Source organism: Stigmatopora argus, chromosome 2 (assembly GCF_051989625.1).
Source record: "Stigmatopora argus isolate UIUO_Sarg chromosome 2, RoL_Sarg_1.0, whole genome shotgun sequence".
NCBI lineage: Eukaryota > Metazoa > Chordata > Actinopteri > Syngnathiformes > Syngnathidae > Stigmatopora > Stigmatopora argus.
This window is the reverse complement of record NC_135388.1, coordinates 18,023,311-18,084,613: the sequence shown is the minus strand read 5'-3', so window position 1 is coordinate 18,084,613 and position 61,303 is coordinate 18,023,311. Positions and strand designations below refer to the sequence as shown.

The 61,303-nt window shown below is 40.8% G+C and overlaps 3 protein-coding genes across 6 annotated transcripts in view; all 3 read right to left on the bottom strand.

Annotated features, from left to right (window-relative positions):
• Window positions 1-11,861: 11,861 nt before the first annotated feature.
• On the bottom strand, window positions 11,862-33,600 carry LOC144067984 (kinesin-like protein KIF23). 4 transcript variants are annotated; one of them, XM_077592137.1, is made up of 23 exons: window positions 33,501-33,594; window positions 29,950-30,016; window positions 29,279-29,407; window positions 28,931-29,036; window positions 28,690-28,826; window positions 27,855-27,967; window positions 27,595-27,765; window positions 26,236-26,348; window positions 24,782-24,903; window positions 24,532-24,634; window positions 24,370-24,449; window positions 24,124-24,243; window positions 23,209-23,368; window positions 18,876-19,040; window positions 18,595-18,761; window positions 18,070-18,243; window positions 17,661-17,882; window positions 15,861-16,148; window positions 14,869-15,102; window positions 14,619-14,707; window positions 13,878-13,938; window positions 12,308-12,348; window positions 11,862-12,231 (listed from the first exon to the last, which is right to left on the bottom strand). In XM_077592137.1, exons 1-23 carry the CDS (start codon window positions 33,512-33,514, stop codon window positions 12,216-12,218), a joined length of 2,892 nt encoding a protein of 963 aa, XP_077448263.1. In that variant the 5' UTR covers window positions 33,515-33,594; the 3' UTR covers window positions 11,862-12,215. The 4 variants fall into 4 exon arrangements, with proteins under 4 accessions (XP_077448263.1, XP_077448243.1, XP_077448254.1 ...); XM_077592117.1 differs by lacking the exon at window positions 15,861-16,148 and having other exon boundaries at window positions 33,501-33,600; XM_077592128.1 differs by lacking the exons at window positions 14,869-15,102; window positions 15,861-16,148 and having other exon boundaries at window positions 33,501-33,600.
• Window positions 33,601-35,595: 1,995 nt separating this feature from the next.
• paqr5b (progestin and adipoQ receptor family member Vb) lies at window positions 35,596-44,070 on the bottom strand. Its single transcript, XM_077594823.1, has 7 exons — window positions 43,937-44,070; window positions 42,786-42,913; window positions 41,449-41,654; window positions 40,447-40,573; window positions 38,746-38,842; window positions 38,060-38,204; window positions 35,596-37,048 (listed from the first exon to the last, which is right to left on the bottom strand). The coding sequence occupies exons 1-7, from the start codon at window positions 43,988-43,990 to the stop codon at window positions 36,807-36,809; spliced, it is 999 nt and encodes a 332-aa protein (XP_077450949.1). The 5' UTR covers window positions 43,991-44,070; the 3' UTR covers window positions 35,596-36,806.
• A 15,655-nt stretch (window positions 44,071-59,725) lies between these two features.
• Window positions 59,726-61,303, bottom strand: part of glceb (glucuronic acid epimerase b) — a 16,695-nt gene continuing 15,117 nt past the window's right edge. Inside the window, exons 4-5 of the mRNA XM_077594813.1 lie at window positions 61,169-61,303; window positions 59,726-60,962 (exon numbers count right to left, since the gene is read on the bottom strand). The exon at window positions 61,169-61,303 is cut by the window's right edge and continues 158 nt beyond it. Coding sequence (XP_077450939.1) covers window positions 60,231-60,962; window positions 61,169-61,303 — 867 coding nt within the window. The 3' untranslated portion in view covers window positions 59,726-60,230. The remainder of the gene's footprint in view (window positions 60,963-61,168) is intronic.

Here is a 61,303-nt window from a genome sequence, read left to right as displayed (position 1 = left end):
CAACCCAAAAAAAACCAAGCCCACCACTAGGTGAAAATATTAAAATTTTGAAACTCTGTAGTCTATATAAAGTAATTCCTATGAAAGTTTTAGCATAAAAAAAGTATTTCAATTTCTAAATTTCCAAACCTAACTTACATTGCCAAATGTTGAAGTCAGTGAACCCAGTGTTTAAATAGTTGAAAAAATATGAAATGAAGTTTTAAAAAACACTAACATGGATGTGATTCGCGGTTTTACTCTCACCCCCTGACTCCGTATTTATAGAGTTGTTAACCATTGTTTTGAAACAGAGGCAGTGTTGGTATGTTAGGCTAAAAGTTCTTCATAGTAAATTGCTAAATTGTGTGACGTGTTTGCCCATGTAATAAGTCAGTGTGCTATAATACAGTTCATTCATTCATCTTCTCATACCTGTCAACCTCTGCCGATAACTGCCCTTATAAATGATTATGATTCCCCTTACAAACCCCCCCAAAAAACCTTACAAACACCGTACGACGCATCTACGCATGCGCATGTCATCCTTTATCGATATTGCCGTACGCACCGCTAAAAAAATACATACGATTGAGGATAATTTTTGCTGGTATACCGTGACAATAGTAACGATCGATGACAGCAGCGTCGTTGGCTACCAGCCTATGAGACTATCTGGATTTTAGCCAAAACGGTCTTGTTGAGATCGGTTTTCATAAATATTGGCGATTTTTTTTAATTTTTTTTTTCCCCCGTATAAAAGTCGGTGCACGGCGTACATGATTTGAAATGGTAAAAAACCGTATAAAATACGTATAAAACGTACAAGTTGACAGATATGTCTTCTGTACCCCAAATCCTTGCAAGGGTTGCGGAGCCTATTCCAGCTGACTTTGGGTGAAAGGCAGACTACACCCTAAACTGGTCACCAGTCAGCAAGGCACACAGAAAGACAAACAACCATCTGCACTCAAAATCATACCGGCACCAGCGGAAATCGAGCCCGCGCCGGCCCGCACTAAAGTCAGGCGAGTGAACCTCTACACCACATATGTCAAAGTGGTGGCCCGGGGGCCAAATCTGGCCCACCACATCATTTTGTGTGGCCCGAGAAAGTAAATCATGAGTGCCGACTTTCTGTTTTAGGATCAGATTAAAATGAAGAGTATAGATGTATATTACATTTCCTGATTTTCCCCCTTTTAAATCAATAATTCTACTTTTTTAATCATTTTTTTCTGTGTTTTTAGTTCAAAAATCATTTTGTAAAATCTATAAATATATAAAAAAGCTAAAATAAATATTGTTTTAGATCTATAAAAACTGAATATTCAGCGCTTTTAATCCAGTCCTTTTAATCTATTTATTTTAAAAAATCTGAATATTATATCTAGAATGGTCCGGCCCACGTGAAATCAAGGTGACGTTAAAGCGGCCCGCAAACCAACCCGAGTCTGACACCCTTGCATCAGGCGGCTTGTACTAAAATAGAGGATGTAGAGTTTTGAACAACAGCGTATTTCATTAAAAAAACAAGAATTTCCTCATGTAAATTAGACTCAATGCCAAAACCTTTGAGTATTGACAAAAGTATGTTTTAAAACTTCAATTCTCATGAAAAGATGGGTTTATGCCTGTAGTTTAGCAGAACTGATTCATGGGGTTGGTACACGTGTTACATGTGGTCATAAGGTTTTTATACCAGAAAATGTATTTAATCAATTAATAAAACTATTTAAAAAAAACATTTAATTTTGATTTGCTTCAGAACCCCTGTGACACTTGAGTACAAGCGGCACAGATAAGAAATGAGTCAAATGCAGTATGGTTTGGAGGTCTGTCTTTAAATCACTCACTTGTACTGAAGATTTATGTAACAAGGGCCAAGGTTGTCAAAAGGAGTTCCTCCAAACAAAGCTCTGAAGAGGATGAGAGAGACCTTCCCTGTCTGTCAAGGTGTTTCTAAAGATGCTGTAGTAAGCCCCAACACATGGGCTTTTCGTTATCAGGAGCTGAGCCACTGCTGAAGACAGGGATTTGATGTTCACAGTGACAGCAGATTATCAGAAAAGAAGGAAACAGAATCTTTCATGGTGTGGATGGAATTCAAAACAACACAGTGTTTCTACAAACTCTGTGGGACAAACCACACTGAATTAGACGAGTACCTTGTGATTGTTGCACCTACAGGAAGTGAGGATGCAAAAGCAAAGCTTCATTTTTTTGCTATTTGTAGCCATTTTTGGGGGGATAAAAAGACATGAGTTCTGGCTGTAAGGCGTGTCACTTGTCCTGGACACAGAATGCATCACTTCCATCTCTAAAAAACAAAATAAATAATTAGGGGGATAAAAAGATTCTCACAAAAGGGTCAAATCCAAAACTGAATTTAATACTATTCTGTTTTCGAGGTGAATCCATGTAACCTGTAAGATTGTTTTCACATGACACTGTTAGGAAAAGGAATCTATCCCCAACCCTTTCAGTTCATCAAAGGCGTTATCTCATCAGAGGTGCTGAACCATTAACACTATAGTACCATTCCGCTCTCATTATTGCAATTACCCTTCAACCCACTTTAGCTGACCTGCCATTACCATTGCCGTAGTTATGCGCACCCAGATGTTAATAAGTGAATCTGGTGACAATTACAATTACTGAGAGTGTTTCACCCTCTTTCCGGACTTTTCAAGCCCTGCTCCGAAATATCCAGCAGGTTTCCTAAATGGAACAATTAAGATAATTGACTGCACAAGCGACATTAGAAAAGTGTGCTCACAGGTACGGCAGCATTTAGATTCATTTTCATAATGGACAAGCCTTTATTCCTCCATTGTTCTCCATTTTCTATTTTCATTACCACTTCCAGCGATGAGCCTGTAGCAACTGGTAATGTGGTTGCACATTGAAGAATGTGAGATTTCCACAGGCTTTAGCAATAGGATGTTGGCTTGTCTTCACAAGTACCGTACAACTATTTAAAAAAAATCTTTTTAATCTCTGCCTCTAATTACATAACACATGGACTAGAAATATCTATTTGATTTTATTATGAGGTTAATTTTTGTGTCATATGGTTAACGACATTGTCATGATGGTTTTCTTTAGGCCAGGGGTCGGCAACCATAAATTTTGGAGCTACACGCTGCTCTATTGTGCTGCCTTAGTGACTCCCTGGAGGTTTTTCAAAAATGTTTGAAAATGGGGGAGAGAAACATGACGCAAAAATTCTTAACGTTTTCAACACTGTAAGAATGTGGAGAATAAAAATTAAATTTCCACATTTCGTGCATGGTTGTCCATCTCTTTGTGCCCTGCAATCGGCTGGCACCAATTCAGGGTGTCCCCCGCCTCTGGCCCGGAGTCAGCTGGGATAGGCTCTAGCACCCCCGCATCTCTAATGAGGATAAAGTGGTTCAGAAAATGAGATGAGATATTCCAATACTCATGGCTTTTTCCATCTGTAATTTTGTATTCTTTCCAATATAATTTTTTTCCAAATTAGATCCTTTAATTAATTCCTTTTATTTAAAAATATTTACTTTTTTTTTGCAAGATACATGCGACAGTTTTACGATTGGATGTCAAATGGACAACGTAAAATATTGTGGGGGCCACAAGTTTGAGACCCTTTTCCTTTAGCCTATGATCAATGTAATTTTTTTTTTAGAAAGATAAATCATAATTTATGGATAAAAGGGTTAAGACACATGAAAGCCAAAAGAGCTGTCTAAAGGTAATAAACACATTGCTCGGGAGACATTTTGGACTGTCATTAGTCAAAATGGCTCTTGTTGAGCTGTGTTTTATCATTACGAGCTGCCACATTTGTGTCTGTGCTATATAACGTGTTCCCAAGCTTCCATTTTGTTCGCTGATTATTAGTTACCAGTTCTGCAAACACTCATAGCAAGACTGTGTATACTCTGCACGGCGACTAAATAGCTTCTGGGGCCTGGTTGGAGCTTGAAGGCTGATAACTGAAGGTCATGCTTCAAAGTTGGACTTGCCCTCGAATGTTTCTCTCAAAAACAGCAGGTTTTCATTTCATATGTCCGTTTCATTCAAGAATGACTTGAACAGCTTGAGGCCAAAGGCTGGAATTTTGGCTGTACTTGTGAAGCTCCGGTTTAGTGATCTAAAAATCGATAAGAAATAAAAGTCACGGTAGCAAATAAAACATTAGTTGACAAGGAAACCAGAGCTTTGTCTGGGAGAGGAGAAGAGCACACAGCTGCATGAGGTTTGTCCTATTCCGGACCATCTGCACTATGAAGCCCCTCATAATTTGAACAGAAGACAAAACAAATACCTTCTGTGTCAACACAACCTCGATCCCCCTGCAGTCTGAAAACAAATAAACACGGGCTTACTCCAGGCAGGCCAGTCCAATCCACTCAGGAATTTCAAATACGACAGATTTCATTTTCCAGGAGGTCTTTGGAGCGACCTACGCAATCAAAAAGGTCACTTCTACTTAGAAAGTGAAAACACATATTAGGTAAATATTTTCAGGGAAAGTGGTCATATTTGAAATGTAATATCTTTCCTATTCACTGTCTGAAATCCTTCCTTCTTCCAAACATACTGTATGGACATCCAGACACAAACATCTTTTCACTCCATTTCATTTTAGACTGATGGCTGTTGGTCCCTGCCACGGGGCCAACAGGCACACTTGTTTATTTTTCCCATAGCCACTTGAAATTCCAGGTTCTCACCCTTTCTGAAAAGCCCAGTTTGTTCCTGGCCAGAGGGACACAAAGGTAGAAAAACATGTACACGTCATCATTTACATCAGAACAAAAACAAACTAAATGCTCGGCCCACCACAAAGTCCTTCTCACGTGGCTTTAGACAGCCTGCCAGCCAAACATAACAGGGACTTGTATAGAATAAAAGCCCCTAGTTTCGCATAATGAATATTTAATCTAGCATGGATCCAATAAAGCAATTTTGCGCATATAATTGAGAACAGACTGTCTCAAAGCTTGAAAAAAGAAGGGGGGCCGGGCAGACGCTAAACTGTTGACCCAAAGGAGGCCCCCAAAAATCTCACGCTAAATTAAACTCCTGGCATACGTTCTGTTTAACGAGGTTAGGCACCTGGGCTGCATTCATTTGGGGCTAAACCTGCTCATTCTGTTCAGGTTAGAAAACACACTAGATGTCACACTCGCGCTCGTTAAGCAGCTTTAGGTCACGTCCTCATCCTTTCTGCATGACCCCCTCCAGGGAAGTACTGTATAAAACAACTCAGACCAAAGTTGCAGCTCATTACAACTGAACACTCAACGGGCTTTGAGTCAGGAAATCAAGGCAAAAAGGCCATTAAAATGGAAATAGACTGCATCTGAATTCAAGTCTGGTCAATTCACCTCTTTTCAAAAGGTGTTTATTTAAAATAGAATCATTCAGTCCACCCAGGTGGAAAATTATCTTTAGCTCACTCACACATAGGACAGTAATACACTGATTAAAATTAGCTATTTTGAGCCATGTTCTAATAATACGTCTTATTTCCTGAGCAAGGAAAAGACCAAGAAACGGTTTGACTTGCACAAAAGACGGGAGAGGAGTGACCAAAGCAGATTTGAGCAAAAGTGTTCACTTATGCAAAATTAAACAGGTTATCTCTATGGTGAATCCCTGCTACCCTTAATAAATCAGCTTACAGTGCAGCCTAATGGCTCCATTCGCTTCACAAATCTCTGCTATGCAATAACATGCGCCAACGCGCACAGATTAATTTAATAAGTCTTTAATATTCTTCGTGAAAAAGAACCAACGACCGGTGAGGCCAGAGCATATGGACGGGGGGGAGGTGTGCTATCTGTGGAATAGGATATTGCGGCAGCAACAGATTGAATATTACATAATGATGTCATTTATATTCCATTCAAAACTCTGCCCTGCCAGACCTTGCCTCAAATAGGACTGGGGATTTGTCTGAGAAATGACTGGGGAGAAGACGCTAGTGCATTGGCTCTTAAAAATGAGCGCTGTGGGCAGTGACAGCACACTCTCATCTGAAATGAAATATCCCCAAAAACAGCAGTTACAAGGCTACGCTACAATAATCCGATCATTAAGTTGGTTGTGAAAATTTCATGAAATGGTCACTCATTCAAAATATGAAGAATCATTTTTCATCTATATTGAAGTGTTTGTAATGGGATATATTTGAACATAAGTTTAATTGAAGGCCTCACTGGTTGGTTACAGTGCTTGAGAAACAAAGTTATCATTCAATCATCATTTATGAAGAACTAAGTCACAAGGACAAAAAAGGTCATTTAAATTCTCGCAGTTTTAATAACTATGATGACCGAAGAACGATGGACACCATTGAATGCATCCATCTGCATGCCGGATTCATATTTATTTACTATTTACAAAGTCCGGGGGCACGGGAAATCTACTTTACCAATGACGACGCACTTCCTCTAAAGACCACCTACCCATGAGGTTTATGTAAAAATCTTAAACGCAAAAAAATTGGCTATGCATGAGAAAAGAGACGCGGCGAGAAAGAGGGAAATCCGTATTTGCAGGCAAAAGTCAGGTGGCGCAGGCAAGAAAGTTTTCCATCTAGTATATGAATTTCTTGTTTCTCCCTTTAAAACCCAATTCCAAATATAAAATAATAGACTGTAACAAAGAAGACTAGCTGTATTCTTTTTATGACAACCACCAGTTTTCATTCCATGGCAAAAATCCAATAACTGGCTTCAGTGTCCCAACACCTTACTCTTGCGTTCACAATTCTCAAAGGATCATGGGCGGTGACCACCCATGAATAAAGATTTGTTTGCATATCAGGTGACGGCTGTTTGTTCAGGAAGTTTGTACGTTTAAAGGTCAGTGTGAACCTGTTAAAAGCACTCAACAAAGAATGACATTACATTTGTTATTAATGTGTGTGTTTAAACTATGTACACTCATGGTGTGTTGTGTGTGAGGGGAGAAGAAGGGAGTGTGAGGCTTTTAGTAAGACCAACATGCAACGCAAGCAAACAAACTCAACAGTGGTTCTCAAGATCAACTTACTTTCAGCTGAGAATGAAACATTGTAAAAGCCTATACATAGCAGTGGCGGGCGGTGCATTTTCTGGTAGTGCCTTCAACGTATCAATCCAACCCTCAAAAACTATTTTATGGCTATAAAACCTCTACTGCAGCTACAGCTGCGACACAAAGAAATAATCAATAAATTAATGCACAAAAATGGGGTAAAATCAACTTCCTAGCAGCATTTCATGATTAAATACAAATACTGGAGATTTTCAGACATTAAAACCAGGCCAGGGGGTGATTTTCCCGGGAAAAGACAGCGATGAACGTCAATGGCGTACGGGCAAACATTGCCCGAAAATGGGGTAAAATCCAGCCGAAAACAGCATTTATTGATTAAATACAAATACTGGAGCTTTTTAGACATCAGAATCGGGCCCAGAGTATAATTTCCCCGGTAAAAAGACAGCGATGAACGTCGATACGTCCATACGTGAAATGACAAAAAATGCACTAAAATTAGGTAAAATCCACTTCCTAGCAGCATTTATTGACTGAATACAAACACTGGAGCTTAAATACAAACACTGGAGCTTTTCAGATATCCGAACTTGGCCCACAATTGAAATATTATTTAGGAATATAGCCATATTTGTAATTTTACTCACCAAAAATCCTTTTTACACAATATCCATCCTCCTTTCTTTCTTCCTTCTTTCCTATCGCCATCGAAGCTAATGATGAAAGTCGAGCCTGTCCTGTCATATTTCCGGCATAGTCCGTTTTGAAAATGGCATTAAATCAACACAATATACTATTTGCTTGTGGAGCTAAGTTAGCGCGCTGAAAGTGCCCCACACACCATTTTCCCGGCTGTAACAGGCTTGCTAGCTTCGGAGTTGACCGCCCTTTCTTAATGATGTCCATTTTTTCCTGAAAAAGTCCGTCTAGAAAATAGCTTTGTGAGCAAACAGAATATATTTGTTTTTGCTTCTGTCGGCCATAGTGGGTGGAGTTTGCGATCTCGGCTGCCTCGGTACTGCTTTGGCCCGCCTACTAGCCAATCATAGTTTGTGAAAGCAATGACATGTCCCAGCCAGCAAAATGCTAACGCCTATGAAAAATCATTGTGGGGTTGCCAACTCGAAATCTGATTGGTTAAAAGCAACAGTCTAGTTTAATGCAGCAGAGCCCGCAAGAACTGATTGTGCAGGCTTTGAGGCAGATCTGATCTGGCAACAAATAATGGCTGAAATGTGATTGGTTAAATGCTTCAATATGAAAACACATCTGGAAGCAGTGCAACCAGGGGGAAAAGCAATGAAAGGAAGCTAACAGACCATTTGGAATAATAAGTACGTATTGATGGACAAAATATAATATGATTCAGATATTTGTTAGGCCAGCCGAGAAGGCCTTGAAGGCCCTGACGGCCCGCCACTGATACATAGTATATCCACAGTACTCTCGAATCATACTGCTGCATCATAACTTTGTATCACCTAAACAGTTTTGAAAGTTCACAGTGGATCTTTTCAGCTAGTTGTGTGCGTGTGTTTTTTAAAGGCTATAAATGTAGAGTGGTGCTCTCTGAAAACAGATTCAATCTTATACTGTAGATACGGGCACCAAGGTGAGACAGGAAAATTGACACGGGAGTATTATAGCAGCACAAGGCACTCCTATTGACTCTGAACACACAAAGATATAACCAAAAAAGACCCACACATTGCTGTCCAAACAGTATTTGTTGACTGGAGCAGACAAGTGTGGGCGATGTAAAAAGTGAAGGTTGAAGGAAAAAGAAAAAAGGTTGCCAAGCATCAGACCAGTTAAATTATGGAGATGATATTCACAGAAAATTGATTCATTCAGTCTGTAAACTTTAAATGTAACAAGGTGATGATTCTGAAAGTCAAGTTCTATTTATTATTTTGTATAAAACCAAAATTTTGAAAATAAAAAGTATAAAAGTTTTATACAGTCAAGTTATTAAAAAAATACCTTGGGAAAGATTTGACTGAACAGTGTTGCTCTAAGAAGATTAAAAAATAACACACAAGGCAAACAATAGACAGTCTTTAAAGCATGTTTGACTTAAGACTCCTTCAATAAAGTTTTTTACTTTCTTACATAAAAAACTGCATCGACAACGTCACTATAGATAAACGAATACGGGTTTTTCCTAACCAAAAACCCTGGATGACCAATGAGACACAGGCACTCATCAAATGCCGTAATTCCGCCTTTAGATCAGGGGACAAGATAAAATATAGCGCTGCCAGAGCTGAGCTGAAAAGAGGCATTAAAAAGGCCAAGGCAGCATATACCAAAAAAATTGAGGAGCACTTCACAGAAAATAACCCAAAGAAGATGTGGCAAGGAATACGACATATAACCAACTACAACAACAATACTATGTCTGTGAATGCAGATGCCTCACTAGCGGAGAATTTGAACCGTTTCTTTGCCCGCTTTGAGACTGACAAATCAGGCCCAGTCTCAACACCCCCACCACCACCCTGCAGCAATACACTGACGTTCCGGGAACAGGAAGTGAGACTGGTAATGCGGTCTGTGAACACCAGGAAGGCTGCGGGCCCTGACGGAGTACCTGGGAAGGTGCTCAAAGCCTGTGCTGACCAGCTGGCTGGAGTCTTCACAAATATTTTCAATTGTTCCCTGCAACTATCCATCATTCCATCTTGTCTGAAATCTGCCACCATCATCCCTGTCCCCAAAAAGCCAACCATTGGCAGCATGAATGATTATAGGCCTGTTGCCCTCACGCCTGTGATCATGAAGTGCTTTGAAAAGTTGGTAGCCCGCCATATCAGGAATACAATCTCTCCCTCAATTGACCCTCACCAGTTTGCTTACAGGGCAAACAGGTCCACTGATGATGCTATTGCCATTGCTCTTCATACAGCACTGAGCCATCTGGAACACCCTGGGAACTACGTGAGGATGCTCTTCATTGACTACAGCTCAGCCTTCAATACCATAAAACCGGACATTCTGACTGACAAACTCTCCCACCTTGGACTATCCTCTTCAATCTGCTGCTGGATAAAGGACTTCTTGACCAACCGCCCACAGACTGTTAGACTTGGTCCCCACCTCTCTTCCTCCATTACACTAAGCACTGGCTCCCCTCAAGGCTGTGTACTGAGTCCTCTTCTGTACTCCCTGTACACCTACGACTGTGCACCCACCCACCAGTCTAACGCCATCATCAAATTCGCTGACGACACCACTGTGGTCGGACTCATCTCAGGAGGGGATGAGTCGGCTTACAGAGATGAGGTCAACAATTTGTCTTCGTGGTGCTCGGTGAACAATCTCACACTGAACACCACGAAAACTAAAGAAATAATCTTGGACTTTCGCAAACACGGCACAGATCTGGCCCCACTCCTCATAAATGGAGTATGTGTAGACAGGGTCCAGTCCTTTAAATTCCTGGGGGTCCACGTCACGGACAAGCTCTCATGGTCTACAAACACCACGGCAGTGGTGAAGAAGGCTCAGACACGACTCCATTTCCTCAGGGTGCTCAGGAAGAACAACTTGGGCTCCAATCTTCTGAGAACCTTCTATAGAACCACTGTAGAGAGCATCCTGGCGTACGGAATCACAGTGTGGTACGCTGGAAGCACGGCGGCAGACAAAAAGGCCATGCAGAAAGTGATTAACACTGCCCAGAGGATTGTCGGCTGCTCTCTGCCCTCACTTGAAGACATTGCCAGCCCGCGTTACCTCAGCAGAGCCAAGCACATCATAGGGGACCCTTACCACCCTGGTCACAATCTGTTCCAGCTGCTGCCCTCTGGCAGACGCTATAGGTCCCACAAAGCTCGGACAAATAGGCTTAAGGACAGTTTTTTCCCCACATCCATCAGACATCTAAACTCGCGCTAACATACACACATTCCCTTCTGCGGCATATGAATAGATGTTTGGTTGGTGATCTGCCGCCTCCTAGCTGACTTGAAGGAAGGTAAGTGGCAGACAGTGTGCGGTAATCGAGAGGTAAGCGACCTGTATGTAATCGAGAGGTAAGCGACCTGTATCCACAACAGCGGAATGACAAATTACAAGTCCGTAACTTACACTTATTTAGGTCTTTTGCCGATTAAACGTAGCTTATGGAGAAGCACCATCAATTTCGTCACACGCTGTTTCTGCGTGTGATGACAAGTAGGCTTTTTTGTGTTGTGGTAATGACGACATGGCCTATGTCCGATTATTATTATTATTATTATAAAGGTGCTATGTGCTAATTGCTTGTACACTACGTAAAGATTTATTAAGCAAGCGAGGAGGCAGGGTCAATATTTTCCCAAGCAGCAATGCGCTGACATGGCCTGATGATGAAGCCGTTTCCTATATTCTTATCACTTCCCAAAGCCCACATCACAAAAAAATACTACAGTTCATCTTAATCAATTATGAAAGAATAAAAGGATAATAACAATGAACATAATTTGAACATCGCTATTAACTGTGCACTCAAGTAATCGGTTACTGTGTAACCATGAAAAATAATACTAAATAAAGGAGTTCAATAGTGAATTGCTTACCTTTGAAAACGGGCTCACCACCTGATGGTTCATTGGTTCTTCTGCCTGACTTTGGTGCGGGCAGTCCTGTCTGGGTTCGATTTCCACTCGGTGTAAGTGTGATTGTGAGCGTGAGTGGTTGTCTGTCTTGCTGCCAGGACGGCCTCCAGAACCCCTACAACCCGTATTGTACTCAGACAATGACAATAAATCAATCAATTCCAATTCAATGCCCGCCAACGTACACTTCAGAAATTCCCGTATTTTGGGGTGACTATATACGTTAAATAAATAAAATGAATCTACTCATTTGAAGAGATTTAATGCCACCAAAAAAGTAGTGCGCCTTGTAAGGTGTTTTCTAGAACTAGTAAAAGCATGTATTTACAAACACCAATTTTGACCAAATCTACTTCACGGCTTTAAGTACGTATATACAGTTGATGCCGATCACAATTTGATGAGTATTTAACAACTTGGATTCAAAAATTCTAATTATTTCATCTTGTAAAGTAGTAGAAAGTTACAAGTCAAACAAGCCTACATTGTATGCTGTGCTCAAAAAAGCAGGATAGATAAATACACATTGCCAATGCAGGATATGATGACTGTGAAGAAGGAAACATGTTTACATATTAAAAAAAATAATCATAATAATCTTCAAGGCCTCCTGCGTCTATAGGAAGGAGGAAAAAATGAGAAATTTAGAAAATGTATCAATACCGCTAGAAAAAAAAAGGCCAGACACTTACTTTTGATACCCAAGGGCCATGCTTGCGCTTTCAGCAGGAGCCTATTAAAGAAATACATCGTGTTTGGAAAAAAGTCAAAACTGGGCCACTGAGCAAAAAATGAAAAACAAAACAGGACTACATACATACATACAAGAAAGGCAAAATAAATAAATAAACTAAAAATAATTACTACTTGATGTTGAAACCTCTTTGGTTTAAGTAAATATTAAGTATTCATTCATTCATTCATTTCCCGTACCCCTTATCCTCATAAGGGTCGCGGGGGGTGCTGTAGCCCAACCCAGCCAACTATAGGGAGAAAGCGAGCGACACCCTGAATTGATGACCAGCCAATCGCAGGGCACAATAAAACAGACAACTACTCACATGCACACTGATAAATTGGGGCAATTTAAAGTAAAAAACCTGATCTTTCTGATGTGCTGTAAATATATATACATATATAAATTGGATGGTTAGTACATCAGCCTTCCAGTTCTGGGGCCCTAGGTCAGTCCGTCTGTGTGGAGTTTACATGTTCTCCCTAGGCTTACGTGGGTTTTCTCCAGGTACTCTGGTTTGAACACATGGATGGTAGGTTGGTTGATCACTCTAAAGGGTCTCTATAAAAAAGGCTGCGAGCATGAACGTTTGTCCGTCTCCTTGTGCCCTGTGATTGGTTGGGTGCCCCCTGCTTGGTACTTGAAGTAAGCTGGGATAGGCACCAGCACCCCCTGAGATCCTTGTGAGGTTAAGTGGTTCAGAAGAAAAAAATTAAGAAATTCATCACTGACCCATCTACAAGGATGACTGAGTTTTCGGCTTATGCTCTGATGGTGATATTATTGTTCAAGTAACGTGATGAGGAATTTAACATTTATTGTTTTACTACGCCCTCTGCTGTTTTTATTGATTTGTTGCAGTGAGTTAGTGTAGCGACATCACGTAACCAGTCCGTTTTTGATGCTCTCCAATAAACTACAAGATGTACACTTTCGAACTATTCAGGAATTTAGATTCAGGAGGTGCAAGAGCACTGCGGATTGTGTATTTTTTTTTATTCGTCTTTATAATATTTTAGAAGTGATATGATGCTCGAACCAGCTAGAAGTGGAGAAATAAATGGTGTCAAAAGTCTCTAAACTAAAGACAACTTTTCTGCTAAACCAAGTTAGAAGGTAATTGACCATCTGTATCCAAAGACATTTCATAAAGAGCAACATTTACTACACTCATTTATTGCAGTTGGAAATCATATTCTAATTGTAATTAGGATGTACAAAGGGTATCTGCAGATTTCCTACAGTGAAACCTAAAACTGTTTAAGAACATTTAGTGCAGAATAATGCCAATTCCAACACTTTCAAATTTACCGAATTTAAGTCCAATCAGATGGAATTGAATGTCATTTTAAGACATTGAATACTGAGGGGGGAAAAGATTTCAAATCCCAGCAGTAACAGCCAGTAGGTTGTACATAGCATTAGCAAACTATAGATTTGAATTTTAAATAATTTTTAAAAAGGGAAAAACTCTCAAATGAGGAAAAAATGTTCTCAAGATTACCAAAAGGAAAAAAGGGACATACCCAGTTTTCTTGGTCCGCTATGTTATTTGGTGTCTCTGCAGAGCCTGATCTCCTCTTGCGACTGGAACAAGACAGCATACAGGTTTTGTTAGGAGAGTTCACCTTAAAAATCTTCTGTTGCTAGTGGGTGTTTACCATTTCCGTGTTTTTTTTCTATGACACCAATGAGGTCAATGGAAAAAAGATTTTTAAACTTTTATACAATAATCTTGCTCAATTTACTTTTTAAAATGATTATTAATTGTTACACGATACTTGCCATTAAACGATTACTTTTGTTTGTAGTTATAACCGTTTTGTATCCATAAAGTGTGATGGATTCTACTGGGTACAATAATTTTCTAAATGTTAAAATATATTGACAATGATTTCAATGTCCAATTTAGTATTGTACTAAAAGGACTAAAGTGGTACCACTAGTGGAAAATAAGTAATAATAACTAGTAGAACAGCCATTCTACTAGGGCCTGCTATTTATCCTAATAACTGAATTGTCTAACTAATGAATGCAAAGAGCATAAAGTACATGGACTTTAAAACGATAAAAAAGTAAATACTAAAATTGCTTAAATTTCAGTTTCTCAACAAATTTCTATATACAGGCCTGCCCGAGCAAGGTTAATTTTCCATAACAAAAGTTTAATTTATGTTGTAATTGAATTAAATGAAAAATGCCACCAAGGAGGTGCAAAACCAGCTTGATCCGCAAAGAAATTATGCTTTAAAAGTGGAGGTTGGTACCTTGACGCAGTTGGGTCCTCCTGCCGTAATGTCTCAACATCAGTGAACTCTACCGCCTTGCCCCCACTTCTTGTTTTAAAAACATTACCCTGAGGAGGTAAAACAGAGAAATAACAGCAGGAGAAAAGGGCAAAGAAAAAAGAAAACCGTCCCCCTTTTACGACATGAAAACCCAATGTCAAATATCAAAAAAGAGAAAAACTAAATCATGCATGGTAAAACTAGAATGAGAGCTCTATCGTCATTTTACCTTGATCAACTTGGTGGCAATCTCCCCATCAGAGGCAAGCTCTTGATGTCTAAGAACATACTTGTGGCATTTAGACAGAGCTTTCTCGCTTGGGGAAGACACTTGGATTGCATTAGGTATGATTGGCTGCATGACAGTGCCAAGGTCGATAATAGAAGCTGGTTTGTGGTCTACCCATTTCTCCCCACCTGCAGAGTGTGAACGTCTGTGCACTGGATTAATTTCCCGAGCCGCCTGATGATCCCAGTGTGAAAGAGACAAATCAGGTTATTAATCAGATTTTTGTCACAGTGAGACTTAATCAAGAAAGCGCTGTGTTTAATTGCTGTGAGAATAAATGTATAACTGGAAGTCATAGGTGGCAGATAGGGATTTTTCTTTGAAGGCATTCCCTTGACATTCGTATCAATTTGAAATCAAAATACTATAACCCTTTGTAATAATATCCAAATTTGGAATGACATGACCTTAATATATAGAAAAGCTATTGCCAAAGTATTTGGTGACTGTTCCAGCTATACACTTATTTAGATTGTCATTAGAAAACACCAAGTAGTGAGTGAGTAATCATGCAACGAAAATGTAAAACTGCATGCAAAATTAAAACATAATTGTTTGTTTGGATCACAATGACCATAATAATATTACATCTGTATTGTATTGCACAATAAATGATGAATAAATGTCAAAAGCCTAATGAGCCATTTGGAAAAATAGGGTTATTTACACACAAAGTGTAGATATAGCTAGTCATAAAAAGGTACTACTTGACAAAAGGTGGGGTTTTTGTTTAGGATATTACATTTCTATATTATTGATGTAAAGGCTACTAGTCGAAACACAAAGCAGTGGGTCCCTGCATTTTAGACTGGTAGAAAGCTACTAAAAGCCGCAATTCTAACTAGCGAATGTTTATATACATTATGGCAGCCAATATCAAAAGGAAACACTGTTGCAAATGCATCTACTGAAAGTGACTAGCACTCACTAACCCTTATGCCTGGCTCTAGGTCTAGTCCTTGGACTAGACGAGTTGCAGGGGCCTCAGTTTCAGAGGCAAAGCGTTGGCCTCTCCTGTGACACGCACTGCTGGAGGGAGTCCAATTCCTGCACCGAGGGGTCCCTGGTTCTTTATTTTGGGAGAATGGGTCTACAGGGCACTTCTGTTCCCACACAGAGATGGAGGTTGCTACTGATGGAGATGAACTGATGATGGGGGATTCATCCTGAACTGCTCTAAATTTAACTTGACTTTGATGGGAAGGTGTTTGTCGGTTGTCCTGAAAAGTGATGAGGGAACGAGTGCAAAGCATTGTGTGCGTTAATAAAAGGACAGATAAGACTTAGTATAAATGATCTTGATGGGAAATGTGGCTGCTCAAGGAATCTGATCATGCAAATGACATTTCTTAGAACTATAATAACAACTTCACTTTGATGGGATGATGTTTGTCGATTGTCCTAAAATGTGATGGGAACGAGTGCAAAGCATTGCATGCGCCAATAAAAGGGACAGGCAAGACTTGGTGTAAATAACCATGGTTGATAAAAGAACCTGAAAATTCAGTCATTTTTCGAACCGCTGAACCTCACAAAGGTCGTGCGGTGAGACACCCTGAATCGGTGGCCAGCCAATCGCAGTGCAGAATCTGAATATGCAAATCTAAAATTTCTTTGAACTATGATAACAGAGGAAATGATTTTTAAATACAGAAGATGACAGCTGAAAGATGGTGCCATTTTGGAAAGGATGTGACGAAAGTTATACCCACGCTCCTTTCTGTGGAGCTTACAAACTGCGAGCCGTGAAGTGTCAGTGCACTAAGGAAGGAAGGCAGTAGGATTATCAATTTTGGTCTGTAAGGCCAAATAAAACGGCAGAGAAAGTTCCTAAATCCGGTAGCTCAGGTAATGTCTTGGGACACTAGAGCCAAGCTAACACTAACAGTTTGAGCTGAGTCAAGACCATCATTGGATTTAGCGCATGGGTGTCTAAAAAGGGCCACAGGATTTCATTCCAACCAAGGACAAGGATACATTTTCACTAATCTCGTGTCTTAGATGTCTAATTGGTTAATTGCAGGAAAGTGCCACTCATTTCAGAAGAAACATTGTTAAACTGTCCTTGCTAGATTCAGGTGGAAGAAAAACCTAACCCACTGCAGGCCTTTGAGGAATAGTTTGGTTACCCTTTTTTAGCATCTTCATTGGAAGAGCAATCAGCATGTCCATTAGAGCAAAGCTCTACTACATATCAATGGCAAATAGTCAGACTTTTGCGCATTTTGCAATTGTCTAAAATCTGAGCAACAAATCAAACAAAACAAAAAACCAAACAAGTGCAACGTTTTTAAAGCATTATCAGTGTGCTCCCAACTCTGCAACAAGCCATCAGCAAAGGTGGAATGAAGTTTTGGACAAGGTGGACTATTGTATTCACCACCCGTCTGCATAGGCGAAAGCTGAATTAGGTGACATACTTGGCACTGCCTACTTATTTTCTTAATGTTGTATCTCACACAAAATCCAAACCAAACTGTGTCGACATGGGAAAAAAGCAACTGGAGTAGGACACGATACAGACTTTTGGGAGGCACTTAATCAAAACCTTGTCTGTCCCTTCCAGGCAGGTTACATGCACTGTAAAAGCAGCAGCCATGATATTCATAGTAAGTATGTCAAATTGATTATGGAAAAAAATATATAGGAATAATTGATGGACACTGAAAAATACTTTCTTGCTCAACATAATCATGCAAAATGTGGTACTGATTTTTGTTGCAATAACTTACCGGAGGCGGCGATGGCGAGGATGACCTCTTCTGGCCGTAGTTGCGATCTTTGTCCCTGGAGGGCCGTTCTGGTTTCTCTGGTCGCTCTTTGCTACTGGTGGTGGTTGTGGTGCTGCTGCTGCTGCTGGTCTCAGTAACGATTGCTTTCAGCTGCTTTAATTTTTCATCCCTCACCCACAACTTGTTCTGCATCTCCAGCTGTTTAGCATTCACCCGTCTCTCCTGAACAAGCAAAAACAAGGTTACACTATAAGCAATAATGACATAACAGTTCAGATGATAAAATGTTGATATGAAAAACCTTCCGTTTAATCACTTATTTCAAAGCAGACAACAAAATAAATATGCACGTACGCATACACACATGTACCATATATACTTTTTTTTGACTGAAAATGCCAGTACTTACACATTCCTTCTCCCATTTGTATTTTGTGTCCGAGACCAATCCCTGCATGTGCTGCTCGATTCGCTTCCTCTGAAATAGCTCCTCCTGGAGCTTTTGAGAATGCGTCTCCAGCTCCCGCTTAAGTATGCGTTTGTCATCTTCATACATATTGGTTGTCTTTTGCAGAATATCAATCTAGATACAAAAAAGGTACACAAAGGGGGCATCAATAAACATAAGTTTTTTTCAGATGTTTTCTAAATCTGACTCAACTAGTATATTCATAACTGAAATTTTAATGCAAGCCTACACTGATAAAACAGTTAAGATATATCAACCTAAAACACAAGAAACTTTTTTAAATCAAATCTACACCAACAAAGAATGTAGTTCAGCAATTAAGAGGAAAATATGGGTTCCCATTTTTTTTGCTGTGTACAAGGTACTCCCCCAAAAGCAGGCTCAAAATCTGCCATTACACGGGTCATTCTTTTCATTTTTATTTTGGAAAAAAATCAGTTGGTAACAATAAAAGAATGACAGTACCTTATATTCCAAAGTCTTGGATGTTTTTTGTAGCCGTTCGATCTCAGCCCTTTGGTTAAAAATAACCTTTTCCTTCTCGCTCAATTTGCTTTGCTGGTCTTGGATTAAGTTCTGATTACCGCCAAATTGACCATCAAACTGCTGAAGCATGGAATTCAACATATTGGCTGCATGAGAAAAGACAAACCACAACAAGTGTATTCATCATCACATATTTATAGTCAATAATATAGTTACTGAATAGCCTTGCATCCTCACGGAATGGCATGTATATGCTGTACCAGTTTTGTTGAACTGTTCCGTCATTAGCTGACGGATATGATGCCTCTTCTCCAGAACCTCAACCAGGCGTGGTAGCGTCTGATCATCTCCTGGGTCCACCAGGTCACAGGGAGGCAAAGGTGGAAAGTTTTCAATCAGTTGATTGAGCAGAGCTGGATCATATACTGTAAGAAATTAATGAAAATGTAAAAGGCACAGCAAAGCATTTTTCAAGATAATTCATAAAGTTCCATAAAAGTGGGATGGTCAGACACCATTAGCCAAAATCCAAAAATAAGGACACCAAAGCCAAACAACAAAACAGAGAAAATAATTTGTAATTATCATTTGGCTGGATCATTTTGGACAGTTTACTAAATGTCTTTGACTGAGAGCTCCTGTGTTGCTTTTTTTCTGTGTTGATTTATTTCAAGTCAATCAAAATGGTTAATATAACATTTTTGCTTGTGAAACATCCTTCTTTCAGTGCATTGTTTTCGGGGGTGGGGGCGATTTATGGTCCGTTACAGAAAATATGTACACTAGGAACATTTTTGGCCCGTCACTGGTGTATATAGTAATACAGACGCTCCCCTACTTACGAACATTCGAGTTACGAACAACGGTACATACGAACATGTCTGCAAATTGCGTTTATGTCGAAAAATGTTCGTAAGTTCGATTTTGTATTGCGCGCCTTTTTCCAAGTAGTGCTTCTTTCCGCCGCTAATACAGACGCCTGGCGCTGTGATAGCTCAGCTCACCTAGCATCCACCTTCCTCTGCCCAGTTCGTTGCAATGCGGAAGTGCGTGAACGTATCTCCAGTGCGCACAGAACCTTTTTCATTTGTATCATTAAATATCGGGTGCATCCATTATTGAATATGGTTGGTGAAAAGCGAATGGCTTCTATTGAGGGAGGTGCAAGGAAAAGGCAAGCCATTTCATTTGAAATGAGTGGCAATAATAACGACGCTTGATGCGCATCAGAAAGTGGTGAGCGTTGCACGTGAATACAACTTGAATCATTCGACCGTCAGTACCATTTATAAACATAAAGATCGAGCAGCAGGACCCAAATATTGAACATTGCACAAAGTTTGCAAATCAATTGAATGATGCCATACAGTGCTACCGCATCATTTATGATGGAAAAAAGAAAACTGCAATCGTCATTAGATAGCTTCTTTCGGCCAGTTTCTAGTAAATCTCCCTCTCTCTAATGTATGTATACAGTACTGTATGTATTCTCTCCATTTTATTAAATGTTTTTTCCAGTACAAACCAGTGTGTGTTACTTATACAAGCCTTAAACATACAAATGCACGTATATCAGGGGTCTCAAACTTGCGGCCCGCGGGCCAACTGCGGCCCGCGGGACGATAATTTGCGGCCCCCGTCTTAATATGAAAGATCGATTTTTTTTTTTTAATTTTTTTTTTTTTTTTTTTTTTTACCCCTTTCCCCATGATGGCGCCGTTTAAGTGGCAGCCAGTGGCAGTAGCTCTGTCCACTCATGTTTTTCTTGTTTTACAGCATGTTTTACATGAAAAATTAGAGGGAACATTGACATGCACCTGCTTGTGGCAGGTGTGATACTGGTGTGCCGATAGCGAGCAATGATGATGTCGTGACCGGATGATTCGCCTAAAGACGTTTCGCCGACGGACGTTTGACAGACGGACAGGTCGTACTAGTATTTGTTAGTTTAATGATTAAATACAAATACTAGTATTTGTATTTAATCATTAAACGCTGTTTTCAGCTGGATTTGACCAAATTTGAGAGCATTTTGAGCCGTTTGGCGAATGGACGTCTATAGACGTTTTTTTGCCTCCATCGCGATATCATCCAGTATTTGTATTTAATCATTAAATGCTGTTTTAGGATGGATTTGACCCGATTGCTGTCATTTTACCGCTCGGTTCTGCTACATCTGCCTGCCCAAGAGTGCTTATTCCCGGACTGCCATTGATGGTAGACGAACATTGATTTTTACTATAATTTGGACAACACCGGCGGCGGGCCGGATTAAAAATCCTAACGGGCCGTATATGGCCCGCGGGCCGAGGTTGAAAAACTTGTACACACACGATCCGGCGGGGCGAGCGTTCGAATCCCGTTTCGGCGAAACCTCCGTTCGGCCGAATGAACGTTCGGTGGAACGTCCATTCGGCGACCTGCCCCTTCTGTCAAACGTCCGTCGGCGAAACGTCTTTAGGCGAATCATCCGAGTACCGATGATGTCGCTCACACTGGTACTCAGTGCGCTCAGGGAGGTTGTCTTTCTGCTCAGACCAACAAAAAATTAGAGGGAACTTGGGTTCGGAGCTGAATGAACCAATCACGGTGAGGTATACGGCTCTGGAGGGCGGGACATCGGCCGGGCTGTCCAGTGCCTCGCTCACTCACTCATTCATTCCTCCAATCAGCTGGGCGGAGGAGAAGCCGTGAGGCCGATCACTCCGCTCGGCGCGCACACTCCTCCGCTGCTCTCAGCATAGAACTGAATGAGGCGCTATGATCCGTGATCCAGCCTGTGTCAGTGTCTGTAGCCATCTCCGCGATTGAAACGGAGAGCGAAAGTGCACATGCGCCACAAACCCGCGCGACTGAATGTGAAAGATCAACCCGAGACTCATTCCAAGTGGAAAAACATATTACGGAGCCCCAGAGATGTCTCTTTCAAAGCCTGCCGTGAAGAGAAAGGTCGGTGATGAGCACAGACAGTTTCAAGAAAAGTGGGGAGTGCAATATTTCTTTGTTGAACACAGGGGCACCCCGACGTGTCTCATTTACACTGCAAAAGTTGCGGTGCACAAGGAATACAATTTGAAACGTAATTGTACTACGAGACATGCTGAGGAGTACGAAAAATACCAGGGAGATGAGAGAGCCAACCAGGTTGCCAGTCTTAAAACACGTCTTCTGAGGCAACAGGATTTCTTCAAGAAGGCTACCAAAGACAGTAATGCAGCAGTCAAAGCTAGCTACGCCGTTTGTGAGTTGATTGATCCTGTGCTAAGTGATCCCAAATGGCTCATGGACTTGGCTTTTCTTGTTGATATCACACATAAGCTTAATGTACTGAACAAGAAGCTACAAGGCAAGGGGCAACTTGTCAGTTCTGCCTATGACAACGTGAGAGCATTCTGCACTAAACTTGTGTTATGGAAAGCCCAGCTCTCTCAGACAAACCTTTGCCATTTCCCAGCATGCAAGGCTCTCGTGGATGCAGGCACACCATTCAGTGGTGAGAAGTATGTTGAGGCCATTTCGAAGCTACAGGAGGAATTTGATCACAGATTTGCAGACTTCAAGACACACAAAGCCACATTTCAAATTTTTGCGGACCCTTTCTCCTTTGATGTGCAAGATGCCCCTCCTGAGCTTCAAATGGAGCTCATTGACCTGCAGTGCAACTCTGCACTCAAAGCCAAGTTCAGGGAGGTGAGTGGAGAAGCAGACAAGCTTGGGCAATTTTTGAGAGAGTTGGCCCCCAGCTTCCCTGAACTTTCCCGAAGGTTCAAGCGGACCATGTGCCTTTTTGGGAGCACATACTTGTGTGAGAAGCTCTTCTCCATCTTGAACTTCAATAAGTCCAAGTACAGGTCCAGACTTACTGATGAGCATCTTCAAGCTCTACTGAGGGTCTCCACTGCTTCCTCCCTCAAGCCAAATGTGACTCAGCTATGTGAGAAGAAGCGCTGCCAGGTCTCTAGCAGCAAGGAGTAGGCAAGAGAAGCCGTGTTCAGAATATTTCATGTTCAATGTTCCATTCAAGTTCAGAAAGTTAAAGGTTAAAGAGCTGTTAATACAGACATTTGAAACGGGATAAAAATAATTCATTTTCTCTACTTAGCCAGCCAGTGTATATCTACTGTATGCTCATTAGTATTATTTGGTTTTGTATTACTGATTGATTTATTTTTTATTCATCTTTAAGTTAATTTATTTAATTCATTATTTTTTATTAAAAAATAAAGATATTTGATAACGTTGGAATGTTTTATCAGTGCTTTTCTTATGGAAATCCTGATGCGGCCCAGTCTCACCCAGACTCGGCCTCTAGCGGCCCCCAGGTGAATTGAGTTCGAGACCCCTGACGTATATAAACCTTCAATATACTTATATAGGCCTTAAACATACAAATGCACGTATATAAACCTTCAATATACTTATATAGGCCTTAAACATACATTATAATACAAAATATAGCACTGAGCAACTTACGAACAAATTCAACTTATGAACAATCGCTCGGAACCTAACTCGTTCGTAAGTAGGGGAGCGTCTGTATTACCTTACATCACAAAACACAGGAAGGCAGGAAGAGTTGGGAGTTTGACTTACCAGCATTACTTGGAGCTCCTTGGTCAGCCAGGCGACGAGACAGCTCATCCCTGAATGCCTGATTTCTTTGCCTGCGTCCTGCAGCAAGACCACAGATTGGTCTATCAACTGGCCGTGCAACTTCCACCTCTTGTGTCATCTCTGCAAACCGCATTACAAGCTGCAACACAATTGAATGATTAGTAATAGTAGTAGTATCGATGATATTTCAAATTAAAGTCCTATTGATAATACCCAATGACATTCAAGTGTCTCACATTGAGTTAAAAGACAATATTTCGTAGGTTAAGATAATTCATGCTCGTTGATTAAGGGGATCATTTCATTGTACAGAAGTCTTGCATAACTTAACAGATATCTTATCCTCCATATAGACTAGTTTACTGTTTGATGAATTCTCAACTATTTACTGAGTGAGAGTCAGTAAAAAATGTTTAGTAATAAACGGTCAGAAACACTGATGCTACTTTTCTGAACTTAAAGTCCCTTTTTTTTTCTCCATAGTTTGGCTGGGCCTGAAATTTATGCTCAACTTGTCTAATTTTTTTTCACTCTGGCCACCAACAGCTTATGCTGTGTTTTTTAGGCCAAAGACATTTTTTTTTAAACTTAAAAATATATTGTCATTGACAGGTGCCTATTTTAACAGTTGTTCTCCAATTTACAATTACTTTAACGTGAAATCATTGTTGTGGTTTCTGATAAAATAGAATACAAAACCCCACCGCCTCTGCCAAAAAAAGATAATATATACGCCAGTGTATAATATAAGGATATTTTTCATTTAAATTAGCATTAGGACTAGTTGCACTTCTAGTTGGGGGAAAAACCCAATGATTATTGTTATTTGATTCCAGCAGTTTCTTCTTGAAATGAATGACAACAATTGGAATTCATCACCAACCAACAATTTACCATTGTTTCCTCATAATCGTCAGCTTTTGGGTTGACGCAGACAATCATCTTAACTTTTCCTTCCCCATCAAAGTAGTTCTTAAAAAGATGAGTGACTTTAGAGTCCCTGTACGGCACCATCTGGGGAAAAAAAATAGGCGATATTATAAATCACACACAATTCCATTGTATGCCACCTCATTTTTAATCACAGGCAGCCAATCATCTGTAAACCAAGAGAACATAGAAATACAAGAGCATATCAACCTTATTTGTTCCAAACATCTGGTTCTCTCGGAGGACTTCCATACATGTGCGCAGTGTCATCAAAGACTGGTTTATATTACCTTGTCGTGAGACACAAAGAAGGACATAGAAAGATAAATGAGCTTTTATTTAGTCAATTACGGACAGTTAAAAGAGACAAACCAGCTTCACGCAGACGGCTCCCCTCTGCTCTTGATCTGCTGGTGCGTTCGCTACCTGCCAAGTCAACTAAACACAGCTGGCTCACAGTCACCTGGTTTTTGTCCTAAAACGCAACCAGATTTATCCAAATAAAACAGTATGCCATACCATCACAAATCAGTTTGTTTGTGTCAAATCATCATTAGTTTGAATTGCAAAATGAAATAAATGTTTGCCTAATATGGAATTATGAGTAACCCGGTAACATTACCTGTAAAACGTGGTCACCATCAGCATCAAGAGGTGCCTGAACCAGCTTCAAAGTAAAGACGCTGTGTGAACGACTAGATTCACGGTTCAGTTGAGTGTTTGCAATCCTCCTTTTCTTTTGCCCTACAACAAGCAATTATTTACACATTTATCAAAGCCCAATGTACCAAACCAATTTTAGTTTTACTAGAAAAACAGGAAGGCCTTACTTCAAATTTTAGGATCGGCAGTGGCTAACTTAGTGGGTTTATTTAAATAGTGTGCCCCCAAGTACATTTTACTCATTTTGAAGGCATTTCCGATAGCAATTTCCCCAGGCCCTCTTGCAGGGTTTCCCAACTGTTTTTGAGCAGCTGCACTTTTCCATTGCAAAAACATCAAGGCACACCACCAGCAGAAAATCTAATCTAAAACTGTCACCTATAGTTACAAAATAAAGTAATTCTCATCAAAGTTTAAATTTCAATACCTGATTTTTCTCACCGACATTATGTCACCAAAAGTGCGCAGACCATAAACAACTTCCAGTTTGTGATGTAAAAATAAGTCATGTACTGATTTTATTCTGGTAATGTCATGAATTTTTCTCTCAATATTACGCAAGAACCAGTTTTGTGATCACACAGACTTTACGTCGCCAAAAGGTAATGCTCGTGAAACCAAAATAATGCCAGTTTATGTTACATTGAAAATAAGCAACAAAACGACTGTAATTTTGTAATATGACAATATGGATTTTTTCTTCATCATATTTCAGTTTTAATCTTGTACGATTACATTTTTTCTTGAAATATTAAAATGTATGACTTTGGCAGGTAATTTCCTGCTGCAAACCTGACCATTGATCATGGCAAACCGGTTGGGAAACACTTCCCTATCCACAAAGGAGTAATACAACCAATGAATCTTTGGTAATTTATCAGTTACTGCATGTTAATTGCAGTGCATTGAGATGGTATAAGCAAAGTCTGACAACTTATTTATTTTCACTCACATTACTTATTACCACTGACAGTGGTATTGGACAAAAATTAGGATACAAGACAAACTCAAAGAGACGGCTTGATCGACACTTTCTCGGCTGAATTGGTTGCACATTTGCCATGCCTGGACGGAGAGAGGCAGACTAATCAAACTAGGTGTGGATGTTTGGCATAAGCGTAGGGATAGCATTCGCAATAGGTCAACGAAATTGATCTAGGTATCACCGCTGGAACAATTAAACATTTATTCTTGAGCTACTTCTAGAATTATGTATATACACTCCCACCCACTACGATTACAGACAAATTCAGGTTGTATTGTCAACATAATGCAAATGTAAGGACCTAAAAAATTGGAGCTCTCAAATTTGATCACATTTTCTGAATTTAATTTATTTAAAACAAACATTTGAATGTAGGATTTATGAAGGATGATAGTTTAATGAATAGCAATGCCAAACGTTTTACTCACCCTTCCAGAAGACTTCAAATGCCTCTTCTGTAGATTTGACCTCAACTTCTGTGCAGCCAGCAATATACATGGTATGATTTTGATCTTCACGTAGAATCTTAGATTGAGGCGCTCTGAAAGTCATACGACAATAAAACTTAGCACAAAAGCATCAGCATGAGGGGTGAAGATGAAAACTGACGATGCAAACTTGGTGTGGATAGGAACCATTTCGTTATGTCAGAATCTGGTCTGTGTAGCTGGCAGTAATTCCGATCGCTTGGCAAAAGGGGTTGGATTTCACCAAGACTGCCCTAAATTACTGATTGTGTTCATAACTTTTATGGAAAGTATATCTACGCACAGCCGTGCCATTGAAGGGGTCCGGTTTGGTGGCATCAGTATTGCATCCCTGCTTTTTGGAGATGTGCGTCTGTTGGCTTCATCAGGCCGCAATCTCCAACTTTCACTGGAACCATTTGCAACAGAGTGCTAAGCGCTCGGGATGAGAATCAGCCCCTCCATATCTGAAACCATGGTCCTCAATCGGAAAAAGATGGCATGCCCTCTCCGGGTCAGGGAGGAGGTTCTGCCACAAGTGCATGAGCTTAAGTATCTCGGGGTCTTGTTCACGAGAGAGGTCAACAGGCGGATCCGTGAAATGTCTGCAGTGATGCGGACTCTGCATCGGCTCAGGCATCTCACTAGGATGCCCCCTAGATGCCTCGTTGAGTCACGAGGCCGACCCATGACACGCTGGGGAGACTGTCTCCCGGCTGGCCCGGGAACAACTTTGGATGAAGTGACTAGGAAGAGGGAAGACTAAGCATTCCTGCTCAAGGTGCTGCCCCCGCGACCTGATCTCAGTTAAGCGGCCGAAAATTTTATTTTAATTTTTAAACTAAAAATTTACTGAACTGAAATTACAAGTGTATAACATTACACCCCCAATGAAAACACAGACAAGAAACGGGCACGAGTTGCAGCCTCATGCACACAATACTAAAACTCAATCTATTGTGAGACACCGAAAGAAAAAGCTGAAAGCAGGGAGAGTAAGCCAGAATGACAAAGTCACGAACTGTAAATTGCAAGTATACAGTATACTGCATGACAGGCAACCTCAGACAGATGACTCATTTAAAGTTGGTCTTTACAGGAGTGCCAATTCCAAGCCAACTAACAAAAAGAATGTTTAAGTGCTTAAACACAAATCACAACAGGAAATATATCTATTGTAAGTCATGAACGTGGTGCCTCTCAAGTAAGGAACATTTCTCATTGTGGAACATTTACAATATACTATAATGTAGTGAATTTGTAGACCACGTGCCCATAATATAATGGAAAAACATTCAAATGTGAAATTTGGCCGCTTACTTTGGTCTAAAAGGATCAAAGGGGGCATCTTCAAGAAGATCATAGATGTAGTTGTTATAGACCTCAACGTAAGATACAAAGATGCTGTAGCAACAGTCTTCATCCACATTCTCAGCTTTACATGTCCCTTGTGGACTGATCATGTCTGCAAATTCTGGGTCAGGCTTCTGCCTAAAGAGAAGATAAAATATGTAGCACAATATTCAGCAAATGGTTGGCATTTTCTTCCCCTCTCTAAAAGAGACATTATAGATGATTACCGAGAGGAGATTGTTTTGGGCATTAAAGGTTGAGAATCTCGCTTCTGTCTCTCCAGGAGAGCGTCAACATCATTCTGGATGTCAATCCCATTTTTGTCATCTGTCTTGAACACCTACAAAAAGAACAGAGTTGTTTTTCAGGCAGCATTGGATAAGCTTGAAAGAGTGATTGTGCATATTTTCAACCTGTCTCAGTTTGCAGAAGGTCCCCACCTTGTGCAAGACTTGCTGTGTGTAGTTCCAGTTTTATCTAGCTTTACAATGTCTTTTCCTGTGTCTGTACCTGTTCTTGCTACTGCAACCAAGATGGCGGCGCTCAAATGGCAGCCGGTGGCAGTAGCTCCGTCCCCTCTTACTTGTTTTCACAGCTTTTATATCTTTTTAATTACATTTTAATATTTCTGAATACTTTCCTTTATACTTTATACCTTTTACTTCAATGTTTTCACGACCTTTACGACTCGACCCATCGTGTGTGAGAGGCATTCATTGTTCGATTAGTTTAAATTATCTATGCTAGTCCTGGACATTTTTGGGAACCATTCAGGCCAGAAAGGCTACCTGTCCTGATGATCAGCTCCAGATTGTGCAGATCAGCTTGTAAGAGTGATTCTGCATATTTTCAACCTCAGCCTCAGTCTGCAGAAGGTCCCAACCTTGTATGAACTTTCTGTGTGTGGTTCCAGTTTTATCTAGGTCTACATTGTCTTTTCCTGTGTCTGTGTGTGCTACTGCTACAAACTGAATTTCCCAAATACGGGATGAATAAAGGTCAATCTAATCTAATCTAATATAACTAATGCAGATGTTGCTTTAATATTAATGCAAGTCTTACAAATCTTTTGGCCTGAAAAGGGCCGATACTGTTGAAGAGCATATCCAGGGAGTAAGGAAGGAGTCCACCCTCTCCAGGCGAGCCGGTCATGGTGAAGGTCTTGCCACTTCCTGAGACACCATATGTAAACAGCAGGCCTGCCGTGGAGGGGGGAGAAAACACACACACACACAATAAACCTTTGAGAACATGAGGAAATCACGTTGCAATAAAGTAGGCATTAAGTAGTATAAACGCTCACCATTTTTACATTGAATGAGGTCCTCTACTAGGGGCTTGGCAACCTCCTCAAACAGTTCAATTTGAGTGGTATTAACACCAAAGACTTTTTTGAAGGAGTACTGCATCTAAAATATCAAACAATAGATGTTGTCTAATTACAGTTTCACAACAGAATAAAAACACAGGCAAAGATTACTGAACGTACATATTTTATACTTAGTTAGTACTATAATATACTTAGTTAAAGTGAAACTTACATAAAAAACTAGTGAACATTTTGGCGGAATCTAGTTTATGACCAAAGTAAAGAAACCTTGTTTAAGGCCATCTTGGCTTAGGCCAAATAAAACACTTCATACATACATACCTCTTTGTATTCACCATTGCGGTTGGCTTTAAGGCCATCAGGAGCATGCAGCTGAATAGTGGAATTGCTGATCATTTCAATACAACATTCCTCATTTTCTGCTCCGAGTGGGCGTACACGGCAGTACACCTGCAAATCAAACCGTACATATACTGAAAGTGCTGAATTGGATCTATATCGTCATCTGATTCTTTGAAGATTTGTTTTCCATGCTAAAGTTTCAACTAAATAAACTTAAGAGTGACCACTACTTTACAGTTCTTATCTTGTATTACTTCATTTTTCCATGATTGGTTTAACATATACTTGATGTATTTGGGGATTATTTTTCTTCCATCTACCTAATTGTTCTACTTTATGGTACATATAGATAAGTGTTCACAATGAAGCGCAGCAAACGTTTCTGTTGCCGGTTAAGGATTTTGTATGTTAGTTTAAAATCTTTACTCTTTTTTTCTGCTGATCAGATGTGGCTCAGATGTGATTATTAAAATGAGCATTATTTGGTGTGCACTATGGGCTTGTTTAAAATTAGATATAGGGTAATAATTATTTTGCCGTGACTCCCCATGCATTTTTAATGCAGCCCTTATGATAAATGCCTGGTTGCGGACATGACTGAGCTGTATTGAGATACAGTTTAAGTGCCATGGCTTGTGCCAACAACTTACGCCAACAGGATCCTTCTCTGCATGCGGTGTTTTTTTTATGCAAGGTCTGCGAGGAGTCCTGCCTTTCCTGAAAGTGAAAACAAAAACAAGACTTTTACTGTTGAATAGTGGGGGACCTGGGTTCAAATTCACGTCGGTCCACCTCTGTGGAATTTGCATGTTCTCCCCGGGCCTGCGTGGGTGTTCTCTAGGTACTCCGGTTTCCTCCCACATTCCAAAGACATTTATAGTAGGCTGATTGGACACTCTAAATTGCCACTAGGTATGGGTGTGAGCGTGAATGGTTGTTTGTCTCCTTATGCCCTGTGATTGGCTGGCCACCAATTCAGTGTCCCCTGCCTCTGGCCCGAAGTCAGCTGGGATAGGCTCCAGCACCCCTGTGACCCTAGTGAGGATAAAAGCGGTTCAGAAAATGAGATGTGATGAAATATTACATAACCACATCAGTGTTTCAGACTGCCTTTCAAGTAAGTCACACCCAACCACTAAAGTTGCCAATTTATCAAATTAATATACATATATTTTTAAATTATTATTGCTGTTAAGTAGCTACTCCTGGCTTACGCTGATTTGCCGTTATTGACAATGGGAGGACATGAAATTCGGCAACATGCAAGCACCAACCGCTCTCGACGGCTCGAAGGATACCCTGATCCATTGTTTCAGGTTCAGACTGGTTTGCAACTTCTCCAGCAAGCGCAAGCCAATGCTGGCGACGATGAACGTGAACTCACTCAGACACTCGACGCAGAAGCGGAAGGTGATGTGAATGACGAGGACAGCTACAACAGTGACGTGTCACTTGATTTTCACCAGTGAATTTGTAATTATTTACCAGTAATCGCCTTGTATTTGTGCCAATTGTGCCTATTGTTAAATAAATATGTATATGTTACCTGGTTTCTCTTTTCATCCATAAAATTTACCGCATCTTCTCAAAATACTGAGCAGCTAGTCGAAAAATAGTGCGGCACCCTCTAATTGAACTACAGGGGAAAGTTTGAAAAATAGAACGGCATGCCGTTGAAATAGAGGTTTTACAGTATATTGGATATTGTAATATTTGTCTGATGGGTGTTGTTTAAAGTTCCAGTTCTGGAAAATGTCATTTTCTGGAGGGGTAAATCCAGGTTTTATGAAACTATAACTGCAACATAGGGAAATAGGAGGGTATACATTATACAGCCAGTCAATCTACATTCTACAGCAGGGGTCCCCAAACTTTTTCTTGTGAGGGCCACATAACTTTTCCCTTCTCTGATGGGGGGCCGGTGTCAGTTTGTAACAGAAAAAGTGTGACGATCGTAGGGGAGCTTAATTTTTTTTATTGTTTTCCAGAAAGCCACACATAACCAAATAACCCTTTCCAGGTTTTTTTACAGAAAAAAAGTCAGGAAACATATGATAACACTATTAATGAAATAAATAATAACTAAATAACCCTCTCTGAGTTCTTCACAGAAAAAACAGGAAATAAATAACACTATTTATGAAATAAATAATAACTAAATAACTCTCTGGGTTCTTCATAGAAAAAAAACCCATGGAACATTAACTTTCTGTTGTGCCATGCACAATCTTCTCCCTTTGCTCTGAAGTTTATGCACGACACCACAACCGTCATTACAGAATCCCACGTCAACATTTTGCAGCACAGTGCTTGGTGGTGAATTTGGCAGTGGACTCGTAGCGGGGCGGTGAGACCCCTTTTTTCCAACTCCCGGTTCATGCGTCCCATTATTAGACCGCGAGTTTCGGCCACCATGCTAGGAGCCCCGTCAGTCGTGATGCTAGCTAGCTTTGACCAGTCCAGGTCCAACTTCTCCATGGTTTGGCACACTTTGTCAAAAATATCCTCTCCCGTTGTAGTCCCTTTGAGACTTTGGAGGGCTGCCAGATCCTCGCAAATCTCAAAGTTTGCGCTAACTCCACGAATAAAAATGAGCAGTTGCGCTGTGTCTTGCACGTCCGTGCTTTCATCCAGTGCTAATGAAAAAAAGTCAAATTATTTTGTCTTCTGCTGCAGCTGGGCATATACATTACTCCCGATTTCTTCAACGCGTCTGGTCATTGTACTCACCGACGGACTTACGGCATTAAATGCATCTTTCTTCTCGGGACACACCTCCTCCGCGACAGTATCCATACATTTCTTAACAAACTCTCCGTCAGTGAAAGGCTTACCGCTGCTTGCTATCAATTTAGCAACCCAAAAGCTGGCCCGAACGGATGCCTGGTTCTGCTGAGATAGTAGTCCACTTTTTCGCTTTGAGAGTTTGTCTGCTCGTATTTGGCCTTGCAATCTATCGTACTTGTCTTTGTGACGGGATTCATAGTGTCGGCAAAGATTGTATTCTTTGAATACCGCCACCGTCTCTTGACAAATGAGACAAACAGCCTTTTCTTTGCATTGAACAAAAAAATAATCGTTTGTCCACTCCAGGTTAAATACCCTGCATTCTGAATCAAATTTTCTCTCACCTAACTTTTTCGCCATTATTCCGTTGTCAAACAGGTTGCAGTTTTAATATGCTTGAATAGTCCGCGATGGTCCCAGGGCTCCGCCCTCACCTGCGATCGTCCAGATGTCTCGGTAACACTGCTCGTGCATGCAACGGTGGACGTGCCCGCATGCATCAAAGGGAAACACTCTCCCCGCGCGTGTCACCAAAGAAGCAATGCGAAGCCCCGCTTCACTGGGATGATTTGTGGGCTCAGCAGGGGTGCAATGAACCAAACACAAGATTAAAACGTCCCAGTCTTCAAGGCCAAATAGGAAAAAAAATCCGATAGCGTCTCTGGTATTGTTCAGAGGGCCGGTCCAAATGTGCCGGCGGGACGTATCCGGCCCGCGGGCCGTAGTTTGGTGACCCCTGATTCTACAGTTTTCACTTATATACTAATAGTACCTCAATAAATGTCAGAAATGACTGTCAGTGTTTACTTCCACCCTATTACACCAAGGAAAATTATAAGTGAGGAAACAGTCTTTGCGTATGAATATTTATACTTTGAAAGCTCCATAATTAACATTGTGAGCCTCAAAAAGTATTGTTTAGCTGCAAATGCGGCCAGAGTTGCAGAAAAGTCTGGGGATCTGTAGATGTGGAACTTCTTTTAGTTTTAAACAAATGCAATGAAACCTGTTGCAGACTAGACGTTTTTGTTTTTAAAAACGATATCAGGGAGAAGCTGTTTTGATCAAATTTGATGGCCGATTGCGAATCGGAAATTAGTGAGAGCTGGTCAAGTGTCTTTGTACTACAAATGTTCAAAGTTAGTGGATATGCTACAAAGTTTGCCGCATATCCACAAACAGGCAACCCAACACAATCTGGTGTTTACATTAAATCACATTAGGTGAATGAAACTATTCAACGCGGTTTCAATTTTATCTTAACTGGTTTCCTCGTATGTAGCCCGGTTAGCTTGGCAGAATAGAAAGCGCGTAATTTAGCCGGTTTAGACAGCGATCGTTAGTCTTCCACAAGATGTACCTGGAAACCAACTTTACAGCAGTCAAATTTCGTAAAATAAAATCTGATACATACCCTGTACGATACATTTTGATGCTGTTGGCGCCTGGAAACGCGGATACTTCACCCGAATGGCCCTCGACTGTTTTTGAAATTCCCCCTTGCCAAACGGTTGTCATCTACTACGCACTATTAACCAATCAGAGTACAGAATTTAATACACATGGGCGGAAGTCCCGCCTCTCCATTTGATGACGCGACCAATTGCAATGGCCCTCTTCTTTTCCAAATAGGCATCATTATTTATTAATTTTCTGTATCGCTTATCCTTACAAGGGTCGCGTGGAGGCAACATTAAATTGAACTAATTATTTCATTAAACTTAAAAAAAACAGTGGATTTGCATGTTCTCACGTGCCTGTGTGGGTTTTGACCGGTACTGCGGTTTCCTCCCACTTCCCAAAAACATGCAGGGTAGGCTGGTTGAACTAAAAGTAAATTTAGTGTAAGTGTAAGCGTAAATCACATGTGTCAAAGTGGTGGCCCGGGGGCCAAATCTGGCCCGCCGCATCATTTTGTGTGGCCCGGGAAAGTAAATCATGAGTGCCGACTTTCTGTTTTAGGATCAAATGAAGAGTATAGATGTATATTAAATTTCCTGATTTTCCCCCTTTTAAATCAATAGGTGTAATTTTTTAATAATTTTTCAGTGTTTTTAGTTCAAAAATCATTGTGTAAAATCTAAAAAATATATTTAAAAAGCTAAAAATAAACATTGTTTTAGATCTATAAAAAACTGAATATTCAGGGTTTTTAATCCAGTTCTTTTTATCCATTTATTTAAAAAAATCTAAATATTATATCTAAAATGGTCCGGCCCACATGAAATCGAGTTGACGTTAACGCGGCCCGCGAACCAATGCAAGTCTGACACCCTTGGCGTAAATGGTTGTCCGTCTCATTGTGCCCTGTGATTGATACTTATACTAACTACTATTTCAAAATATGAATAAAGTGGTACATACTGATCTCCATCTTCCGTACCACGCATCCTCGTAAGGGTTGCAGGGGTTGCCAGAGCCTATCCCAGCTGACCTCGGGTGAAAGGCAGACTACACTCTAGACTGGTCGCCAGTCAGCTGTAGGGCACACAGAGAGACAAACGACCATACGCACTCAGAATCATACCGCCACCAGTGGGAATCGAGCCTGCGCTTGCATAGTGAATTATAATCAGTTTTTGTATATGTATAAATTATATGGTATTGTGTTTTATATATTTGTTGCTGGGTGGCACGGCAGTTGAGTGTTTAGTGCGTCGGCCTCACAGTTCTGGGTCCTGGGTTCAAATCCAGGTCGGTCCACCTACATGAAGTTTGCATGTTTCCCCGGACCTGCATTGGTTTTCTCCACGTACTCCAGTTTTCTCCCATATTCCAAAAACATGCATGGTAGGCTGGTTACACAATCAAAATTGCTCCTAGGTACGAGTGTGAACGTGAATGGTTGTCCGTCTCCTCGTGGCTTTGCAATCGGCTGGACACTCATTAAGGGTGTCCCCCGCCTCATGCCCGAAAGTCAGCTGGGATAGGCTCCAGCACCCCCCGCGACCCTTGTGAGGATAAAGCAGTTCAGAAAATGAATTAATATTCTTTGCTTTTTCCAGAGGATTCATTTAATGCATTGGCTGCCATTAACGCCTCTCAACGTCTAATAGATTTTGATTAATACTATGTAAAATATAGGCGGCCCGGTGGAGGAGTGGTTGGCGCATCGGCCTCATAGTTCTGGGGTTCGATCCCAAGGGTAGCTCAAAGCCTTTCCTGGATCAGCCCTGGACATGGGACGTGCCTGGAACACCACACCAGGGAGGCATCCATGAGAGATCCTAATCCGATGCCTGAGCCAATTCATCTGGCTTCTCTCGATCCAAAGAAACAGCTGCTCTACTCTGAGCCACTTCTGAATGACCTTCTTCATTTTTTTTATATTATGAAAAATCGTCACTTGCTTTAACGAGTTAAATGTCCCAATTGTAAACTTTTGAATACTTGTCCACTGTATTGACTTCTGTCACATCAAGGGTTACTATTTAGTTTGGACTTAATGTGTCATTGACTTTTGTAAAGTGAAACACACACAATGTTCTCCTAGAGAAAGGAATAATTCATGCAAACCGTAAATTACATTTTATTTCATTTCAAAATCACAATTAAATAAATACTTTAAAATATATATTACAAGAACAATTCATGTTATAAGTTCACATACAGAAGAACATGCAGTAAACAAATATATGCAATCCTTTATCCATATTTCAAGTTTTGTTCCCTTCAGCTGTTTGTTATTCTAACATGCAGAAGCCCGATCGTTCAAACTGTTGGAAGGTGAGACTGACACAAGACCATGACATTTCATTTAAATAAAGCACTTTACATTGGTATAAAATGGTGACCATCTCAAAAGAATGAAAATGACTGCATTGATGCAAATTTACATGTAGAAAATGAATTTGGCACTGAAATCTAGCTGCTTTTTTTAACCATTCACAATCACCACAAGTCAGGCAAGGGAACCTCTACGCCATCAGTTGGTTCCATTTCATAGTTATTTCACCCGAAACAATGCCTCAGGGAACGCCAACTTTAAAAATAAAAACAATTCTGGTTGTGATGTCAAAACCAGAATGAATGGTCATTTCTAGCTTACTTGATCTGCCCTGGCTAGTACATGTTGACAGAATTACAGTACGGTCACACAGCAATAAAACAATAGAAAGCCTATGATTATCATGCAAAAATCTGCACATTTCACATTGTGAGACCCTTTACATATTTCACTTTGAGATGAGAAAACATTCTTATCATTTGTTTTGCTCCCGTCCATGCTTTATGGTTTACTGAATGTCCAAATTGTGATAAATTTGGAACTGCCCATTACAAAAATGAATATTGAAATATATTATTTTTCCTATGTAAAGGTGAAAATTACAAGTTCTGGTGCATCAGACTTTGCATGCTTTAATTTTTTTGCTATTGTAAGGTAAGTGTACATCAGTGGGGACAATGCAAGGTTTGAATAATTTAATGTGTGATCCCCTGTCCTAAAAAAAATCTCATAGCCTGGCCCTGGCACAATGACTCTCCCATTTGATTCACCACTTCTGCAGATCATCAATTTGTATCACATCCAACAGTGGAAATCACAGTAATGAAAAGACCATTCATCAATCACCACATGTTCAGTGCAGGTGAAAGCTTGTGATTCACTTATGTATTAAAATTCAGTTAAAAAACAACATGTAACACAAATATTAGATGTCTGTTTGTCTGAAACGGAAGACCAGCCTAGAGTTATCTGCCCTGAGTTCACTATGCCTAACTAACTATTATGTTTCTTTTGCTGATCGACGGGTGTTGAAACAAGCGGTTGACAAAAGAGGAGGACGATGATCAGGTTGGCTAGCAGAGAAAGCAGAGTGACACCCAGTGAGTTGCCAAAGGTGATGGGGAGAGAGTGGTCAAGAAGCCAGGAACGTCGTGATGTCATGTCACGCTCAATAGCCATTATTTGGAAGTGGGTGCCAAGGACTCCAAACACATGGAAAAGTTGATGACTGTGACCTGTAGAGGGGGGCACGACATAGGTTATTTTCATCTTTCCAGACGATTTACAGCAGGGGTGCCAAACTTCGGTCCTCGGCGACCCCTATCCAGTCTGTTTTCCATGTCTCCCTCCACCAACACACCTGAATCAAATAATCAGGATTGGTATCAAGCTTCTGAACATCTAGCAGATGAGTTGATCATTTGATTCAAGTGTGGTAGAGGAGGGAAATATGGAAAATAGACTGGAAATGGGCTCTCAAGGACCAGACTTGGCCACCCCTGGTCTAAAGAATACTCCATTCACGTAGCACATAAATATCACGTCTGAGGCAGGTTTGCTATTCCCAATCATCTTAAAAAAGATAAACAAACAAACAAAATATATGTATATATTGTGAAATTAGTATTCAAAGTATACTGTATATTGGGCGGCCAGGTGAATGACTGGTTAGCGCGTCGGCTTGCTGGGTGAGTGGTGTCGGCCTCACAGTGGGAGTCCTGGGTTCAAATCCAGGTCGGTCCACCTGTGTGGAGTTTGCATGTTCTCCCCGGGCCTGCGTGGGTTTTCTCCGGGTACTCTGGTTTCCTCCCACATTCCAAAGACATGCATGGTAGGCTAATTGGACTGTCTAAATTGCCCCTAGGTGTGAGCGTGAATGGTTGTTTGTCTGCTTGTGCCCTGCGATTCAGGGTGTCTCTTGCCTCTGGCTCAAAGTCAGCTGGGATAGGCTCCAGCACACCCCGCGACCCTAGTGAGGATAAAGCAGTTCAGAAAATAAGATGAGAGTACTGTGTATTACAAGTGAGAAAATCTAAAAGGTGCATAGGAGGCTTTTGTTTCGCCCGACCATGTTGACAGGTCAGATTCAATATGTGTTTAACTCAATAGGTTGAGTGATTAGGCCAAGGAATAGCTTTAATACACAGTAACTTGGGTTACATGGAAAAAGTCAAAAGTGTATGAAGTAATTACCAAGTTAATCTGACTCAAGAATGAAACAAATGTCAGTCTCAGATATGTCCTACCGATATAGTCGAAGCTGCCAGGCGCCAGGCGCTCAGGTAAGTGTGTCGCAAACAAGAAGCCAGTTAGGGTAGCAAATACAATGTGGGTTTTGTGGAAGACATTGGCATCGTTGTCTGTGCAGCCATCCCCTTCACAAAGAAACACCTGTGAAAAAGAGCATGAAGAAAAGACCGGTAAAGTTAAAATATCCAACTTAAAACTGTATATTTGCAGCTGATGTCTTTATTTATAATGTTGTAAATCATTAGTTATATATCAACCCATTATATTTCTACTCATGGTCAGTAAAGCAAATGTTACATTATTTTCCTCACAGGGTTATCTTGTACGTACTTCCTCATCCCAGGTACAACCTTCCACTCGGGCAAAAATAATTTCTAATATTTTATGGTACTCCATCACTTGTGCAAAAGGTGTCGCCTGTGTTCAGAAAACACCCTTTTTTAAATTACGTATGTCTACAAAATGACTGAAACCCTGCCTGATTACATATTCCTGCAACAATCAGGGCCAAAAGCAGTGTCCGGGCGCCCACTTTATAGCACTGATTTGATCTTCCTAACCAACTTGATGTCATTTGCCTGTGGAATTCAGCATGCGTTTCCTCATACTTTGTGTGATTAACCCCTTGGACTGAAGAAATTCAATTTTGGACTTATACATGGGCAACACAGTGTGGCCCTACCCTGTAGAGAAGAGGAATGCTGTCGAACAGGTAGGGGTAGGCAAAAGCAGCAATGCGTAATGCTTTTGTGAATCCTGGTCTCTGGCATTCAGGGAATCTGAAATTTAAAATATATATGTATATATATTTTTTTCTTCTTGACTGGTATTTCCATTTATAACAAAGTTGATTGAAAACAAAGAAACAATAAGAAAAAGAAAACTAACATTTATTTTAAGAAGGTTTATAATAACTTTCGCTGGCTGAATCCCTAAAATGATACTCAATAGGGATGAGGGGTCATATTTTAAATTGTTACCCCCCTATATGTTCTTTTCTTTCACATGCACATACAAGATTTTTTTATTTATGTAAAGTCAGGAGGTTTCTGTAAAACAAGTTTTGCCTCTGCCTAGTGCTCCAACAACTTCCAGCTAAAATAACAAAGGCAGTTAATCACTGTTTGGGGTTGGTTTCTTAAAAGTATATATGCCAAATCACCATGCGTTCAAAATCCCAGCAGGGTAAAAAAAAAAATCATACAGTTTTAGAATGTTTTTTTTTTTCTCCGAATGACAGTGGGTGGAAAACTAGTATAATTTTTGTCACATCGCAATAAAGAAAGAGTGAAATGGTTACCTGTTTACAAAGTAATAATTATGGTGAAGAATTGGTAATCCATGCCTGCCACAATACACGTGGGCAAAAAAAAGACAGTGAAGCATAGGTGTGCCTTTTGTGTTGACAATAGACCTACTAAAATACAAGAATGATCTATGTTTACTTTGAAAGTTCTTAAACCTTTTCATTCATTCATTCAGCTTCCATACTGTGCATGCTTGTAAGGGTCGCGTGGGTTGATGGCGCATATCCCAGCTGACTTTGGGCGAAAGGCAGACTACAACAGTCAGCCATAGGGCACACAGAGAGCCAGACAACCAATCACAGCCACAATCATACCAGCACCAGAAGGAATCTAGCCTGCGCAAAAGTTGCCAAATTTAAACCACTACATCATCAAGTGGCCTAAAAACATTATATTATTATAATCAGAGCTTAGTTCAAATTTAGCCGTTTTCCCTATAATTGATCCATTTCACAGTATCTTGAATCTTTTTATAAATTAAATTTTACATTAAACTAGTTTAAAGTGTACTAGCTATGCTGTCATTTTCTTTACAAGAGCTTTTGTGTCAAGAATAATGATGAAAATTGATAAATAGTGGTATTTAAAAGTTTGAGGAAGCTGTGTGGGTCCAAATGTTCATTCATCCATTTCCCGTCCCACTTATTCTCATAAGGGTTCCTGGAGCCCATTCCACCTAACTATGGGAATCAGGCACGGGACACCCTGAATTGGTGGCTGGCAAACGGCAGGGTACCTCAAGACAAACAACCATTCACACATACCTAGGGGCAAATTAGAGTGTTCAAACAGCCCTTTTGCTGTGTCTGTATTCTCACCCTCTTGCTACTGTGACAGTGAAATTTCCCGAATATGGAATGAATAAAGTTATCTAATCTAATCTATTCTACCAACAGGGTTTTTGGGATGTGGAAGGAAACCAGAGAAAACTCACGCAAGCCCAAGTAGAACACGCAAACACACCGGAAGATCCAAACCTGGGATTGAACCCTTGATATTAAGAACTGTGAAGCCAACGCGCTAACCTCAAATGTCAATGTTAATGTAAAATGTCGACCGAGCATTTCTTAGCATACCTGGAGTAGCAGGCCAGGCTGGTACATATAATCGAGTTAAGCAGAGAAACTGGGATGAAACTCTGGTGCAAGATGTTGTTTACCCACTTATCTGGAAACACGTATGCTGAATATGCAATTGCAGAACCTGAAATACAACACAATTATGTAATAAACCTCTTTGATAAACATGAATTAACAGTTTGAATCTTGTCTCTAAATTACAAAATGGAGATGGGGATTTCTTTAAACGACGCCAAGTACCACAAATAATAATAATTCATTCAATCATTTTCCGTACCGCTCATCCTCACAAGGGTCACAGGGTGTGCTGGAGCCTATCCCAGCTAAATAAAGACACCAGGCACGATGCACCTTAAATAGGTGGACAGCCAATCGCAGGGGACAAGAAGACAGACAACCATTCACACACACACACACACCTGGGGGTAATTTAGTGTTCAACCAGCCTACTTCGCATGTTTTATGGATATAGGAGGAAATCAGTGTACCCGGAGAAAACTCACACAAGCCCGGGAGAACATGCAAACTCCCCAAAGGAAGGTCCGGACCTGATATTGAACCATCTGCATTTATAAACATTTAGCGTATTTTCCGGATCATAAGTCACAGGTTTTGTTGCTGGGGGTGCACATATTCATTTTCCATGTTATTGTCACATTGAACGGCAAGATGGCGGTCTAATCTCAACATTGGTTTATCCCATCAGGGGTCTCCACGGCGAATCGCTACGATCGCCTGTAACTTATAAAAACAACTGAAAAGGGCTTACCAAAAAACTGCTTATAGTCCGAAAAACACGGTAATCAGCATTTTGACGGAGACTTGATAAGTATAACTTTGACAACATGTTTAGTATAGTTATAGAATATTTTAGTTTCAGTAGTACACAAATGCCTTATCTTACCGAGCTGTCTCTTTAGTAACTGAACTTTTGTAACGTAAGGTGGTTCTATTGTCTTTACAGTAGGCGTATCAGTGAAGTATAAACAATGCACTCACCCATGCTATAGAGACTCAGAGCTCCGTAGTCAAAATAAAAGCACATGTGCCGCGCCCGTGGCGACATACTGTTGAAGGTGTGAGCACAGGTTGATGCCAGTGGATAGATGCAACTGGAAATGATTAAGACCACCAAAGGCCAGATGAAGTAATGCTGCCACACAGTTTGCATCAGCACTACACTGACAAGTTTCCATAGGAAGTACCTGCAAGGAGGACAAACTAGTAAATGCAGTCATTCAAATATTTTTCAAAGTGGACTATAGATATTCTATGTCATATAGGGATTTAAAAAGGGGTGAAACAAGTACATTATTAATTCAAAGAAAACGGATGTGACAAAATTTCTCATCTGGTGGGAAAATTCACTCCTGTGAATGGCCAACTTTGATTTTTAAATTCACCATAACCCTTTCGGAAATAGTATGAGGTAAACCACCTACATCTCACAGTATATAACATTATACATTGGGATATGTTTACCCTCAAAGAAATTAGTCATTGTTAGAGATGCCAATTCATGGTCCTCTGCCTGGTGCTCATATTCAGCTGGGATAGGTTCCAGCACCCCCCGCAATCCTTGGGAGGATAAGCAGTTCGTAAAAAAAAAAATCATGAATTCAGGATGGACCGAAATTAAAATTCTTTGAAAACGAATATGCAAAAAAACTCAAACTGAAACCAATTACTATTCAAAATATCATTAAAATACTTTTTCACATCGAAATAAAAAACACAATTGAGCCAATTGCTATTAAGATTTTTTAAATGTTATTTATTAATTGCATATAAAGTTATTTACTAAAAAATTTCAATCTCTTGATAAATTAGTGACATTAAATCTCCATGTTTTTTTGTTTTGTTTTGTTTTCTACCATAGTTCCTCATTTGCATCGTACATTAAATCATATTCATTCATCTTCAAGTCGTAGGACAAACAGAGAAACAGACAACCATTTGCACACCCAATCATACCACCACCAAGGAGGAATCGTTCCCACGCTTGCCCGCACGTAAGTCAGTCGAGTGAACCCCTACACTAAAATGTATATCATATATTGTTTTATTAGTCATTTATTATTGCGATTGGATGGCCACCAACTTAGGGTGTCCCCCACCTGGTGCCGGAGGACAGCTGGTATAGGCTCCAGCACCCCCTGTGACCCTTGTGGGGATAGGCGGTTCAGAGAATGAATGAATAAATGAGTTATTGTGACCAGAAGTCTAGCTCTAGCATGAAATAACGATTACTCACACAATGGTTTGCAATTTGTTCCGAGGACACGTATGTCAAACATGCAATGAGTAGCACGGCCCATTATTTTGCAGGTACATACCAGGTGGGCAAGAAGTGGGTCCAAATATTAAGGGTCTCGTTGGTCAGCTGAAAGAGACTTAAAATACAATCCATGGCAGAACTATGGGGGTAACGGTACCCTGAGATTATGCTGTCCTCATGGAACTCCTCAAGAAGGAAACAGATAGCACAATTAAATTGGTTTAAAACATTTCTTTGGAACTCACAAATTATTCTTACAGAAACAACTTGACCCTGGACAATATATATATATATATATATATATATATATATATATATATATATATATATATATATATATATATATATATATATATATATATACACATATATACATACATATATACACATATATATATACACACATATACATATATACATATATACATATACATATATATATATATACATATATATATATACATATATATATATACATATATACATATATACATATATATATATACATATATATATATACATATATATATATACACATATATATATATATACATATATATATACACATATACATATATATATATATATATATATATATATATATATATATATATATATATATATATATATATATATATATATATATATATATATTACAGTTACAAATGTTTTTTTTAATTACCTAAATCCTATTTTGGAGAACTGCAGAATGTATCTATTCTGTAGCCAATGTAATATTCTGCATCCGAAAATAATGGTGATTGTTTTACTAAACATTCTTTCCTAATTATGGTCGCATACAAGAAGAAAAATGACTGATCTGTATAATTTCTAAACATATGTAAATCTCTGCTTTCCTTTAGATGCAATTCTCTATTGTCTTGCACTATTTAGTTTTTTGTTTCTAAAAGAATGCAACATGCAAGTTTTTAACGCAAGTAATTGTGCGGAATTGTTTTACAAGAAAATGCATCATATGTTAAAAACTTTAAATTAACAATTCTTTAAAAAATACTGCTTCTACACCACCGTTACGAATTTGAACTTGAACTCCTATTCAGTTGCTTCGCTTTGTTTTTGGTCTCATTATAAATGTACATTAAAGATAAATCAAACCATGATTGAAGTTAAAAAGTAAAAATTGTCCCCATGACAGATTTCATACCAATTTAACAACTTTATATTTCATTAAAGTTAGAGCAAACTTACTTCGGGCACTTGATTGATGGTGACGACTCTTGGTAGTTTAATAAGGCTGAACATGCTTTCTGCAAAGTGCTGCTATCTACTGTTTGAGAGTGAGCTGTCTTAAAGGCGCCAAGCCGGGTGTGTCTCGTGTCTTTATAAGCATTGTGTTGCCATGCCTCCCCATTGGATTTCTACTTTCACACCCAGTGAGAATACCTGAGCCACTCCCTCCTGCTTTCCCCTCCTCTTTCTTTTTTTACCTTTACAAGACCACATGGAGGAAATGTGCCCATGTTTGTGGCACATTGCCAAGAGGTGTTAAAATTCTGGCAAAAAAGGTTTGACTCTACTGAAAAATGCTTCAACTGGGCAATACATGACCTTAAGAAGTTGAATTGGTCATGTATGATCATGTTAAAAAATCCTTCCTCAGATGAGGCAAGGAGAAATGGACTGTATCTTGATTTGACTGTGGAGTAATGACAGCAGACAATGCTAATTTGTTAAAACTTTATGCTTTTGGTGTTTCTCTGGAGTAATATGTTAAACAATACCCTGAGATTTTTCTGGTGTTGAACATTTTTCAATTAGCACTGACCTACTGAGAAGAAGAAATACATCAATTTGAATTGGAGCCTGTGTATATTTTTCTCTAGGAATTAGTATAGTACTTGTTTTGTGACATCCAATAGCTTGACTCTTTTCTCTGCCATAGACGGCAATAGACATTAAATTCATTTTAAGTGAATGAATAATCACTTCCAGCCCCTCCCAGGTGGATGTTTAGTTCGGCCAATAGGTTTTTCGATATCAACTTCCCTCTTCAACCAACTAATACAACATGGTTTGACCTGAATTGACAGTGAATGAGTTAAGTTAATGATAACTATTTGACACATGCCCACATTAGTGACCACTGTCCCAGATATGGCTAATGGTTTAACCTAAATCAGGAGTGGCGAACTCTCGAGCCGCATGTTCTATGCTTCTTATCATATTTTGTTTATACCGTAGCCCTTTGCCTCATTACATGTTTTGCATTATATTTATTCTCTCTTAAAACACACTCAAATTCACCAGGGCCTATTAAAAGCAAATAATACATTATATATCATTATATGTTTTGTAAGGGGAAGAAAGTGTTATGGTAAATAATATGGTCTTACTTGTGTGTTTTTATGCGTGTGTATGTCTGTTTTGGTAGGTCACTGCTTGGTGTGGCTCTTTGACACTCAAAGTTTAATTTTTTTTGACTTTGTGTTTAACTAGGTCGCCGTCCCTGGCCTAAATGTTGATGAAAATTGTGCCATGTGACAAAATGTGATACTGCATATATTAGCATACGTACACAGTGTGCAAACTGGTTATACGAGGTTATGGTCTGACACCGATAATAAGCACATCACAATTCTAGGGAACTAATTTGAGCGCTATTGGCCAGGACAATAAGATGTCATTCTCTTTATCTCTCAGGAGAAACAACTCCCAAAGCAACACAGCAGTGTGGAGGGGCGTTATTTACAAATTACCAAGAGATGCATTACCTGCACTCCAATAGGAGAGTAACTCATTAAGTGGTTAAAGAAAGGCACAACAAAGTAAAAAGTAAACAAAAAAATACTGTTACAACAGCAAAAGCAAAAATGAGACAATAGATAAATACATGCAATGGTTGTAAAGTCATATTCATTAATGATGGTCATGAAAGAGCTGTATTGAAATTCTTGTCTTGACGAGGTACAAGATTTCTGGCATGTTTGCTTTGACATCGTTCATCACTGTTTTTGTCTTCTTCTTTTTGGTCAAAATAGGGAGATTTCTGACATGGAATAACCTAACCACGGTCGACAAATATTTAGAAGGTCAGGGTAGACAATGGATGGAAAAGGCTGATAGCTAGGGTTGCCATGGTAGCAACACAATTCACCTCTTTGACAAAATCAACTTAACATTATTAGGTTTTTTCCCCCTACTGTTTTAGTATGTAATTTTCAGCCAATGTGTGACTAATAAATTCAACGCCACCACTTTGCTTTGAGGGAGACTTTTTATTTATTTATTAGTTTTTTTTACATGTACCTCTTTTGTGCCACACGGTGTCAGCGTTGTCAAAAGAAACGCAAAAAAGGACATAAATAAGTCTAAAATTCACTGCCTTTGGGGCATTGTTTCTTTTGCCTGCCCTTGGTGAAAAGAGTGTATGATTGTGATTATAAATTGTTTGTCTCTATGCGTGCCCTACAACTGACTGGGAACCAGTCTAGGGTTTACTCTGCCTCTCGCTCAAAATCAACTGGGATAGGCTCCAGCACCCCACTCCCCTGACAAGGACAAGCTATGAATGAACGGTGTGGTCAATGCACTTTTTGAAGCACCTCTGGTTTGGCTATCACGGATAGGTAGGGAACCCCAATCATTTAATGCAGGGGTGGTCAAGTCCGGTCCTCGAGAGCCCCTATCCAGGCTGGTTTTCATGTCACCCTCCACTAACACACCTGAATCAAATAATCAGGATTGATATGAAGCCTCTGGACAGCTTGCTGATGAGTTGATCATTTGATTCAGGTGTGGTAGAGGGGGGAAATATGGAAAACAGACTGGATAGGGTCTCTCGAGGACCGGACTTGGACACCCCAGCGCCTAACCCTAACTCTTACCCTAACTCTATATCTAACCCTAAGCCTAACCCTACCCCCGATTTAATGTATTACGTATTTAAACATCTCATCTCATTTTCTGAACCGCTTTATTCTCACTAGGGTCGTTGGGGGTGCTGGAGCCTATCCCAGCTGACTTTGGGCCAGAGGTGGGGGACACCCTGAATTGGTGGCCAGCCAATCACAGTGACATGTAGTCAGATTGGGCAAGTGAACAAAGCCTCACTATAGCCTGCCTGGCTTTTTCTTGTCTTTTGCAGATGAAAAGCAGAAGAAAATTAAAAAAAACATTAAAAATAAATAATGATTACTACATTAAACTGTTCCATTTTAGTGCTATTTGCGTGCTTTAAATTGATTTTCTTTTTAAATCCAATCATTTCAATGATTTCATTATCAAAATAGTTGAATTTGCTGATATTTCACAGACTTTTTCATATATTTAATGAAAGTTTATGACATTTTGTCTTTATGGATAATTTTAAAAAAGTAGATAGGAAAGTATATATACACACAGAGGGCACTGTTGATACTCATCGCACTTGGACCCTGATCACATTTGTTCCATCACTGATTCCACCAATACAGAAGATAATAGCAAACCATCCATCTCAGCTTTTCCCTTCAGGGGGCCGCCACCACAAAATAGTCGTTTCGCTTGATACATTTGACACAATTTTGCTTCACATAGCCTTCCCAATGCAACCTGCAAGTGGGAATCGAACCAAGGCCTGGTAATCGTGTCCTCAGGCGTCAAGAGAATAACAATATCAAACATCATTGTAAAAAATGACAAGAAATCTCTGGAATCAATAAAAGACAATCAGAAAAGTCAATAGAGAAAAAAAGTGCCTGGAGCAAGCAACTATATTGCATCATTACAATTGGAGAAGTCATAAAACAATAAATAGAAACATTCATCTATCTTTTAATGCAATTATGTAATGTCCAAATTAGTGCTCAAGTACATGAGTGACTAATGGTTGTATTCAAAATCTGTAATTATCTGTCTTACCCAGACTTTTTATTTTCAGTTACACCCTTCCTAAGAAGAGGAAAATACTCTCACCACATATGCACACACTTATGCGTGGTGACAAATTGTGTCATTTGTCTATAAAATTGTTTATAGTTATGATTGTCGGCAGTGTTTTTTGGGGGGGAAAACTAATAATCAAGTGGCCTGTGACCATAGCCAGGAAGCCATTTTGAGAGGCACACCTTAAATATTTTTGGTTTCATGCTTTCTGCTGTTCACATTTCCAGGCAGTGAACACACCGCGAACCTACCATCATAGTCACAGTGAAGCCAAGTTCTACGTACAGTCATATTTCCTGGTTTTAGCTTCCCAGAGACTTTCCTAATTCAACGTTATTTCTGTTGCTCTGCTTTTCTACTGTAGCACAACAAAAATAATTATATTATATTGCTGGGGATCACTAGAGCCATCATGGCATTGCACCGCTCCTCCTAATGTCCTTCACCATTTATTAAGATGTGGTCTTACCTGACATCATATTTTTGGAACTGGGTCTCGTGAGTCTTGTGTTTTGATAATTGTTAACGTTAACAGCAGATGGCACTTGTATCATTGCTGTTAATATTCTGTTAAATACAGGAAATAAGAGTTATTTAGTGTTTTCGTTAGTGACAGAAGAAATTGATGAGGATGAGCTATTTTTGTTCGTTAAGAAACACTTTATAATGAACAACAGCATGCAGAAAACCCACATCAGAGCAGAATAAAAAGCAAACTCCTCTCACCACTCAAGTGGGCCTCAAATGAGACTTGAGGCTATGACCTCAGAAATGTATGAACTAGTATTTCACTGTGCATTCCAAGCTGTAATCAACATACTGTATCTGTATTAGAATTCAGTCTAAACATTTGCATTGATATCAACAGTAATTCTCTAAACGAGCATTACTTGGTAAGAGGTTTACTACAGATTTCTTTTTTTATTCAGTTTTTTTAAATAAAATGTTATTCTACTCAGTAATTTTTTTAATGGTCAAATGATTACATTTAATTGTATGCAAACAGTGGCTGGGCGGTTGAGTGGTTAGCTCTGAGGCCCTGGGTTCGAATTCAGGTCAGTCCACCTGAGTGGAGTTTACACATTCTCTCTGGCCTACGTGGGTTTTATCCAGGTACTCGTTTCCTCCCACATTCCAAAAACATGCATGGTAGGGTAGGTTGATTGGACATTCTAAATTCCCCCAGGTATGAGTGAGTGTGAATGGTTGCTTGTCTCCTCGTGCCCTACGATCAGCTGGCCACCGATTCAGGGTGTTCCCCACCTCTGGCCCAAAGTCGGCTGGGATAGGCTTCAGCAGCCCCCGCGACCCTAGTGTGGATAGAGCATTTCAGAAAATGATGAATGTATGCAAGCACCTACTTGCAACTATGACATGTTATGTTCATTTGGGAATAAGAATTGTTCATGAGGAAAAAGTTGGCCTCTATTTGGCATACATTTCAAGAAATGCAAGCCTGTAGGCATTTTACTTTACCCTAGTTAACATCCATAAAACCCCATTCTGATACGTGTCCTCATTTGGGTCATGAGTGAACTGGAGACTGTGGAGCTGACTTTCGGCCAGAGGCGATGAAAACCGTGGACACCACTGTTCACTCAATGGCAGAATCCATTTGCTAGCACCACAAAGCACTTTTCACACACACGTTTACAGTTATGGGAAATAGTGTCTTCACTTAATCTCATGGCAAAACACACCCACACATTTTTGGAAATGCAGAAAGTTCACTGTCACCCGACAAAAAGAGAAAAGCGTACAAACTCTTCAGAAAAACTCAAGCTTAATAAACTATTTAGGGAAACAAGTACCGTGACAACCTTGTTATATTTTTTAAAGAAGACATAAATGATTGACTCATTGGCTGGCAACAGAGCCTGGCGCCCCAAGCGATTTTTTTAGTGGTGCTCCATCTAAATCAATCAGTCTCAATTTTATTTATTATCATTTTCATTTTTTACTGAAGCTACAGGCCACACAGAAAAAAACAACAATAATAACCTCATAGAATTGCAATATTATTTAGGTATATAGCCACATTTTAAAAAAATTAAAATGATTTTACTCAACAAAAATCCTCCTTTGTACACAAAATCCACCTCTTTGCACAAGATTTCAACTACTATTCTGTCGTAAAGATTATCTGCGTGTTTCAGTCATTCCCCGAAATGAAAGTAATTATATATAGTGAGAAAATCAATTAGAAAACAAAAAAATATTACTTTTACAGGATTATGGCACTCTGAAAATACCTTAAAAATCTGTGATAGCTGATCACGTTTGGATTGATTGATCATGATACCTGATATGTATTCGTATATATAGTATACATACAATATACTGTACGTTGTGGTGTTTAACACGAAGGATTCGAATTTGTCAATAAATCACCTTTTTCAGAAACAAAAATGTCAGCGTCACTTTCCAATTCAGAAAATTGTGCTCAGCCTTCCACCAAATATTGTGATATATTAATTGAATATACTGTACTTGTGTACAGAAATTCTCAAAAAAGTTGTTTTCAAATGTTCTGGAACATACCAATTCCAATATAGAGGTCTTGAAGCCCTCCCCCAAAAGGGTACAAAATGCTGATAGAGAGGGGTTCAACAGAGTTAATTTCATCAAGTGGGGTAATTCATGAAACCCATAAAGACAGAGACCATCTCAGCGGCATCTGAATGGCAGCCCAGGCGACAGGAAGGCCCACACAGGAGCCATAAAGAGTTTAGCAGCAGTATTACAGGACTGGGAGACCGCACTCACCAGTCAGGAGGGATGATGATATCATTAAGTGCTGAAGAAAGCCAAGGATGGATGAAAAAGTTGCTGTGCTACACAATTTATGGTTGGATTGCAAAAATATCACAAGGAAATGAAAAATTCAAGCAGATGCTTTCACTCGGAGGATTTTACCGCTTTCAACACATGAGAATAGCATAATTAGTATCAAATATTCATCTGGGTCATCTCTCTTCACAGAGGTATATAGCATTAAGAAAATCTAAGCTGGGCATGCTGTTCATCTGCTGTGAAGTCAGAGAAGTTGAATATTAATGAATAAGTGATGTAAAATTGAGGCCAAAAAAACAAAATGAAGCACATTCACTTAAGATTCATGAAACATGTCCAATATAAAGACAAAACAACAGTGTAAAGTCAGCAGTTCAGATCATTTTAAGTGAGTTGCTAACATTTGAAAAACATTTCAAATTCATCAAATGGTCATCTACACCGGTGGTCCCCAACCTTTTCCTCAGCGCTGACCAGTAATTTTTTTCGTATTTACCCACGGACCAGCGCATGGGGAGGACGACAACCCACGACAGTACCCAAAAAAAAGTCCGAAGGATAATAGCAATGATTTATCTCATATAACAACTTTTCTCATTTCAAGTAGCACAGCAAGATTGACGTTAATATTTAAATTGCTGTCGGACCGGCACCAGGGGCTTGCGGACCGGTACCGGTCCATGAACCGGCGGATCTACACAATAGCTGATAAAGGATATTTTGTTAGGCATGTCCTTTGCATGAAGAATACTGAATTATTACAGCCATCACACAAGAAGATTATGAAAATGCCTTTATTTTTTGTCATTTCTATTTTTGAAAAAGCTAGTTTCAAATCACAAAGTTTTACTTTGTGTATAAACATCTCTATTTATATCGCTAAAATGGTAGCATTTGCACACTGTGCTTTGAATGTCAAGTCTGTATAACCCAATATCAGGTGGTGAAACAACAAAAGTTAACATTTTATTGCATAAGTTACATTGATTCAATGGCCATTATGCGAATGGGAAATGTGTCTAATGATGAAAAAAGTTGTAGTGATAACAGACGGAAAAATAGCAGCTTTCTTTAGATGTTTCAACCTCAAGTGGGAGAAATATGTATATCCAAAAATAAAGCAAACAAAAAAAGCATGGCAAATGTAAGTTGTGCTTTTGTCCACATGGCAAAAACATTGAAAATATTTCAGTCAAGATCTTTTGAAATGAAAAAAAGATAAACCGTACCAAATTTAACATGTAAAATAAAATGAAAGGGATTGTACAGATATCTGCTAATCTAGTTTACAACAGAAGAGCAAATAACCAAGTTTGACTATAATTGGCCAACTATTAGTAGTTAAAAGGCCCAGTTACATGGGATACATTTTCAAGATGGCTGATTTAATGAAATGCTTAGTTTTGCACAAAAATATAGACATTTAAATAATCTTTACTATGCAACTTTGGTATGAAAATATGAAAAATAATTTGAGCTATTTTAGTAACAATACAATAGTGATGAGAACCAGATCCTGGGAAAGAAATACTAACACAAGGAACCATTTCCAGCATTCAGACATTGTTTAAACAATTTAATGAGGCAAATGATGCTGCTAGAAAAGAAATGTAGGGCAGTGCGCTACTATGACAAGAAACTATTATTCCCCATAGTTACATGGTTGTCAACTTTACAAGATTGGTTCAAAACCATGGGTGGTAGACTATATTACTAGAATAATGGGACAACAATACCATTTGTGAATTTAAAAAATGAATCAGTAAACTGAAGGATTTTTAAGCAATGTCATATTGTAAATTCTAAGTGTTTTAAGGATTTATGCCAATAGTTCATACGCCACTGCTTTAGGACAGCGTATCAATCAGAAGGCAGCATCTCACATTACATCTCTCACACAATAAAATTATCGTCTGTTTAGTGTTAACACTTTGGAGCTAAACCACTAACGAAGTGATCTCTTACGCTGAGTTTAAAAGATTTTGGCTTCTCTACCATTAGTCCTTCACATTGTTCCTGTTCTGTTGCTAAACACTGCCGTGACCAATACAAAATGCAGAGTGTGACACGTCTCATTTATTTTGCTCAAATCGACGCAAAAGTCAGGAACCGAGTCAATTGGCATTACTCCGTCTTAATAAACCTCATGCTGACATCCTTGGATCAAGTTAAATTCATTGAACGATAAGAGCTAATTAGTTTGAAGGACTTATTCTACCGAGTTGTCTGATTTGCAGAGGTCAAAATCGGGTGAATACTTTCTCCCACTTTAAATTACGTAACGTTCTATGTGAAAGGGAAGGCAGTATTTTGATAGGATCTTTTTCATGCAAATGTGATTTTACTTTGCTGTCTAAAGCTTCTTGTACAGTCTTGAATAGATTAGAGAGGCCTGTAATTGTCAACATGGGTAAACCTCAACCACGAGAGACAATGTGAAAAAAATAGAAAATCACATTGTATGATTTTTAAAGAATTTATTTCCAAATTAGAGTGGAAAATAAGTATTTGGTCACCTACAAACAAGCAAAATTTCTGGCTGTCAAAGAGGTCTAACTTCTTCTAACGAGTCCACTATGGCCAAGACCAAAGAGCTGTCGAAGAACACCAGAGACAAAATTCTAAACCTGCACCAGGCTGGGAAGGCTGAATCTGCAATAGGTAAAACGCTTGGTGTAAAGAAATCAACTGTGGGAGCAATTAATTGAACATGGAAGACATACAAGACCACTGCTAATCTCCCTTGATCTGGGGCTACATCCAAGATCTCACCCCGTGGCATCAAAATGTTAACAAGGACGGTGAGCAAAAATCCCAGAACGACACGGGGGGACCTTGTTAGGATTGGCTTATTATTGATTTTCCGTTGCTTTCTCCCTGTGTTCTGATGTTCGTTTCTCTACTCTTGTTTGTCCCTCCTGTCTTGCCGTTGCGCTCACGCAGCTGCGCGTCATTTAGAATTAGTTCCCGTTTTGTCCATTTAAACCCCACTGGTTATGTCATTTGTCAGATTGTCTGCCCTATTTCCCTTGTCATGTGTCTGCTTTACCTCGTTCCTCGATTCCCTGTGTTTTCCCTAGTCAGGCCTGGTTTTGTGATTTAATTTCTAAGTGTTTGTTATTTTCTAAGATCCTGCCAAAGGTATTAAAGTTTTGGTACTTCTTCCCTCGTCCTTGCCTGCTTCCCTGCGATTGGGTCCTATTCCTCGTGTCCTCGCCTCGATGTCTTGCCAAAAACGTAAGAGAACGATCCGACCGGCATGGTCCCAGCGGGAAGCTACCGACGCTCTCGCCGACGCCAGACATCTAGACCTCTACGTACAGCTACCCGCAGACTGCTCGGTACCAACAAGGAGCAGGCATGAGTGTCCCCGACCTAACGATCGCTGACCCCACCACGGCCGAACATCTGCAATGGGAACCCATCGACGAGATGACCTCCGACCACAGACCGATTCTGATTAGGTGGAACCGTGCTCCCCGTGTTGAATGCCAACAAAGAAGAGTACGACCCAACTTCTCGAAAGCTGACTGGAAGAGGTATCGTACCATCCTCATAGATCACCTACCCTTAATCTCCGCAGCAGCCAAAGCCCCGGAAAAACTCTCTCTCTTAGTGCAACACATGAAAGAGGCAGCAGCACTTACAATACCGGTCAAAGTTATCCGCCAGAAGGAGCTCCCATGGTTGACACAGGACCTGAAGGACCTTATCCGCGAAAGGAATTGACTACGTCGAGACCTCCAACAAAATAGGAAAGAATGGATAGCACTCTGTCAACAGATCAAACAAAAAACCACTGAAGCGAAAAGAAACGCATGGCGCTTACACCTCGCCAAGATCACCGAGACAAAATCTACGGGACAAGCCTGGTCCTTAGTAAAATCCCTCTCAGGCACCAAAACACAACAATCTAGCGAGTTCCTGGTCTACAAGAACAAGGAGTACGTGAGTGACCGAGCCAAGGCAACAGCATTTATCAGGGAATATGCCTCGGTCAGCAGACGCAAGTGTGACAAGCGGAGCGGAGCAGACGAGCAGTGCGTTCTCTACGTACAGCTACCCGCAGACTGCTCGGCTCACCGCGACAAGTCCTCGAGCTCCCGTTCACCGATACTGAACTGCAGACAGCGCTGTCCCAACTTAAAGCGGGTAAGGCAGCTGGACCCGACGACATAGCCCCGGACGTTCTAAAAAATCTCCCAGCAAACATCCTCCCCGAACTACTCCATATCGTCAACACCAGCTGGCTAGAGGGCTGGTGTCCACAAGCTTGGCGAGTGGCCACCATCATCCCTTTCCTCAAAAAAGGGAAGTCACCAAAGGACGTTGGGAACTACAGACCCATCGCCCTCACCTCTACGCTTAGCAAAACGATGGAAAGGCTCATCGTGAACCGTCTCGCCTGGTGGTTGGAAGATAAACAGCTTCTCAGCCACTGGCAAGCCGGTTTTCGAAAGGGAAGAAGCAGGACGGACCAGGCCCTGCGACTGTCGCAGTTTATCTCTGATGGCTTCCAGTCGACTCAACGACAACGCACGCTTGCAACTTTCTTTGACTTCAGCAAAGCATTCGACCAGGTATGGAGAACAGGTCTCTTACAAAAAATGGCAGACCTGGGGGTCCCCTTACCGCTTCATCAGATGGATCGCCAACTGGCTCACAAATCGCACAGCCAGGGTCAAGATCAACAATACCGTCGGCAGGAGCAGAACCTTCAAAGAAGGGCTCCCCCAAGGCTCGGTCCTGTTGCCCCTCTTATTCATCATCTACATGAATGACCTCCTCGACAAGTTCAACGATTCCACCCTGGTCACCGCCTATGCAGACGATCTGGCCCTTGCTTGTTGGGGTAGGAATAAAGAGGAGGTGGAAAGCAGACTTCAAACGGAGGTTGAAAAAGTCTGGAGGTGGAGTTCCGAGGCACACCTAAATCTTAACACCACAAAATGTGAGGCGTCATTTTTCAGCCTGGACTCAGCTGAGGCCAAATGGCAACCAAAGATCTCAATAAATGGCGCCATCCTCAAGCATAGCCCCACCCCTACTTTCCTTGGCGTATCCTTCGACCGACAACTCACGTTTGCGGAGCAGGCGAAATAAGTCCGCCAAACCATGTCCAAAAGAATAAATCTCCTCCGCAAACTCAGTGGCACATCTTGGGTTTGGCAACCAAATGACCTTAGAGCGGTGTATATTGCCACCCAGAGAAGTCTCGCAGAGTACGCAGCACCGGCATGGGCCTCCTGGCTGGCCCAAACTCACCTCAAATCCCTTGAAACTGCCCAACTGGAAGCAGACCGCGCCATAACCCTCAGGTCTACCCCCACCGAAGCAGTCCTACATGAGGCACATCTTACACCCCTCTCATCCCGCCTCAATTTACAAGCACTTCTTAAAGCTAATGCCTGGAACCAGCTGCCTCCTTCTGATCCCCGACACCGCCTTCTCCATTAAAACGTCAAAATGTGGTTACAAAAGAAGCCAGACTGGCGATCTTCGACCCTTCCCCGTCTTACCGCTCTTGAACTCCATACCCCTTGCACATACTCTTCCCACCCCTGCCCACCCTGGCTATTACACCCCCCCCCCCATTCAGACCGCCTTTACTGCAGTCTCTAAACACATGCCGACCATCATCCAAAGAGATAAGGCCGAAGAGCTCATCAGAAGCATGGGTGAACCGGACCTACAGATCTTCCCAGATGGAGCCACCAAAGAAGGCACTGCGGACGGTGGTGCAGGTTTTGTCGTCATTAAGGAGACTGCAATCATCCACCAATGGCATGGTGCCACTGGCGCCCGCAGCAGCTACTACCACTCTGAAAAAGTGGCACTGACCGAGGCACTCTCTTGGCTGAGGGAAACAGCAGACTGGCAGACATCAATCATCCTCAGTGACTGCAAATCGCTGGTCCAAGCTATGGGAAACCCCCACACGCAAGACCCCGCCATTCGGAGACATCGCCCTTTTCCCTCCGCCTAAGCGACTACAGCTACTGTGGATCCCGGGCCACTGCAACATATGCGGTAACGACCTGGCCAATGCCCTAGCTAAACTTGGCTCGTCAGATGACCAAACCCATACCTCCCCGGACACAGCCACAAGACGCGCCATCATCCAACGTGAAGATCGCCCCCCCCTCTCCCACCCCCGCCTTTTGCAGACCTACACTACGAAAGTCACGGAGGAAGAACTTGCCCTATCGAAAGGAGACTGCACAGACCTGATTCGTTTCCGCAGTGGACACCACCCCCTGCTCCGCCGTTGGCTCCACCTTATGGGGAAATCCGACTCGGATCGCTGCCGCCTGTGCGACGAGGAAACAGAGTCGTCTGAACACCTATGGCTCCACTGTCCGGCCTTAATGACCAGACGCTACCATCGCGGCCTGGGCAACTCCCTGGATGAACTAATCCGTGTTCCAGTGGCAGCTCTAGCACTGCTGAGGGTAATCCTCAGGCGCCTGAGGTGAAAAAAGAAGAACAGCAGAATGCCAAATTACAAGTCCGTAACTATATCTTATTTAGGTCTTTTGCCGAGTAAACGCACCTTATGGAGAAGCACTACCAATTTCGTCATACGCAGTTTCTGGGTGTGATTCTGGGTGTAAATCTTAACACCACAAAGTATGAGGCGTCATTTTTCAGCCTGGACTCAGCTGAGGCCAAATGGCAACCAAAGATCTCAATAAATGGCACCACCCTCAAGCATAACCCCACCCCTACTTTCCTTGGCGTATCCTTCGACCGACAACTCACGTTTGCGGAGCAGGCGAAATAAGTCCGCCAAACCATGTCCAAAAGAATAAATCTCCTCCGCAAACTCAGTGGCACATCTTGGGTTTGGCAACCAAATGACCTTAGAGCGGTGTATATTGCCATCCAAAGAAGTCTCGCAGAGTACGCAGCGCCGGCATGGGCCCCCTGGCAGGCCCAAACTCACCTCAAATCCCTCTAAACTGCCAAACTGGAAGCAGCCCACGCCATAACCCACCACCTCAGGTCTACCCCTACCGAAGCAGTCCTACATGAGGCGCATCTTACAGCCCTCTCATCCCGCCCCAATCTACAAGCACTTCTTAAAGCTGATGTCTGGAACCAGCTGCCTCCTTCTGATCCCCGACACCGCCTTCTCCATGAAAACATCAAAATGCGGTTACAAAAGAAGTCAGACTGGCGATCTTCGACCCTTACCAGTCTTACCGCCCTTGAACTCCATACCCTTTGTACATACTCTCCCCCCCCAAAAAAACTAGACCTCCGCAATGCCTACCATCTGGTCCGGATTCGGGAGGGGGGCGAATGGAAGACAGCCTTCAACACCCCCTTGGGCCAATTCGAATTCCTAGTAATGCCCTCGGCCTCTGCATTGCCCCGGCAGTGTTCCAGTCACTGATTACTGACGTGCTCAGAGATGTGCTAAATCAGTTTGTATTCGTTTGTCTGGATGATATCTTGGTTTTTTTCACGCAGCCTTGAGGAGCACGAGCAGCACGTGTGCAAAGTGTTGCAACGCCTCCTGGAGAACCGCCTATATATTAAGGCTGAGAAATGTGAATTCCATGTCCCTCAGACCACCTTTCTGGGGTATGTGGTGGCCGACGGGGAGGTGCGGATGGATGCCACAAAGGTGGCAGCCGAAACTCAGTGGCCCAGGCTGAAGGGGAGAAGAGAGCTACAACGCTTTTTGGGCTTTGCAAACTTCTATAAGCGTTTTATCAGGAACTATAACCGCCACCCCCCTCACAGCACTCACTTCCACGAAACTCCCATTCCGTTAGTCAAGACACATGATTATAATTTTGAGAGCTGGTTTCAACAGTAACAACCCGGCGACCAAACGTCCGGTCGGCCAAACGTCCAGTCGGCCAAGCGCCCGGTCGACCAAACGTCCGGGGACCAAACGTCTTTCGACGAAACGTCCGAGTACCGACCACGCCGCGGGATCGTCTTATCAGTTCACTGTTAGGTACCCTCTCGGGTTTTCTTCCTGACTGGCTTATTCATATACGACCTCTTGTTTGATCCCAGGATTCCGACCACACTCTGCCCCACGACCACGGTTCACAGACCACGGACGACTTCGCCTTCGACCCTGTACCTTCCACCCTGGACTTCGCGACAGACTTCACGGCTACCGACCTTCCTGCTACGACTAACCTCCGCTATCCCCTCTTGTGCTCGCCCGTTTCTCGGACAATTCCAATAAAGATTCGAAAGAACCAGACTCGCTACCCTCGCATGCTTTGGGGTCCACCATCCCCGATCGTAACACTACCACTCTGAAAAAGTGGCATTGACTGAGGCACTCTCCTGGCTGAAGAGTATTGAGATGAACTTTAGGTATTGACCAAATACATATTTCCCACCATTATTTGCAAATAAATTATTTAAAAATCAAACAATGTGATTTTGTTTTTTCCCCCCACATTCTGTCTCTCATGTTTGAGGTTTACCCATGTTGACAACTACAGGCCTCTCTAATCTTTTCAAGTAGGATAACTTGCACAATCGGTGGATATATATATATATATATATGTTTCTGTTGAAAACCTAATTGAAAATGACCCACTTGAAATCATAAAATAATAAGCTTAATTGGCTGTTATGTCCCACCTTGACACATAAAACCGCTTGCAGCCGTTCAGTGAATTGTGCAAATGATTTCATTGCCTTTGCCTCTTACCTAGCTTGCTGAGATGTGTAGAACAAACATTTTTATCTGTAAACTTTAATTAAAGAGCTAGAAAAGTATTTAAATTCAAGAGATTTTCTATAAAAGATAAACTTGTAAAAGATTTTTTTTCCTGCCACTCAAGTATGTTGATTCAATTTAACATCAGGACTTTAAACTAGGCCTTACAACTTACCAACAAACGTGTTTTCTAATAGAGTCCAAACAATATCTCTGTAGCAGTATTGTGTGAATTTGTGTTGTAACTCAAGATCGGTCTTGGTCTCGAGACGATGTTTGAAGGTCTTGATTACCAAGTCATGGTCTTATCTCAATCCTAAACAGGCCGACAGGTCAGATTTAGGATTTATCGGAAAATACCACAAGTTCAACTATATTACTGTGATTGTAAGGAAAAGCTATTTGTAAAACGATAAGATGACAATTTGCTCAACTGTAGTGTTACAAACATTCTAGCTCCCTAAAAAACTTACTACAACCTTAACAGGATGGGGAAAAATATTATTTAAAAAAATAATTTTAAACATGGATTTTTATGATTTTGTGTTAAGTCTCAGTCCCAGAGTATGGTCTTGAGTACTACATGATTCTTAATATTACTCTTGCTAACAGAGACACCGATATAGTATTGAAAATAATTTGTATTCCAAATCATCTTATTTGTATACCTGTTTAAGTGAAGTATTGTAATGCATATGTTAAGATAAAATTCAACATTGAAAACATGTTCTACTATATTATTTACACTTACTAGCATGTATAACTGTGTTCAACAGAACAAATAAATCTGAGGAGCTTAGTGAATGATTGTAGAACTGGGACTACCATAAGTGATTTGTAATTCGCTCCAGAAAACAAAACAAAAAAACAAACTCAACATGAATGTAAACAGAAAGTCTGTGCATTACAATCACTTACCTCCAAATAACATGTGCTACAACTGGTGCTGCAGAGAACCCAACTCCTTTAACAGAGCACACATTCTAAGCGAAGTTCAAAGCTGCAGCTACTTAAACATTCCTTAGAATTAAAAACCAAACTCTACCGCAATGCATCCAAACACACACTAGAAGCTCTTCGCACTCAGTCATACAGCAGGAATTCACACACTGCATCTAAAAAGTCTTTCTAGTTGTGCTTAGCACGATTTCCTTTCAAGTAGCCTTTCCACCGCTTCACCACATCCTTGAAGATGGGAGAGTTATCTATTGATGCTAGCAATTGGAGCTGGTTAATGTGCGTGGTGTGGTAGTCCCAGCGAGCCAAGTTGGGTGCGGTACCCAACATGAAGTGGCGTAGGTCATAGATGCTCCCTGACCCCGTGTCAAAGAGCGGGAGCATGGCCTTCAGCGATTCCATGCCATGGCTGAAGAGCTGACCCGCCTCTTTGCCGAGCTTCTCACCAGCTGTCTCGCTCAAATCGTAGAGTCCCAGCAAGGAATAGATGAAGCCGTTGAGGACAAAGGAACTAGGTGAGGTGGGATACTCTTCATACCAGTCATATTTGTTCATAAATACAGCCTTGACTCCGTGCTGCGCTGACGGGACCTTATAGGGTCCGACTGACTTCAGCGCAGCATTGAGGTAAGCCTGATCCTTGGTGAGAAGGTAGGCTCTCACAAGGGTGGACATAGCCTGACCCTGGGCCATGGCCGAGTACCAGCCAGGGTCTAATGGCCGGAAGCCTTCTCCCAACTTGCGCGTGACCATGATGGGCCAGCCGCCATGTTCGTCCTGGTTGCGTCTTAGCCAGTCGCTCGCAGCAAAGAAGGCAGCCATGTGGGCAGTGGTAGACACAGTGATGTTGTCAACAAATCCCCGTCCTTGAAAGAGTAATCGCACGACTCGCTTGGGCATTATCTGAGGAAAACATGAGTTGCAATCATTCAAAAAAGAATGGCTTTTTTTACCTAAGTCTACAAAGTCTTCTGTGTCTGTGCTTGCTACTGCAACCAAGGCAATTTCCCAAATACGGGAGAAAATAAAGTTCTAATCTAATCTAAAAACACTGTATAAAGTAAGGGTCATAACAACAACAACAACGTGCAGCAAAGCATCTAACCAACCTTTGTGGCTTTCACAGCCTTGGTGTTGGATAAACCAACACCTTTTCTTAGGTCTGTGAGGAGGTCACGTGTCAGTGTGCTCCATGTAGTCCGCGGTCCTATGCCATAGGTGATTTGACGATCTTTGAAGGCAAT

What these genes read in the sequence shown, in the direction of transcription:
- LOC144067984 (XM_077592137.1), bottom strand. An exon ending in GGAACAGTTCAACAAAACTG is followed by an intron (nt 18,762 to 18,875) that starts GTACAGCATATA and finishes TTTCTCATGCAG; the next exon opens with CCAATATGTTGAATTCCATG. An exon ending in GAGGACCCAACTGCGTCAAG is followed by an intron (nt 13,939 to 14,618) that starts GTACCAACCTCC and finishes GTCTTGTTCCAG; the next exon opens with TCGCAAGAGGAGATCAGGCT.
- paqr5b (XM_077594823.1), bottom strand. Translation starts at nt 43,990, where the DNA reads ATGTTCAGCCTTATTAAACTACCAAGAGTCGTCACCATCAATCAAGTG. An exon ending in ACCCACTTCTTGCCCACCTG is followed by an intron (nt 41,655 to 42,785) that starts GTATGTACCTGC and finishes TCCTCCTTGCAG; the next exon opens with GTACTTCCTATGGAAACTTG. An exon ending in GCATTCCTCTTCTCTACAGG is followed by an intron (nt 38,205 to 38,745) that starts GTAGGGCCACAC and finishes TCTTTTTCACAG; the next exon opens with GTGTTTCTTTGTGAAGGGGA.